Source organism: Bufo bufo, chromosome 1 (assembly GCF_905171765.1).
Source record: "Bufo bufo chromosome 1, aBufBuf1.1, whole genome shotgun sequence".
NCBI lineage: Eukaryota > Metazoa > Chordata > Amphibia > Anura > Bufonidae > Bufo > Bufo bufo.
In genome coordinates, this window is record NC_053389.1 from 461168481 (window position 1) to 461240569 (window position 72089).

Sequence of the window (72089 nt, forward strand, 5' to 3'; positions counted from 1 at the left end):
ACACTAGTCCGCACCACTAACACTAAAGGGCAACACCAGGGAGATGACAGACAATAGTGACGAAACATATAATCCCAGGTGGGCGACAACAACGGACAACAAAAGACCAACAGGGATCCGGAGGGTAATTCTCTGGTACGACAACCAGGAATAAAAGCTACACAGCTCCAGTGGGTCAGTATAGAAGTCCAGGCAGGAAGCTCTATATCTGGCAACCAGAGAAGTGGGAGAGGGGAATATAAAGAGGTTGGGAGTGCCGGACAAGAAACAGATGAGGAGAAGAAGCTACTGATCCCTGAGTGAGACAAAAAGGATTGCAAGGCAAACACAGAAAGCTACCATTAAGTAACAGCACGATCTTTAGACATAGAGAGTGCAGCCACCCGCTGCGACTTCCTGACCCCGGGTATAACGGAGTCAGACGTGGCTCTTGACACCCTCGTGACAATATGCTTTCAACACAAATAACTGCAGAAGTAAGCTGAGTATATATTTTTCTTGTTGGACTGAAATAGGTCACTATATGCTTTCACCGGAATTAACTGCAGAAATGCACTAAGAATATATTTTTCTTGTAGTACTGAAATACGCCCCTATACGCTTTCACTAGAAATAAATGCTACAGTGCAGTGCATATATATATTTCTTTTTTTACTGTAATACGCCCCTATATGCTTTCAACACAAATAACTGCATAAGTGAACTGATAATATATTTTTCTTGTTGGACTGAAATAGGCCACTAAACGCTTTCACCAGAAATAACTGCAGAAATGCACTGAGAATATACTTGTTGTTGTTGTTCTGAAATATGCCCCTATACACTTTGATCAGACATAACTGCAACAGTGCAGTGTGTATATATTTTTCTTTTTTTACTGTAATACGCCTTTATACGCTTTCAACACAAATAACTGCAGAAGTGAACTGAGAATATATTTTTCTTGTTGGACTGAAATAGGCCACTATACGCTTTCACCAGAATTAACTGCAGAAATGCACTGAGAATATATTTTTCATGTAGTACTGAAATACGACCCTATACGCTTTGACCAGATAAAACTTAAAGAGTGAAGCGTGTATACATTTTTCTTGTAGTACTGAAATACGCTTTCACCAGAAAAAACTGCAACAGTGCAGTGTTTATATTTTTTCTTTTTTTTACTGAAATACTCCCCTATACGCTTTCACCATAAAAAACTGCAGAAGTGAAATGCGTATATATTTTTCTTGTAGTACTGATGTAAGTTACTAAAGATACTAAGATATAAGCCACTAAAGCAGGGGTGGCCAACCTGCGGCTCCTTGCATCTTTATGTGCGTCTCACAGGGGAGCGGTAAGGCCAGCTCTTACTCTCTTGTCTACATATGCTGCTCGCAGGGGAGCGTGCCAGCTAATCCTCTACTTTGCGCTTGTTTCAGCAGCGCTCTCCAGTGGTGTGCTAAGGGGGGAATGAGGGCTGTCTGCCGTAGGTGCCGCTCTCAGGAGGTGCCCGAACACAGAAGCAATGAGTGCTTACATCAATACAGATGGAGGCGCTCATTGCTGGAGTGCAGGCAGCTTTAGTCCTGTCACTCACCGCTCTGCTCCCTGCGCTCCTCCACTCCTTCAGGCTGGCGTCGATGTGAATGGTTGAGCAGGAAGAGTTCTCCCTGCTTCACCATTCAGCCGGCAGACACGGATCGCACTGCCGACATGTGTGGGCAGAGCCTGTATCCTGGTAATCTGCATAGGCTCCGCCCACACACTGCTGCAGAGCGATCTGTGCCTACAGGGGAGAGAGGACTGTGAGCTTCAGGAGCAGGACAAGGTGAATATTTACTGTATTTCTTTGTTTATAATACAGAGGGGGCACAGAGGACTTTATTACTATGGAGGGGGCACAGAGGTCTTTATTACTATGGAGGGGGCACAGAAGGCATTGCTACTATGGAGGGGGCACAGATAGCATTACTAATGTGAAGGGGGCACAATTAGCATTTCTACTATGGAGGTGGCACAGAGCCAGAGGGAATTACTACAATGAAGGGGGGCACTATTACTGTGAAGGGGGCACAGTGGGCATTATTACTGTGAAGGGGACACACTGGGTATTATTACTGTGAATGGGCACAGTGGGCATTATTACTGTGAAGGGGGCACAATGGGGATTTCTACTATGGAGGGGGGGCAGAGGGCATTACTAGCACAGTGGGCATCAGTGATGGCCAGTTCGCAGTGTTCACCAGCGAACACATGCGATCTGCCATCTTAACTGACAAGTCCGGCGAGGCACAGGTAAGTCCTTACCTGTGCGCGAGCCGGTCTGAAAAGAAATGCGGTCTCCGGGAGCAGGAGATTCCGAGAAAACTATACTCGGAACTGCCTGCTCCCGGAGACCGCATTTTTTTATTTCAGACCGGCTCGCGCACAGGCACAGGTAAGGACTTACCTGTGCCTCGCCGGACTTGTCAGTTATGATGGCAGATCGCATGTGTTCGCTGGCGAACACTGCGAACTGGCCATCACTGGTGGGCATTACAACTATTATGGGGGCACAATGGATATTACTGTGAAGGGGGCACAATGTGCATTATTAGTATGAAGGGGGCACAATGTGCATTATTAGTATGAAGGGGGCACAAAGAGGGTATTACAACTGTGAAAGGGGCACAGAGGGCATAACTACTGTGAGAGGGCACAATGTGGGCATAATTACTGTGAGGGGGCACACATCTGTACAAAACTAATTTGAAGGTTGTACAATAAGGGCAATACTACTGTGAGGGGGTACAATTTTTTTTAAAGTATCGAGGGGGGTGCCAGCTCAGATAAGACCCCAAAATCCTCATCAGACCCACAAAATAAGCCCCCGCAGTGCCCACATAAGACAACTAAAATCAGACACCTCATGTTCACATCTGCGATATGTCAAATCACCCCCACACAAATGATCTCAGAATGGGGGTGAGAGGGTCATTCAAGCATGAGGGTGTCATCTGTGCATGGGTCGGTCATCTGTGCAAAGAGGTGGTCATCTGTGCATGGGGCGGTCATCTGAGCATGAGGCGGACTAAATACAAGCCAGATTTAAAACACATTGTGAAAAACAAAGATTGCCAGAAGTCTCACTAAAGCTGTCTACATTACAGGTAGGAAAGGTAGTTTAAATACACTTTTAAATGTTTAAAAACTCAATTGCAATACTGTCGTGTGCACGCATATTTGTGTAAATGTATAGCTTGTGGCTCCTGGCAGTCATACGTTTTTTTTTTTTGGCTCTTTGTGTCTGTAAGGTTGACCACCCCTGCACTAAAGGCTTTTCAACATAACACTTGCAGCCCAATAACAAACAAATAGCTGGAATGACAGAGCTGTCTAATGGCTATTTGGATGCCCAAATAATCTTTCACTGCACTTGTAAATCGCTTTCCTATCAACGTCCCTAGCGACTTCTGATGTCTCTCACTGCACTAAGATGCTGTGAAATGATTCCTCCCTATCCTTTCCCTGCACTTATAAATTTTTTGTCTTATTTTTCCACAATGAGGTTTTTCCAATTGCTGTCCCTAGTGCCTTCACATATCTGTCCCTGCACACCGAACGCTGGAAAATGGCAGAATCTAAAATGGAAGCCATATTTAAAGGGCTGTGACATCACAAGGCTGGCTGGCTGTTGATTGGCTGCATGCAGGCATGTCAATCTGGGTGATCCTGCCTTCCCAGAGCTCCTTGCCCCATGTCCTAAGTCCTCACATGTGTAGCCAACATTTTAGGAAAATTGCGATTCGTTACCACGAAGCGCGAGGAAATTCAAATTTGTTGCGAATCGAATTTTTCCTGAAATTCAGATCGAATTCCACTTTGTCAGCTTTGATTCGCTCATCTCTACTTCCCATACCCTCCTCCAAGAATTTTACCGTGCATCCCCCATACTCTGGAACTCTCTTCTCAACATATCAGACTCTCACCTACAGTGGAATCCTTCAAAAGAAACCTGAAAACCCACCTGACAAGCCTACAAGTGACCCCGCTGTTGCTATACCGTCATGACCAACTTCACCCTCACTTACTGTGTCCTTCCTCCATACCTTGTAGATTTTAAGCCCTCAAGGGCAGGGCCCTCTCTCCTTCTGTGCTAGTCTGTAACTCGTCTTATTCATGCTTAGTGCAATTGTCTGTATTATGTATGTATAACCCTTATTATATGTACAGAGCCATAGCATGAATGGCGCTTTAAAAATAATAAATAATAATAATCATAATAATAGAATGTTATTTGTCTCGGAGCTCAGATTAGATAACAATGTGTCAGCTAATCAATGTCTATATGCAGACTTATTGCTCAATTCATGAATAAGCCAGAATGGTGAAACAGGTCAGATACTAACAGCTTTTATTCTACGTGTCTATATAAAAGATGATTAGTCTGTAAGTTTAAATAAAATAGTGGGGATACTGTTTTTAACCAGAATGGAGCAAGGCCTTTTTCCCTTTTTAAGTTTCTCCATAATTTCAACTACTCTGCAGTAAGGACCTGGAGGCAACTCACTGTGCTGTGCAAGCTTGGGAAATTTGACCTCAATGAGCATCCATTAGGGTGGATTTTGGAGATAGAGGACATTAATGTGGTGGACATTGTGGGTCTTGTGAGAAAACCTCGGTTAGAAGAAATGAGAAGGGTTGAGCGAACCCGAACTTTAAGATTTTTGGACCCCGGACCCAAACCCGAACATTTTCATAAAAGTTTGGGTTCGGTGTTCGGCGCTTTCTTGGCGCTTTTTGAAAGGCTGCACAGCAGCCAATCAACAAGCGTCATACTACTTGCCCCAAGAGGCCATCACAGCCATGCCTACTAATGGCATGGCTGTGATTGGCCAGTGCAGCATGTGACCCAGTCCCTATATAAGCTTGGGTCACGTAGCGCTGCACGTCACTGTGCTGTTACAAGTGTAGGGAGAGGATGCTGCTGGACTTGTGATTTCAGGCATAGGAGAGAATGTAACTCAGCGATCTACAGACAAATAGTTGTGTGGGTGCAGGGCACTATCGTTTTACCCTGCCCTGAGCTCATTGACCAAAAATACAAACTTTTAGAATTCTGTTAGTTAGGTGGGTGGCGGCGGCGACCATTTTATGCATGTTCAGTGCACCAGCACTGCATCTGAGCTTTTGGTGACATTGCAAATCACCAATTTTTGGGGGCAAACTACAACATCTGGATTAGTCAGTGTGCAATGTAAGGTAGAAATACACCCATCATTTTCTGGGGTTTGAAAAACACTTAAAAAAAAAAAAAACAGTATTTGCCAGGTCTGCAAGTGTTAAATTCAAGTTTAATATATACAGCATTCATATTCTGTTAGCAAAAAAATACTTTTTGGGCAATCTACAATATCTGTATTAGTCAGTGTGCAATTTAAGCTAGAAATACACCCATCATTTTCTGGGGTTTGAAAAACACAATTTTTTTTTTCAAAAAACAGTATTTGCCAGATCTGCAAGTGTTAAATTCAAGTTTAATATATACAGCATTCATATTCTGTTAGCAAAAAAAAGACTTTTTGTGCAATCTTCAATATCTGTATTAGGCCTCATGCATACGACCGTTGTGTGCATCCGTGGCCGTTGTGCCGTTTTCCGTTTTTTTTTTTACTTGAATGGGTCCGTGAACCGTTGTCCGTCCAAAAAATAGGACAGGTCCTATTTTTTGGACGGACAGGAAACACGTATCACGGATGCAGCTGCAAAACGGTGCAGTTTCCGATTTTTCCACGGACACCGTTTTGCAGCCACATCCGTGATACGTGTTTCCTGTCCGTCCAAAAAATAGGACCTGTCCTATTTTTTTGACGGACAACGGTTCACGGACCCATTCAAGTCAATGGGTCCGTGAAAGAACACGGATGCACACAAGATTGGCATCCGCGTCCGTGATCCGTGGCCGTAGGTTACTTTCATACAGACGGATCCAAAGATCCGTCTGCATAAAAGCTTTTTCAGAGATGAGTTTTCACTTCGTGAAAGCTCATATCCTACAGTATATTCTAACACAGAGGCGTTCCCATAGTGATGGAGAAGCTTCTAGTTAGAATATACTACGAACTGTGTACATGACTGCCCCCTGCTGCCTGGCAGCACCCGATCTCTTACAGGGGGCTGTGATTCGCACAATTAACCCCTCAGGTGCTGCACCTGAGGGGTTAATTGTGCATATCATAGCCCTCTATAAAAGATCAGGGGCTGCCAGGCAGCAGGGGGCAGACCCCCCTCCCTCCCCAGTTTTAATTTCATTGGTGGCCAGTGCGGCCCCCCCGGCCCCTCCTCCCTCTATTGTAATATCATTGGTGGCCCCGGCCCCCCCTCCCTCCCTTTATTGTATTATCATTGGTGGCCAGTGTGCGGCCCCCCCGGCCCCCCCTCTATTGTATTAATATCATTGGTGGCCAGTGTGCGGCCTCCCCCCTCCCCCCTCGATCATTGGTGGCAGCGGAGAGTTCCGATCGGAGTCCCAGTTTAATCGCTCTGGGGCTCCGATCGGTAACCATGGCAACCAGGACGCTACTGCAGGCCTGGTTGCCATGGTTACTTAGCAATATTACAATATTAGAAGCATCATACTTACCTGCTGCACTGTCTGTGACCGGCCGGGAGCTCCTCTTACTGGTAAGGGACAGATCATTAAGCAATGTGCCGCACAGACCTGTCACTTACCAGTAGGAGGAGCTCCCGGCCGGTCACAGACAGAGCAGCAGGTAAGTATGATGCTTCTAATATTGTAATATTGCTAAGTAACCATGGCAACCAGGCCTGCAGTAGCGTCCTGGTTGCCATGGTTACCGATCGGAGCCCCAGCGATTAAACTGGGATTTCGATCGGAACTCTTCTGCCACAATGATCGGGGGGGGGGGGGTGGAGAGGGGAGGCCGCACACTGGCCACCAATGATATTACAATAAAGGGAGAGGGGGGGCGCACACTGGCCACCAATGATAATACAATAGAGGGAGGGGGGCCGGGGGGGCGCACACTGGCCACCAATGATAATACAATAAAGGGAGGGAGGGGGGGCCGGGGGAGGCCGCACACTGGCCACCAATGATATTACAATAGAGGGAGGGAGGGGGGGCCGGGGGAGGCCGCACACTGGCCACCAATGATAATGAAATAGAGGGAGGGAGGGGGGGCCGGGGGTGGGGGCCGCACACTGGCCACCAATGATATTCAAACTGGGGAGGGAGGGGGGTCTGCCCCCTGCTGCTTGGCAGCCCCTGATCTCTTACAGGGGGCTATGATATGCACAATTAACCCCTCAGGTGCAGCACCTGAGGGGTTAATTGTGCGGATCACAGCCCCCTGTAAGAGATCGGGTGCTGCCAGGCAGAAGGGGGCAGTCATGTACACAGTTCGTAGTATATTCTAACTAGAAGCGTCCCCATCACTATGGGAATGCCTCTGTGTTAGAATATACTGTCGGATATGAGTTTCACAATCTAACTCATATCCGACAGTATATTTTAACATAGAGGCGTTCCCATGGTGATGGGGACGCTTCAAGTTAAAATATACCATCGGATTGGAGAAAACTCCGATCCTATGGTATATTAACTCCTGACTTTACATTGAAAGTCAATGGGGGACGGATCCGTTTGAAATTGCACCATATTGTGTCAACGTCAAACGGATCCGTCCCCATTGCCTTGCATTTAATTCAGGACGGATCCGTTTGGCTCCGCACGGCCAGGCGGACACCAAAACAACTTTTTTTTCATGTCCGTGGATCCTCCAAAAACCAAGGAAGACCCACGGACGAAAAAACGGTCACGGATCACGGACCAACGGAACCCTGTGACCAACGGAACCCCGTTTTGCGAACCGTGAAAAAATACGGTCGTGTGCATGAGGCCTAAGTCAGTGTGCAATTTAAGCTAGAAATACACCCATCATTTTCTGGGGTTTGAACAACACACTTATTTGACAAAAAACACTATTTTCAGGCCTTGCAGCATCAGCATGTGTGAAATTACAGGCTTATATACTGCTGTCAAATTCAGTTGTTAAACTAACAGTCATTTGGGCTCCAAAAATTTAGTTGGCAGCCTTTGATGCAGATGTCATTGTGAGATACACCCTTAATACATTTGGGTTACATTCAGAGATTTTAAATACTGCCATTTGGTGCACCAATACTGTATTGAATTCAGGCCTACAGAGGTTCAGGCCCTCTGAGATACTACCTCTACATACAGGGGCTTGAATTAGGTATTTGAAATACAGTCATTTGAAATACAGCCTTTTTGTGCAAAGATATATTTACTTCAGGCCTACACAGGTTCAGACCGTGTGAGATACCCCACTACATACAGGGGTTTGAATCAGGCATTTGAAATACAGCCATTTGAAATACAGCCATTTTCTGTAAAGATATATTTACTTCAGTTCTACAGAGGTTCAGGCCCTCTGAGATACTACCTCTACATACAGTGGTTTGAATTAGGCATTTGAAATACAGTCATTTGAAATACAGCCTTATTGTGCAAAGATATATTTACTTCAGGCCTTCACTGATTCAGGGCGTGTGTGATCCCCACTATACATATAGGGGTTTGAATTAGGCATTTGAAATACAGTCATTTGAAATACATCCTTTTTGTGAAAAGATATATTTATTTCAGGCCTACACTGGTTCAGACCGTGTGAGATACCCCCTTACATACAGGGGTGATACCCCAATTTAAAAATAAAAAATAGCACAAATCAGTGTTGGCTACCTATTCTTCCTTCACCGCCGCTTCCACCTACACGCCACGTCAACCTACACCGCCACATGCACCCATCCACCGACTCCTCAACCTCCTACTCCTAGATCCAGATTGTTATTTTACATTTCTCTGTATTTTATGTTATTTTAAGTAATTTCCCTATCCACATTTGTTTGCAGAACAGTTGTCATGATCTTAAGCACATTTTGATGCCTTTTGCAGCCCTCTAGCCCTTTCCAGGAATATTTTAGAGCCATTTTAGTGCCCAAAAGTTCGGGTCCCTATTGACTTCGGGTTCGGGGTCAAGTTCGGGTCAAGTTCGGGTCCCGAACCCAAACTTTTTTTTCAAGTTCGGCCGAACTCGTGGAACCCGAACATCCAGGTGTCCGCTCAACTCTAGAAATGAGTGATAAGTCTTTGTATGAATATCATTTAAAGTTTTAAATCTGTCACATTGTTCAACTTGGAAATTAGCATTTTATATAGTTGTGTGGCTGACTAGAGGAACTATAGCAGACCTCATTGCAGCTCTTTTACTTTTATGTGTTTGGTTTTATGTTTCCATTAACTTTTTTATGACATACGTTATATATATGTATGGATGATGTTGTCTCTTTAAAGATGGTGCCCACTTCGGAGCTGAACGGGCACCATAGCCACAGGGAGCCTGCTTTTTTACACAGCAGACATAGCATTCAGCAATAACACAGATAACAGACATTTAACTCTTCAGATGTCGTTGTTAATTGCGACCACAGCATCTGTGGTGGCTTTCCTCTGGAGTGCTGCACTCCGTGGGCCCGAACAGCTTTCCTGTGCTGAGATCAGGCAATCTGTTCATTGGTGATGATAGACTGGAACCTGTGTGAGGCTACCAGGCCTATTACAGGTATATTGCAATGTAGGCCACCAGGTAGCAGGGCTGCATTGGAATATACTGAATTTCCCATATACTACTGTATTAAATAACAGTAGCATATAGAAGAGGCAATCTTATGACACCACATTCAGGTCCCCTAGAAGGCTTACAAATTTTTACAATTTAAAAATATTAAAATCCAACTCATCCCCCTTTCCACATTATAAAAATAAACATAAATAAACATCCCAAAATGCCCAAACTATTAAAATATAAATGTATTTATTCTGTATGGTGAATGCCATAGCAGAAAAAATAATCTAAATGGGTTATTTGCTGTTTTTTTCTACACTTTACCTCCCAAAAAATGCAATAAAAAGTGATCAAAAAGGCATATTTTCTCGAAAATGCTATCAATAAAAAGTACAGATTACCCCACAAAAATGAGCTCTCATACAGCTCCATAAATGAAAATATATAAAAAATAGTTATGGGGATCAGAATGTGGCGATTCATAGATTTTTTTTTCCCAACGTTAGTTCCCCCCCCCCCCCCAGTATTAAAGCACTAGAAAAACTATATAAATGTGGTATCGGTATAATTGTACTGACATAGAGAATAGAGGAAACAGGTTAGTCTTACTGTATAAGGAACGCCATAAAATATATCTTTAAAATCACAATTATCCTCCACTATATCCTTGTAGCACTGCCTACAGAATGTGTTAATTTTTTAGCTAAAGAGACAGCACAATAACTTGAACTTCTGTACTATTAAACTACCTGCTTTACTTTGATGAACACTGGATAAACCCCTGTCAATTTAATTATATAGTACTAGCTAGTTCTTAACTGTACATATGTTTGGCTCCTGTACAGCTGCACCCTTATTTAATATTGGCTTTGGTTCACACAGCTTAGTCTCTGTTGGAAAATAATATCCCCTGCAAAGGTCATGCCTTTCAAGAAGTGTAAAGTGAGAGGCAAAGAACAGTGGGAAGCAAAGCATTGTACAATTCAGTGAGCAACAAGGTCAATTACTTCATTTCTAGTTATTTTTTAGCACAGTCGGAGAGAACCAAATCATAATGCTTGACTGACATTATGTAGCAGTTTAATATAAAAAATAATGAATTTAAATACTCATTTTATATAAAAAAAAATGTCAATTTTATTGGCCACAGAATGGTTGAAAGAAGTAGCTACTTGCTGCAAGAGATGAGGAAGAGAAATCATGTTTTGACATGCTACAGTAAATTGTGATATTCAAAAGAGTGTCACCCTCTGACAATTAAACTTTCTTAAAACTGTCCCATACTGTCCCTTCTTGTGCCCTGAATATGAGTGCACAAAGATAATTCTTATCAGATGCCAGTATTCTCACCTAGAAATATTGCAGGATGGTATAGGGACACCATTAGGTGGCACTTAGCTTACATGTGGCATAACATTATGATATGGAACCATAAGAACACTGTGCCCTCTACAGCCTTCCACATACATACTTTCTGATAAATGTTTGCCCTTGGTGACTTACAATTATTAAATACGTTTTCTGGGACTAACATATTGATGACTTCTCCACCCTCGTTTAAATGAATTTGAGAGTCTCAGAAATGTCTGCAACAAATCTGCCACATGTGAACATACCCTAATCAGCTAAAGCTTTATGTGTAACTGTCATTTTTTTATGAGTAGGAACAGTGAGTGTGTTTTTGTAATACAATATTATGGAAATATGTTAGTTTTTATTGTAAACTATATTTAAAGTAACCCCTTAGCAACATTCTAATTGAAGGTTGTTAAGGAGAATCCATCTTCAGCATTCCACTGAATGCTAAAGATGCCAGATATCTATATGATGCACAGGCTTCTCAGCCTGCCTCTGTTCTCCCTGTCCCAGTTATTCCTCCTTAACTCATACATGCCTCCCTATATTTGCAGTAAGGCCTTATGCACACGACTGTTGTTTTGGTCCGCATCCGAGCCGCAGTTTTTGCGGCTTGGATGCGGACCAATTCACTTCAATGGGGCCGCAAAAGATGCGGACAGCACTCCGTGTGCTGTCCGCATCCTTTGCTCCGTTCCGTGGTCCGCAAAAAAATATATAACCTGTCCTATTCTTATCCGTTTTGCGGACAAGAATAGGCAGTTATATCAATGGCTGTCCGTGCTGTTCCGCAAATTGCGGAGTGCACACGGACGCCATCTGTATTTTTACGGATCCGCAATTTGCAGACTGCAAAACATACAACGGTCGTGTGCATGTAGCCTAAGGCTGACTAAAAATGTGACATGCTTCCCTGCAGACATTTTACCTTTTGCCAGTGTTGATTGCTGGCAGCAGCAGTCTCCTCCACCTTTACAGACCATCTCTGGTTGCCGTTGGTAAGATAGAGAGAAACGGGGCTACAGAGTTCAACACTGACAGTAATTGTACTATGGTCTTGTATATTTATTGCCAGCAGTGCCCTGCGCAGTCCCATTCCTGTCTTATGTTCCAAGAGGTGAGCGCCATTGCCAGTATTTAGCACTTACAGTAACTATACAGGAACACCTACTGTCAGTGCTGAAAGCTGGAGCTATGCTCCTCTCCCATTCTTCATAACGCTTACCAGAAACACAGTAGGAAGATAAAGGAGAGCACTGACAGAAGATAAACTGCAAGGAGGTATGTAATATTAGTTTTATTAAGCGCTATTACATTTATATATTTATTTATATTTAGAGGGGCTGAAAAAAGGTGGCAGAGGCTAGGACACGGAGACCAGCCAGGCAGAGAAGCTTCTTTATTATACTGTTATCCAGTGTCTTCGGTGCTCAGTACTATGCCAAAAACAGCTTCTCCTTAGCAAACTTCAGTTAGAGGGTTGCTAAGGGTCATTACATAAAGTTTACTAATAACAAAATCATGTATATAGTGAAGGACCGGCACTCTACATCTATCAGTAATGCTGAGTAAGCAGTATACACAGATGGTATTTAAAAATATGTATTTATTTTTAAAAATACGTTTAAAAATGGAGCATAAAAATATAGAGGTTCTAAAGATGTAGAAGTTCTAGAAGATGAAATTCAAAAAATCTAAAATTCAAATAATATATATGGATCTTCTGAGGGATAAAGTTCAAAAATACACGGCAGTCAGAGGGCTACCACTGATGAAGAAGGCAGCTAAGTCCTTCGAAACGCGTCTGGTGACCTCCCTCTAATACCTGCCAAAAGAACTCTACCCTGGAAGCGCTTCCTAACAACCGACAAAGACCACCAGTGAAAATCTTCAACCAAGTCCGGCAAGGACAAGCGAGACGCCAAAGAAGTGACGTCATACCCACGCGGCACGCCGAGAAGACCGGGAAACAGACACAACAGAGCGCATCGAGATCGCTCCAACAGCCAGCACATCTAAATCCTCACAAAGAAGGTACACAGTCAGGGTGCAGCTTTTTCCAATGTGTGGGACGCCACACTAAGCTCAGCACCTGACTGTTACAAACTTTTCTATATATATATTTTTTCGCTTATATATTTTTTCACTATTTATCTCTTTCCGGTCTGCCTATATATATTTACTTTCACAATTTTTTATGTGATGAACTGTACACAAATGGACACAGCCATATATTGTACCTATAGAAGGTGAAAATTACCACCAGACAACTACTGTATTGTCACCACCAGACAATCACCGCATTGTCACACTCTCCCCTGCGCATTTTTTACTGTGCACCTCCACCGCTGCCTATTGCAGACCAACATTTTTATCTTATATATTTTTATTCTATTAATTTTTGAACTTTATCCCTCAGAAGATCCATTTATATTATTTGAATTTTATATTTTTTGAATTTCATCTTCTAGAACTTATACAGCTTTAGAACCTCTATATTTTTATGCTCCATTCTTAAACGTATTTTTATAAAAATAAATACATATTTTTAAATACCATCTGTGTATACTGCTTACTCAGCATTACTGATAGATGTAGAGTGCCGGTCCTTCACTATATACATTATTGTTATAAACCGCCTTTCTGACTGGGTGAGTCAATTCAGAAACAGAGCACCTACCCATTGTATAGATCAGGTGAGCCACCAATAACCCACCTTTCTTCTTCTCAAAATTACACTCACCCATATTGGTGTTGCTCCCAGACCTTTTACAATGGATATCTGGAATTATGCTGAGAGCAAGAGACTCAGAGTAGAGCAATTCACATTTGAAACAGGGAATATTGAAATAAGCAATGACAGATCCACTAGCGAAATATTTAGAGAATTAGAATCCCTACTCCATAAACAACTCCGCCAAAATTGGGAAATCAAATCCTTGGAATACTGCATTAAAAACAATAGAATCCCCAAAGGCTTACAATTAATAAAACTCCCAGCGCAAGACCTCTGCAATGCAGAATTTACCAAAGAATGGGAAACCTTCCTGATGGCCCAATCCACTAACCTTACACAAATGATTATACAGAGAAGAACCCAAATATTAAACGAAACCACTGAAAAAATCACAAACATAAAGGAAACAATAGAGCAACTGCCAAAGGATGAGGAATACAACACATGGCAAGACAGACTCTGCAAAAGCCTAGATAAATTAGAACAAGAAATCATGGACAGGAAAATAAAAAAACTCAGATACACATTTGACAAAGTTCACACCATAAAAAAGCTCCCACAAGAAAGTAATAGACAATTAGACCAAAATGAGCCTGAAATAACACAATCAATCCACAATATTCCGACCACCAACCGATTTGAAATCCTATCCAATGAGCATTTTTTAGACAAAACCCCCCCCCCCACCACAGGCCACGAACCAGGAAGACAACACACCCTTCCCCACCGAGAACACAACGCCCCCCCTCCCCATCTGCACACCAATACAATCTGAGAAACAAACAAGAATACTACAACCAAGAACACACACCACGCCAATAGTACAAATCTCCACAAACACAGTACCAACACACGAACCACAACTACTGACAAGAGAACCCACGGAGACAACACCACAAACAACAGACACAAGAAGAAAGAACAAGACACGGAGAAGACAACGAAAAAAGAAGATACCCCAACAGATATTAGAAGAACCAATAATCACAAAAAATGACAACAACACAGTAATAAACCTCAGCACAAAAAATCTGACACCACCACAACTGAACCTCCTAAACAAAGGATTAAAATTTGCCCCAACTACAAAAATAGACAAATTCCACACATTCATTGGAATAGAAAAATTCATCAGAAAACTTTGCTTAAAAAAATACTTCATGAAAAATCCAATCATATCAAACACAACAACAGTCACAACCCACAAACACACAGAACTAAAACCTAAATCAACCAAATTCCCCAGACAAGAAATCAGCCAAGAAATAGCTACATTCAGAAAGTGCGTAGAATCCGACATCAGACGATTAAAACATAAGAATAAAAAAATCAGAAATAACCTATCCAACCAAGAAATCCATGCAATCAAACAACTACAAATACAGAAAGATATCATTATCCGCCCCGCAGACAAAGGTGGAGCAACTGTAGTTTTAGACAAAGGACAATACGAAACGGAATGCCTCAGACTACTGTCAGACAACACCACATATCAGAAACTCAGCAAAGACCCCATTAACTCATACAGCCAAATACTGATAGACTACTGCCAGAAAGGACTAGACAACGATTTTTTACTTGAACAAGAAGCCAAATTCATCCTAAATACACAACAAAGACTCCCCATATTTTATTGCCTACCCAAAGTTCACAAAAGTTTAGAGAACCCACCAGGTCGCCCAATAATTTCCGGCATTGGATCATTCACATCAAACCTTTCACAACACATTGACAGATTACTCCAACCAGTTGTCAAAAACACAAACACATACATTAAAGACAGCACACAGATAATTAAAATAATGGAAACCTTAGAGTACAACCCAAACTGGATCCTGGGCACCCTAGACGTCCAGTCTCTATACACAATAATAGACCACAAACACGGGATTGAAGCAATGACAATGCAACTAGAAAAGAGTAACGAATTCAAAAAAGCCCAAATAGGCTACATAGCCGAGGGTGTGGAACTAATCCTAGGGCACAACTACTTTTCCTTTGACTCCGCCTACTACCTACAAACCAGGGGCACAGCCATGGGCACCAGATTCGCCCCTAGCTACGCAAACCTTTTCATGTCACAATGGGAGGATGACCATATACTGCATCGGCTAGGGACGGATCTGGTGCTATGGAAACGTTACATCGATGACGTGGTCTTCATTTGGCGGAAAAGTGAAACTGACTTGAAAAAATTCCTGGAAGAAATAAACAACAACCAAATAAACCTACAATTCACAGCCAATATAAACAAAACAGAAATAGAATTCTTGGATTTAAACATCAAAGTAGAAAACAATAAACTCACATGCTGCACCTTCCATAAACCAACAGCAAAAAACAGTTTTATTCTCTACTCCAGCTGCCACCTCCCAAGATGGCTCAACAATATACCTGAGAGCCAATTTAGACGCCTGAGACGCAATTGCACTAAAGATGACATATTTGAAAAGGAAGCTGAGACACTAAAAGCACAATTCATTGAAAAAGAATACCCTCCAACCAAAATCGAGACATCCCTCACAAAGGTAAGGAAACTGAATAGAACTTCATTCTTTAATGACAAACCCGAAAACAAACCAAAAACACAAACACAAACAAATGAAACCCCAAAGCTAATACTACCCTTCAGCTCACAACACAAAAGTATTGAAAAAATCATCAATACCCATTGGCACCACATCCAAAAGGACAAAACGATAGGCCCTTCCATCTCCACAAAACCTCACATCATATACACAAGGGCCCCAAACTTAGGCCTGAAAATTGCACCGTCTGTCAAAACACAACAGAAAAAACAAAATCTCACAATGAGCACATGGCAAAAACTCAAAGGATTCTACAGATGCAATCAATGCTCCAACTGTAAAATTACCTCATTCCAGAAAAAAACTGAGAGAGTACAATCTACAACCACAACACTAGAACATGAAATAAAAGAATTCCTCACCTGCAGCAGCACAAACTTAATCTACATCATCACCTGTCCCTGTAAAAAACAATACATCGGTAGAACAAAAAGAACTCTAAAAAAACGTATATCAGAACATATAAACAATATCAAAAAAGGTTTTGAAACTCACTCACTCTCCAAACACTTCAAAACACATCACAAACAAGACCCATCTGGACTATCATTTGCAGCACTGGAAAAGGTAAAAACAGACTGGAGAGGAGGAAACCACATAGCCAAGATGTCCCGTATTGAATCAAAATTCATTTTTGAGTTCAACACAATCATACCAGGAGGCCTAAACGCTGACTTCGAACTATTTGGGTTCCTATAAACTATCCCAGAGTGGCTGCCCCCGTTTGACTCGCAGTAGGCGTCCGGCTGTCTACCAGCACCCCTACTGACACTCGATACGTGGCCGCCACCCCACAAAGCCAGAGGAAAAAGGAAGAAAAAAGAAAAAGAAAAAAGAGAAAAAAAGGAAAAACCCACACTAAACACCACTCAAAGATGAGAAACCCACCACTCCAAAGCCAAACGGAAACTGCAAAACCCAAGATTGGACCCCACAATTGGATCCAAAAACACGCAGCGATGCCACAAGAGATCCCAATATAGACCCCCAGATACCACGACCAGCAATCTAAATAAACATACCACTGACAGAACACAAAACACCAACCAAAATTAGATCCCAAAAACCGCATCCAAAATTGACAAAAAGAGCAAAACCACATAGGACTACACAAACAAAGAGTCCAATCCCCTAACCAGCACCTAACACGCGCCACCACCCCACACACACTCCCCAATAACACAGCAGCACCGCTAGAAAGTACACAAACACTAATAAAAACCACACCAGGTTCCCAAAACACAAAACCACAGTACCTGCACCATACTAGAGAGCACCCTAGACACTGCACACACACACCACCAGAACCTGCACAAAATATACCGAAAAAAACGCATCACTGGAAAAACGCACTAAAAACGCACCATGGAAAAACGCACCATAGAAACGCAGCGGCTCCGCAAGAAAGTATACAAACAAAAACACAAGAACCCCAACATGGATTCTCAGACATCAGTAATCCAAAATACACACCACAGACAGTACAACACCAATGGATCCCCAAAAAACCGCATCCAAATCCTGGACCAAATTGAGTAAAATGAGCAAAAACCAAACAGAACAACCAGCACATCACTACAAATTTATTCCCTCACAAACACCCAGAACGGAACGCACCATCCCAACCACCCACACCACTGGCCACCAAAGTCACCACACACACAACCCCCCCCTCACACCCCCAAAAAGTTATGACCACTGCAACCCAAAAAACGCACCATTGAAGAAAAAAACGCACCAGAAAAAAACGCAACAATACCGCAGGGTAACAAAAATCACACGAAGGCCCCCTAGACACTAAGGACACACGGACAGCATACCGCACTGACAAAATACCGCAGAAAAGCCCCAACACTGCAGAAAAATCCCAACACCGCAGAAAAACCCAAAGCACAGAATCCAGTTCAAATCAGAGATCACAAATTATTAAAGAATAAACCACCGAAAATACAGAGCGTCAAAAGAAAAACTATAGAACCCAAACCAGGGTCCCCAAACAGGCCCACACATATAGAAATGAACATCCAGCAGAAAACGCAACGGCACCGCAACAAACACAAATATTGAAATACCCATAGAACTAAGATGAAACCAGTAAGGACACCACACTGCCATCAGCAGCAAAATAGGCAAATATATATATGTGTATATAAAGAGTAAATAAAAGAAGATATCCGACTAGTACTTACCCAGATTTTCGATGGTCTTTGTAAGATCCACCAGCAGCATAAAAGGCAATACACGGCAGTCAGAGGGCTACCACTGATGAAGAAGGCAGCTAAGTCCTTCGAAACGCGTCTGGTGACCTCCCTCTAATACCTGCCAAAAGAACTCTACCCTGGAAGCGCTTCCTAACAACCGACAAAGACCACCAGCGAAAATCTTCAACCAAGTCCGGCAAGGACAAGCGAGACGCCAAAGAAGTGACGTCATACCCACGCGGCACGCCGAGAAGACCGGGAAACAGACACAACAGAGCGCATCGAGATCGCTCCAACAGCCAGGACATCTAAAACCTCACAAAGAAGGTACACAGTCAGGGTGCAGCTTTTTCCAATGTGTGGGACGCCACACTAAGCTCAGCACCTGACTGTTACAAACTTTTCTATATAAATATTTTTTCGCTTATATATTTTTTCACTATTTATCTCTTTCCGGTCTGCCTATATATATTTACTTTCACAATTTTTTATGTGATGAACTGTACACAAATGGACACAGCCATATATTGTACCTATAGAAGGTGAAAATTACCACCAGACAACTACTGTATTGTCACCACCAGACAATCACCGCATTGTCACACTCTCCCCTGCGCATTTTTTACTGTGCACCTCCACCGCTGCCTATTGCAGACCAACATTTTTATCTTATATATTTTTATTCTATTAATTTTTGAACTTTATGTAGTGTACGGGGACTGTAATACCCGTCACTACCAAAGGTCACTTGGTGTGCTGTCGTCCCCCCTTACTTATGGGGAAGTTGGTATATGTCAGTTTTATAAAATGTCATGTAATGTAATGCATGTATTTCCCTGTTACTATGAAACTTGCAAGTACAGGCCTGCTAGGGGTGTCATTCCAGCTTCTAGTCACTAGAGGGAGCTAGGGAGCCCTAGTTTATATAAGGCCCAGTCAAGGAAGGGAAAGGAGTGTGTAGTCTAGCCCAGAGTCTAGTGGAAGTGCCTGTCTACAGCAGCAGCCTGTAGTCTGAAGCTGGAGCTTAGACTATGTCAGAGACCAGTCCAGGCCTGAAGCCTGCGGATCAGGAGAGGGTGCTTCAGTCCCTGTAACCGGGTTCCAAATCCAAGGAGAAGGTTCCCCTCCTGAAAATATATGCTGAAGCAGTCTAGACCACAGTTCAGAAGTTTCTAGAGTCTGAGGAAGTTGAGAGAGCCAGAGGCAAAGCGCAGAAAAGCAAGAGGTACTCAAAATAACAGAGGAGGTACTTTATAAAGAGAAAACCAAGGATATACGCCAGAATTAAGGTAATGGGCCTTGGAGAAGATTTTCTATGTCCCAGGATCAGTCAGAAATAGAGTGCAAGCTCCTGTACTGCAAGTCCTGTGTTTCACACTCTGAATTCACCTTGCTCAAATCTGTATTGCCTGCATCGACCGTATTGAGAAATCAACTGTATGCAAAGGAACTGCGCTTCCGTAAATGTCTCTATATGAAAACTACTAAAGTTGGAGTTCTGTTTTAACATCACGTGGTTCCTCATTTATTCCTGCTATCAGCAAACGGCGTGCCACAGTCTAATTGGCACTGGCGTCACAAACTTTCTATCATCACCTGCCCTTGCAGAGAGTCAGCCGTACCAGGTTAGTGTCTATTGCACTACATCACCCAGAAACACCTATTACACACAACTTGAGTACGCTGCATTTATCCCTCAGAAGATCCATATATATTATTTGAATTTTATATTTTTTGAATTTCATCTTCTAGAACTTATACATCTTTAGAACCTCTATATTTTTATGCTCCATTCTTAAACGTATTTTTATAAAAATAAATACATATTTTTAAATACCATCTGTGTATACTGCTTACTCAGCATTACTGATAGATGTAGAGTGCCGGTCCTTCACTATATACATTATTGTTATAAACCGCCTTTCTGACTGGGTGAGTCAGTTCAGAACCAGAGCACCTACCCATTGTATAGATCAGGTGAGCCACCAATAACCCACCTTTCTTCTTCTCATAATAACAAAATCACATTTCCCTAATAAAATGCATTACAAAAACACATAATATCACTTTCTCTCTACATTAAAAATTTAATCGCAGTTATACTTAATTTTTTTTTTTAACTTTGTGATAAATATCTCAGCATATAAAAATATAACACCAACATTTTACTTGCTTATTATATGGGATGTGCCTAGTTCATATTAGTTCTTCATGCTCTAAACATTAACCAAAGGAACTAATAGTTTATTCTATTGGACATTATTTTTTCATTCCTCTAATGCATCTTAAGTAAAATAATGAAACAGCTATACAAATAATCTTGATTACAAATCTCCTATAATTTTCTGTCTACAGCACTTATGCAGATCTATGTGAATATATGGTTAGAGACTAAAAACCATGTTTGGTCTGATTTATCTGTTAAAGTGGTTGTCTACATTTTACAAATGTGAAGAATGTGGCAATTTTATTATATACCGCTTACATATTCCACAGTGCTTCACAGATATTAGCATCCAACTGTCCTCAATGGGGCTCACAATCTAAGTTCCCTATTAATATGTCTTTGACCTCATGCACACGACAGTATTTTTTCAAGGTCCGCAAAACGGGGTTCCGTTGGTTCGTGATCCGTGTCCGTTTTTTCTTCCGTTGTGCTTCCGTGTGTCCATTTTTGGTGGACCGTCAGAAAACAAGGAATGGTGAAAAAAAATTAATTTTAATATCTCCACCCAGGATACTGGTATAAATGAAGGTCACCTGAGTTTGGTTTTGTGGCCATTTTCTGTAGTCTTCACAGAGTACAGAGGTTCTTTTGGTTGCTTGTCTTTGCTGTATCACCATGGCTGATGACTCTGAGGAAGAGGTCTTACTGCATTGGCTTGTTTCTCGGCGACGGGGATAGCACACTCCTTTGTTGGATGTGGAACCTAGTAGAAGGCGACGATTTTGGGTCCATCCGATTGTTTCTCAACGTTACCGGAAAGGACACTTTCATACCCTCCACAAAGATCTGCGTCTGCATCCAGAGAAGTTTTTTTCCTTCTATAGGATGTCAGTCACTATATTTGATCGCTTGCTGTTGTCTCTACGTACTGTCCTTACCTTCATGGACACCAATATGAGGCGCAGCATTTCTCCAGAGGAAAGGCTCATTGTCAAGTTGAGGTAAGCAATATTTTACATTTAAAGTTTCACCAGTAATGTGCAGTGCTTCTGTCAGGAGTAACATGTGTTAGAAAATGGCTGCTGTTAGACATGTGCTACTGTTTACTGAAGTAACCTTTCTTTGCCCATAATGTTTTGTTGGAATGTTTTTTTTAAATTGTTTTTAAAACCGTTAATCACTGACATATAACATCCCAGTATTGAAGGTTGTCTATTCTTTTGTGCAAGTTTCAAACTTGTGTTCAGCTAACGTCTTCGAGACACTCCAATTATCCACAGCACTCGCCAGTAGTTTGTGAAAAATGGTGATTTATTCAGTCAGTCAGCCAGGTTACAGCAGGCTATAACCTGCCTGTCTGAGTGAATAAATCACCATTTTTCACAAACTACTGGTGAGTGCTGCGGATTATTGGAGTGTCTGGAAGAATTGGGACCCTCAGTCAGGATCCCTATCTGCGTGCACCACCCGGCTTGAACCCCTGAGATTTTCAGCTAATGTCCTCGTCATGCATAATGTTCACATAATTTTGAAGTTGCCCATAACTTTCAGCATTTCAAAGGGGCTAAACACAGTTGTTGTAACTTAGTTGTGGTAGTACTGCCCACACCCCAATAGCTGGTAGTGTTTTGCTCATAGACACAAATAAAAATAAAAATTTTTGTTTAGTCGACAAAGGACATAGGGCAGTGATGGCGAGCCGTTTACAGACTGAGTTCCCAAACTTCAACCTAAAACCCACGTATTTTTTGCAAAGTGCCAACATGGCAATTTAACCTGAATACTATAGTCCAATATAGTTAATCTTCCATGTATTTTATCATTTAGCTATAATAGCCTGCCTACATTCAGTGCTGCCTGTGTTTTTCATAGTGTGCCCTGTGCTGATGAATGGTCGGAAAAGTCTAAGGTATATTGGTACACCATAGACTTTTTCTATGGTGCGGGTGCCCACAGAGAGGGCCCTGAGTGTCGCCTCTGGCACCCGTGCCATAGGTTCGCCACCACTGACATAGGGTGTTTAAAATCATGTCTTGTATACAACATTATATGTGATTCATGAATCTGATGTTCCCTTTGATTTGCTGCTGACTGATTTTTTATTTTTTTAGATTTTCAACAGATTCCTTGCAACTGGGAACTCTTTTGCATCCCTGCATTTTGAGTTTCTTTTAGGAACCTTGACGATCTCTCGGATTGTACGTCACACTTGCCATGTCATCTGGCAGCAACTCAGAGAGACGGTGATGCCGCAGCCCAAGGCGGACAATTGGGTTCGGATTGCTGAGGGCTTCCAAATTTCAGCGCAGTTTCCCAACTGCATCGGGGCAATGTATGGCAAGCACATCAGTGCGAAGAAGCCTCCTCACTCAGGGTCCAGATTCTTCAATTATAAACAATATTTTTCGGTAGTGCTGATGGCTGTTGCTGACAGTAACTACATGTTTATAATGGTTGATATCGGGGCCTATGGAAGCACTGCGGATGCTCGCATCTTTAGTGCTTCTAGAATGGGTGAGCGGCTTCGTGCCAACCAGCTTGCCCTGCCCGAGTCCAGAAGACTGCCCGGATATGCAGGTCCGCCAGCTCCATTTGTCATCGTGGTGGATTAAGGGTTTGCATTGACTCCACATGTTATGCGGCCCTTTCCAAAGCGTGGTTTGGATGTCAGGAGGCGTATTTTCAACTACCGGTTGACTCGTGCCCGTCGGTATGTTGAGTGCGCTTTCGGGATACTCTCTAGCAAGTGGAGGGTGTTTTTGTCATCCATACAGATGGATCCGGAGAATGCTACCCTGGTGATTCAAGCTTGTGTTGTTCTACACAACTTTACCAGGATTCACGAGGCTTCCTCTTCTGTTGACATGGAAGATCTTCCTACGTCATCAGATTTGGGTTTGGAAAGGACCGTGCATAGACGACCTGGGACTGCAGGCATTGCAGTTCGGGAACTCTATGCAGACTACTTTTACAGCCCAGAGGGGTCCTTGCCATGGCAGAGGGACGCTATTCGTGGCAGTTTTTGAAATCTTCTGGGCTCTTTAGTTGTTTATTATTTTGTAGATAGATTAATAAAATTTATTGTGGTAGTTGAGTGTAGGGACTCGCAAGAGAATGAGGACCGTTGACGTGGGCTTGCGGGCTGAGATTTTAAACTGCATATAAATAAATATTAAAGATGTTTTCGTCAAAATGTAAATTGACTTAAACATCTTTAGTATTTTGCCTATATGGTCCAAATTTTTTTCTAATACCTCATGATCACAGTATCCCAAAATACAGATGTTGTTCTTCAAAATAAAGTGTTGCTTTGTGACCTAGAGTGCGTGTGGAAGTGTCTTTTTCAATGTGTTGAACTCTAAATGTATTGTGGATTGAGAAAATAAACACAGGTCAAATTGTTTTCTCCCAAACAAACTTTAAATAAAATATGTGGATCACAAATCCAAAAACAATAGCAATGTAGATAATTTTAAAACATATACTGAAAAAGTGCTTGTGTATTTTTTATAAACATCTGTTATAATTCAAATAGATCTTGGGTAAACGACCCAGGAGCAAATGACGACCGTGGCCGTACATGGGCCTGTTGTGTGGCCCCAGTTGGCAAAGTGCACTGGTAATGCGGCTGACCCACATGATGTGTTGGGTCTTGAGATTGGTGGTATGATGGTTGGGGGGGGGGAAAGATGGCCCTTGGGTTGTTTGGGGAGGCTGATGATAGCTGCCTGTTTGCTGCTGTTGAGCAGCATTTAGTATTTCATTTTTCAGAAAATTAATTTTGGCAAGTATGTCTCCCTGGTAAGGGGTACAATACATCTTTATGACTAGGGCTAATGAAGCCAGGCACTCATGGTATTTTTCAGGAGTGACCCTCTTCACTAGTGGACCTTAGCATCGCCTCCTCCAAGCCATCACTCCTCCTCTGGGCAAGAAATTCTATGACGCGTGCGTCAATCATTTCACGATTCTCTTGCCCAGAGGTAGAGGGAGGGACATGGCGGCGACGCCTGGGCTGCGGCTGATGAACTCTTTGTGGACTGGCCAGTGGTAGGGTGGGCTGGGCCCTTCAGGGTCCTCCGCTGGCGTTGGTGCTGGACTTGTGGCCGGGGAGAAAACAGCCGGGGTTTCACTCCCCGCCGTCTCCGAGTCATCAGAGGCATCCAGACTGTCCACAGTACTGTATTTGAAAGAAACACAAAAAAATATATTATATCATTTGATTTCCTCATTGCAAAAGTACATAATTTTTAAGAACAGCCGTGTGTGTACAATATATATACGGTGTGGCAGCATACATCAGATATTTGTTTTTACACAATGAATAACACCTTCAATGTGAATTTTTCCATTAAAAATTTTAGAAAATTTTTAACTAAACGATGGGAAATGGTATGTAAAGGCCTAGTGTGACACTATTTGGAACACATTGTTTGGCGTTTGGAGCTGTCCAGCCTCAAAAGAGGATTACTCATTCAAGGACCAAAACCAGTGCTGATATTCAGTCCATCTCGTCTGTATGTGGCCTGCTTCCACCATCCAAACATCCTTGATGTAATGTAAACCTAATAGAACATCATTTCCAGAGAAACAACATGTACCAGGCAACACTTGACCATGGTGGGAGTAGTAGTTTAAATTCTGCTGGTCAAACGTAGTTGGAACATCATTATACTCCATTATCATAGGATTATGTTATTGGCATTTTATAAGAGAACTTTTAGGAATCCATGTTGTGGTTTGTAGTATACCATTTAACCTATATAAATGACAATGACAATACATAATGGGTATCAAATCCTAAAACATACAAAAGTAAGATAGCAGGTATGTATGGAAAAGATATAACCAACCCAAACATACACAAATGGCTACACTATTCAGGGCCCCCCAAAAAAGGAGGGTTTATCCTACCTTTTGAGATTTGAGACCTATTCATAGGATAGGTACACAAGAATATATTGGTGTGTGACCAACAGCCGTCAAACACGATGATCAAATGTATGAGGAGATAATGTGTGCACTGCGCACGTGCCATCTCCCTTCTCTATTCTTGATCAGATTGCAAACATCTATGTTCCTTGACCGTGATAATATTGCTTCACAGGAACAAAAGAGAGAGGGGAGGCGCCATGTGCGCACTGCACGTGTCGTCTCAACATACAGCTCATCAGCGGTGGTGCCTGGTGTGACTCCACCTCAAAAATGATATAGACCACCTCCACCAGGCATGTCCAAACTGTTGCCCGCCAGCTGTTGCACAACTACAACTCCCAGCAGGACTGGATAGCTTACAGCTATTATGGCATGCTGGGAGTTGCAGTTTTGAAACAGCTGGATGGCCTCAGTTTTGACATGCCTGACCTACTCAAAGGATATGTCATCAGTAGTACAACGCAACACAACTCATTACTTTCTTTTCCACTATTGCTCACCAAGATTATAAATTAAGTTGAAACAACATTTTTAATGTCAAAAAAACATAAAAAATACTTAGGGCCTCAAATCCATAACTGGCCTCAAAAACTGCAACTGCGCAGTGTAAAGATATGGCCTTTTTTTGGAGGTTCCCTCACCGCTCCGGCCTTTGCTTGTTACCTCCCTTCTAAATTGGTTACGGCAACTTGCCCAGCGGGTTTTAGTCTGTTTGACTGTAAAGAAATGACATAATATACAAATTACTTTAAATTAAATAGAATCAAAAACTACATACAAATAGTTTTAAAAAAAAAATTGTGGAAATGTTATCCTAGTTCAAGGAGACAAATCTTCAAAATTTCTGAATTGGCCAGATTATACAGCACATGGTACAGTACTGCAGGTGTGTGGATACTAATGTACAAGTTCAGGAAGGAGGAGATTAGTTGTGCAAGCCATTTGGACTAAAATACTTTAGAATATGTGAGGGTGACAACTATAAGATGCTCAATTACAACAGGGACACATGTGTCACCAAATAAAAAGTGTCCATACATGTGATTAGACATGAGTACTGTATGATGTAGCAAAGGGAGGGACAGCCATTTAAAGTTAGAAATGGTGGGGTATGGTATTTAGTTCACGACTCATTAAAAAACCATGTACAGGCCTTTATGCAAAATGAAGCTGGACCACAAAATAAACACTATTGTGACCTCAGGGAATTTATAACTACATCATTTTGGCCACACAGAGGGCAAAGACAGCACAACTACATTGCTATCACTTACCTAAATCTGCCCGGCCTCGGCTATCTGCTTTGGCCCATTCTGTCCGTCTCATACTATGGGCCACTTGTTCCCACGCAGCATCCTTTCTGACTCGGTTCAGATAGGAATTGCATCTGGTGTCCCAGAGCTCGGGCCTCTCCTGTACCAAAGTAATAAGCTTTTCGACATTCCAGCGTGGCATGTTTGAAGAAAATAAATCTGCAATAGCTGCCTCACCACACTACAGATTTTCGGCACAGGTGGCTAGCAATTAGCATAACCTATGACCTTAAACTTCCTGTATATATATATTTTTTCATTTTATTGGCACAAGTTTTGGCAGACAGTTTGGCCATCCCAAAAGATAGAAATAAAACGGACGTGGACGCGGATGTCAATCGGGTGTGCCTCTGTGTTTTTTCACGGTCTCATTGACTTGAATGGGTCCGCGAACCATTTTTTTCAGTGAAAAAAATAGGACAGGTTATATTTTTTTGACGGACTGGAAACACGGATCACGGACGCGGTCGACAAACGGTGCATTAGCCGAGTTTTCAACGGACCCATTGAAAGTCAATGGGTCCGCAGAAAATCACAGAAAACGGAACAACGGACACGGGACACAACAACGGTCGTGTGCATGAGGCTTTTGGGTGTGGGAGGAAAATGGAGTACCTGGAGGAAACCCACACAAACACGGGGAGAACATACAAACTCCATGCAGATATTGTCCTTGGTCAGATTCAAACCTAGCACCCCAGCACTGCAAGGCACCAGTGCTAACCAGTGAGCCACCATGCTGCCCAACATACTGATATAATGCTAATAAAATCTAATAGTCACATTGAAAAGAAAACACTATAAATCTGTGTTTATAATAAACGTTATTTTCTAATAATACACCGCTTTTAATTTGTGTTTTCTACTTCAAATGTATATTTATTTGACCAACTATTCATCCTGCGAGACTTCTCTGGGTTCAATTATCATTAATTAAATTAAAAAGCAATTATAATCGTTAAAGTTTTAAATAATTTGAATAGAGGCACATATAAGTCTTTCAATTCACAGATGGATTCTGAGCTCCTACTGCTTGCCCTGAGGACAACTTGCTGTAGACCATTAGAGATGCAATACTATCAAAATGCGTAATTAATTGTCCTCACAGTTAGTGAGCTTTTTTTTTTTTTTTTTAGAAAGCAAGTTCTTATAGTCTTGGCAACATTTAAGAACTAATTATATGTTAAAAAGAATATGATAACAAAAAGTGTCAGCCATGATTGTATCTACTTTCTGCTATACAGAGCAAAAAACACCTATTAGGATACTTTCATACTAGCGTTAGAAGAATCCGGCAAGAAGTTCCGTTGCCGGAACTGCCTGCCGGATCCGGAAATTCGTATGCAAACAGATATATATTTTTTTTTCGGATACAGGTATGGATCTGTTAGACCTATTCATTGAAATACCAGATCCGTCTTTCCGGTATCATCCAGAATAACGGATCCGGTATTCAATTTTTTCAAAAGTAGAAAGAACTGCCCATGCGTAGACCGTAAATTTCCGAAACACTTGGTACCGGCATTAATACATTTCAATGGAAATTAATGCCGGATCTGGCAAGTGCGGTAGTGTTTCGGGATTTTGGCCGGAAAAAATACCGCAGCATGCTGCGGTATTTTTTCCGGTCAAATACCATGCAAAGGAAGGAATGGAAGACATCCTGATGCATACTAAACAGATTGTATGCATCAGGATGCATTTTTTCCTGGTTATCCATTACTGGATTTCACTACCGGAAAAGTATAACGCTAGTGTGAAAGTACCCTTAATTAGCATTAATTAGCTATTAGGGATGAGAGGAACATTTGGTTTGTATGAAATTCTTTCCACAACCAAACTTTTCACAAGGTTTGGCTTCAAGGCTATATACACTTTTGGGGGCTACAATTATTTGTTCAGTTGGTCTTTGTAAAAATGTGAACCGTTACCTTGTCTTTGTGCAGCCTTGAGTTTCTCTAGCAGCAGGATATTCATTTTTACTCATTACAGCCGATGGGCTCCTTATCTCTGCCCTCTGACATTATAAACACTCATTATAGCTCAGTTCTAATCCTACTGATAAGAATGTGGCTTAAATAAGTGTTTATGACTAGGGTTGAGAGAAACTGAACTGTAAAGGATTTTTTGACCCCGGACCCGAACCCGAACTTTTCAGTAAAAGTTTGGGATCGAGTTCGGTGTTCGGCGATTTAAAAAACACCAATTTTTGGCAATACCCTACATCTGGGGCCTATGCTGCATTTGTTAGTGTGAAATACAAGCTTTAAATACTGCAATAATAATCTGACTTTAAAAAAAAACACAAATTTTTGGCAATATCCTACATCTGGGGCCTATGCTGCATTTGTTAGTGGGACATACAAGGTTGAAATACTGCAATAATCTTCAGAGTTTAAAAAAAACACCAATTTTTGGCAATACCCTACATCTGGTGCCTTTGTAGCATTTGTCAGTGTGAAATACAAGCTTGCAATACTTCAATAATTTTCTGGTTTTAAAAAACACCCGTTTTTTGCAATACCCTACATCTGGGGCCTATGCTGCATTTGTTAGTGTAAAATAAAAGCTTGAAATATTGCAATTATATTCTGGGTTTAAAAAAACCTCCCATTTTTGGCAATACACTACATCTGGTGCCTTTGTAGCATTTGTCAGTGTGAAATATAAGCTTGCAATACTTCGATATTTTTCTGGGTTTAAAAAAACACAAATTTTTGGCAATACCCTACATCTGGGGCCTATGCTGCATTTGTTAGTGTGAAATACAAGCTTGAAATACTTCAATAATTTTCTGGGTTTAAAAAAACACCCATGTTGGGCAGAATACTAAATTTGCAGCCTTTGCTGCATCTGTCAGTGTGAAAGACACTCATTAAATACTGCTGTTATATTCTGTTATTAAAAAAACACCTATTTTGGGCAAAATACTAAATTTGCGTCCTTTGCTGCATCTGTCAGTGTGAAAGACACTCATTAAATACTGCTGTTATATTCTGTTATTAAAAAAACACCTATTTTGGGCAAAATACTAAATTTGCGTCCTTTGCTGCATCTGTCAGTGTAAAATACAAAGTTGAAATACTTAATATTCTGGGTTTAAAAAAAAAAATAATTTTGGCAATATCCTACATCTAGTGCCTTTGCAGCATTTGTCAATGTGAAATACAAGCTTGAAATAATGTAATAATATTCTTGGTTTAAAAAAAAATACATTTTGGGCAAAATACAAAATCTGTCAATGTGAAATACATGAGTTAGATACTGCTGTCATATTCTGTTATAAAAAAAAACACCCATTGTGGGCCAAATACTAAATTTGCGGAGAATGAGGAGAGCGTCGAATAAGGGATGTGGCCCCGGTCGTGGTGCTGCTGATGGAGCTCCTGTTGCAGGGAGAGGACGTGGTCGATCTGTGCCAGCTACATGCACAAGTGAAACACCTTCCTCAGGTGCGAATAGGCGCCAGAACCTTCAGCGTTATTTGGTCGGGCCTAATGCAGCTCTACGAATGGTGAGGCCAGAACAAGTACAGGCAATAGTAGATTGAGTTGCTGACAGTGCCTTCAGTTCCTTCACATTGTCTCTCACCTAGTCTCCTGCTAAAAGATCACAGTTGGCACCTGCAGCCGATGTCCATCAGTCTTTCACCTCACCTCCTTGCAAATCAGCCAAGCAGTCTGAGCCCCAAGTCATGCAGCAGTCTCTTCTGCTTTTTGATGACTCTGCAAGCAGGGATTCCCAGGGCCATCCACATAGCCCTTCCCCAGAAATGGAAGAGATTGAGTGCACCAATGCCCAACCACTTATGTTTCAAGATGAGTACATGGGAGGACCACTGCAGCACATCTTGGATGATGACGAAACATAGGTGCCAACTGCTGTGGCTTTCTGCAGTGTGCAGACCGACAAGGAGGGCAGGGTTGAAGACTGGGTGGAAGATGATGTGGAGGACGATGAGGTGCTCGACCCCACATGGAATCAAGGTCATGTGAGTGACCTGTGTAGTTCGGAGGAAGAGGCGGTGGTCGCACAAAGCCACCAGCACAGCAGAAGAGGGAGCAGGGTGCAAAAGCGGAGTGGCCGTCCCCTAGACAGTACGCCTGTCACTGCCCAACGCAGCAAGGGACCGAACACACCAAAGCCAGCTCCAAGGATTTCCCTGGCGTGGCAGTTCTTCAGACAATGTGCTGACAACAATACACGAGTGGTTTGCACACTATGCAATCAGAGCCTGAAGTGAGGCAAAAACGTTCTCAACCTGAGAACAACCTGCATGACCAGGCATCTAAGTGCAAAGCACGAGCTGCAGTGGAGTAGACACCTCCAAAACAAAGAAAGGTCTCTGGCTCCTCCTGCTTCCTCTTCTGCTGCAGTCTCGGCCTCTTCATACACCTCTGGAGTGACAGTGCCACCGCAAACAGAGGATCTGCCAGCAACACCACCAACTGGGTCACCAAGCATCTCCACAATGTCCCACGGAAGCGTTCAGCTCTCCATCTCCCAAACACTGGAGCGAAAGAGGAAGTACCCCCCTACCCACCCGCAATCCCTGGCCCTGAAAGGCAGCTTTTTCAAAATTACTGGCTTTGAAATGCTGTCATTCCTTCTGGTCAAGAAGGAGAGTTTTAAAAGCATTATGGCGGTGGCTACCCAGCTGCCATATCCCTTGCCTGGCGCATGTGCTGAATTTGGTGGTGCAGAGGTTCCTTAAAAATTACCCTGATATGTCAGAGCTGCTGCAGAAAGTGCGGGCCGTCCATGCGCGCTTTTGACGTTCTCATCCTGCTGCTGCTCACCTGTCAGCACTGCAGCGTAATTTTGGCCTTCACGATCAGTGCTCACCACCTCATATGCGACGTGCCCACAAGGTGGAACTCCACATTGCACATGCTGGCCAGACTGTGTGAGCAGCAGCAGGCGATAGTGGAGTTTCAGCTGCAGCACGCACGGCTGAGTCGCTCTGCGTAACAGCACCACTTTACCACCAATGACTGGGACTGCATGCGAGACCTGTGTTCCTTGTTACACTGTTTCGAGTACTCCACCAACATAGCCAGTGCCGATAACGCTGTTCTCAGCATTACTATCCAACTTATATGCCTCCTTGAAAAAATGCTTCTGGTAATCATGGAAGAGGATGTGGCACAGGAGGAGGAGGAGGAAGAGCGATTATTTCATAGGGTTTCCGGCCAGTCATTCACAAGTGGCTCTGAGGGTGGGCTCCTGCACCCACAAATGCCAGGAACACAATTGTCCAGCCAGGGCACAGTTCTGGAGGATGACGAGGTGGAGGATGAGGAGGAGGAGGAGATGGAGGAGGAGGAACCGTGTTCACAGCAGGTTGGCACCCAAACCAGCTCATGGCCATCACTGGTGCATGGATGGGGGGATACAGAGGACACAGATGATACACCTCCCAAAGAGGACAGCTTGTTGTTGCCTCTGGGCAGCCTGGCACATATGAGCGATTACATGCTGCAGTGTCTCCGCAACGAACGCCGAGTTGCCCACATTCTAACTTGTGCTGATCACTGGGTGGCCACCCTGCTTGATCCCAGTTACAAGGACAACATACCGTCCTTAATTCCGTCACTGGAGCGTGATCGTAAGATGTGCGAGTACAAGCGTACGCTGGTAGACGTGCTGCTGGTGTCATTTCCACCTGGCAGCGGGGGCACATTGGAAGCACAAGGCAAAGGCAGAGGAGGAGGAAGAGGTCGCCAACGCAGCTGGGGCACCACCAGCACCTCAGAAGGCAGAGTTAGCATGGCTGACATGTGGAAAAGGTTTGTCAGCACGCCACAACAACCAGCACTACCAGCTGTTATGGAACGTCTTAGCAGGAGGCAGCATTTCAGCAACATGGTGGAACAGTATGTGTGCACATGCCTACACGTACTGAATGACGGGTCTGCCCCCTTCAACTTCTGGGTCTCCATATTGGGTACATAGCCTGAGCTTGCCCTTTACACCTTGGAGGTGCTGGCCTGCCCTGCCGGGGGCGTTTTAACAGACAAGCGCAGCTGTCTGTCCACAGCCAATGTGGACAAGCTCACGTTCATTAAAATGAGCCAGGCATGGATCCTACAGGACTTGTCCGTACATTGTGCATAATAGACATGTTTACCGGCCTTACCCAGCCATTGTTATACTACAGCGCAATTGCTCATTGGTGTATTTTTTATATTTCCCCCTCTTTTGGGTTGTACCATAATAAAAATAATAAAAAATTAAACCAAAAACCAGTGTTGGCTACCTCGTCCACCGCTGCTTACACCTACACCACTCTACGTCCACCGCCTCTACAACCTCCTACTCCATATGGACCTCCACCTCATACAACAAGATTTTTTTTATTTATTTGTGCGTATTTTATTTTATGTCATTTCACTAATTTGTTTGTTACATTTTCGGTTGAAATTCACCAATTTTTGGCTGTGATATACCCCTGCTCTACCTAGTAGACAGGTAAATAAATTTCACTAATTTGTCTGTTACATTTTCGGGTGAAATTAACCAATTTTTGGCTGTGATATACCCCTGCTCTACCTAGTGGACAGGTTAATAAATTTCACTCATTTTTCTGTTACATAGTTAAGTGACATTCACCAATTTTTGGCTGTGATATACCCCTGGTCTACCTAGTGGACAGGTTAATAAATTTCACACATTTTTTTGTTATATAGTTGGGTGACATTCACCAATATTTGTAACATAATTTAAAAAAAAATAATTAAAAAATTAAAACAAAAACCAGTTTTGGCTACCTCGTCCTGCTCCACCGCTGCTTCCACCTACACCGCTACGTCCACTGCCTCCTCAACCTCCTACTCCATATGGACCTCCATCTCATACATCAAGATTATTTTTTTTAATTTGTACGTATTTTATTTTATGTAATTTCACTAAGTTGTTTGTTACATTTTCGGGTGAAATTAACCAATTTTTGGCTGTGATATACCCCTGCTCTACCTAGTAGACAGGTTAATAAATTTCACAAATTTTTCTGTTACATTGTCGGGTGACATTCACCATTTTTTGGCTTTGATATACCCCTGCTCTACCTAGTGAAAAGGTTAATAAATTTCACACATTTTTCTGTTACATAGTTGTGTGACATTCACCAATTTTTGGCTGTGATATACCCCTTCTCTACCTAGTAGACAGGTTAATAAATTTCACTTTTTTTTTTTTGACACAGTTGGATGACATTCACCAATTTTGCCTGTGATATATCCTTGCTCTACCTAGTGGAGAGGTTAATAAATTTCACAAATTTTTCTGTTACATATTTGGGTAACATTCACCAATTTTTTGCTGTAATTTACCCCTGCTCTACCTAGTAGACAGGTAAATAAATTTCACTAGTTTTTCTGTTACATAGTTGGGTGACATTCACCAATTTTTGGCTGTGATATACCCCTGTTCTACCTAGTAGACAGGTTAATAAATTTCACTAATTTGTCTGTTACTTTGACGGGTGACATTCAACTATTTTTGGCTGTTATATATCGCTGCTCTACCTAGTTGACAGGTTAATAAATTTCACTAATTTTTCTGTTACACAGTTGGGTGACATTCACCAATTTTTGGCTGTGATATACCCCGGCTCTTCCTAGTAGACAGGTTAAAAAATTTCACTTTTTTTTTTTTACACAGTCGGATGACATTCACCAATTTTTTGCTGTGATATACCCCTGCTCTACTTAGTTGACAGGTTAATAAATTTCATACATTTTTCTGTTACATAATTTGGTGATATTCACCAATTTTTGGGCTGTGATATACCCCTGCTCTACCTAGTGGACAGGTTAATAAATTTCACTAATTTTTCTATTACATATTCGGGTGACATTTACCAAATTTTGTCTGTGATATACCCTGCTCTACCTAGTAGACAGGTTAATAAATTTCACTAATTTTTCTGTTACATAGTCGGGTGACATTCACCAATTTTTGGCTGTGATATACCCCTGCTCTACCTAGTAGACAGGTTAATAAATTTCACTAATTTTTCTGTTACTTTGACGGGTGACATTTACCTATTTTTGGTTGTTATATATCCCTGCTATACTTAGTTGACAGTTTAATAAATTTCACAAATTTTTCTGTTACATTGTCGGGTGACATTCACCAATTTTTGGCTGTTATATACCCCTGCTTTACCTAGTGGACAGGTTAATAAATTTCACTAATCATCTGTAAAAGTCATCTGTTCCATTGGTGGGTGACATTAACCCATTTCTGGCAATGAAAAACCTCTGCTCTGCATAGGTGACAGGAAATAAAATTTCTAAAATTCGTTTTTAATTGACACGTGCCCCCTCCTTTCATTCGATGCTTCAACTTTAACAACTTGTCCCACATTTCCGCTCGATCACATTGAAGCCATTGACCTCCATTGGATGTGGTATCTCTTTGTCACGCTCCCTCTCCGGCATGAAACCCTGATTCGCCGTTAACCGTGATCAACATGGTTGGCACAGAAAAGAACATCGAAAGTTGATAGAGAAAATATCCAAAAGGATGGTGGACGTCACAGGGACGTGCGATCAGGCAGAAGTTATCTAGAGTCATCAAAGCGGCTGCAGGGCCTCGCCTGTCTAATGTTTCCAAATCCAAAATACCCCAGTGACATTCCCTATAATTTTTTATTAATCATTTCAATAACAGGGTATCTTAAGAGTCCTGTATTGTTATTTATCGTCATTACCTCCCCGAGTCAGTAATTGCCGAGTGCCCCTTCTTTACTTGGAAGCTTCGGCTTCAATAATTTGTCCCACATTTCAGCTTGATCACATTGCAGCCATTGACCTTCCTTGGATGTGGTCTCCCTTTCTCACGCTCCCTCTCCGGCGTGGAACCCTATTTCGGCGCTAACCGTGATCAACAAGGTAGGCACAGGAAAGGACATCGAAAGTTGATAGAGCAGATATCCGATTGGATCGTGGACATCACGGGGACGTGCGACATGGTGGAGCAGTATGTTTGCACACGCCTACACGTACTGACTGATGGGTCTGCCCCCTTCAACTTCTGGGTCTCCAAATTGGGTATATGGCCTGAGCTTGCACTTTTTGCCTTGGAGGTGCTGGCCTGGCCTGCAGCCAGTGTATTGTCTGAAAGTTTGTTTAGCACGGCTGAAGGGGGTTATGAAAGGTTATATTTCCCAATGTTTTGGGGTGTACCCTAATTTAAACAAAAATAAATAAATAATAAAACCAAAAAGCAGTGTAGGCTACCTCCTTCCACCTACACTGCCACATCCACTGCCTCCTCATCCTCCTACTCCATATGGACCTCGTCCTCCAAGATCAGGATTATTATTTTTTATTTTTGCGTATTTTATGTTAGTTTAAGTAATTTCCCTATCCACATTTGTTTGCAGAGCACTTGCCATGCTCTTAACCACATTTTGTTACAATTTGCAGCTCTCTAGCCCTTTCCATGACTTTACGGGTCCCGATTGACTTCAATGGGGTTCGGGTCTGTGGCGAAAACAACCTCGCCACTGGGTTTTGGAGGGGCCTGGTTGCCAGCCTCTTGCCCTAGGATTATGGGCCCTCTTATCAGCCCATGCAAAACTTAAACCCCATGGCGATTTGACTGTGTTTGTGGCATCTGAGCGCTCAGATCCAAGCCATATGGGGACATGTGGGGTTTTGAGGTGTGTGACAGAACCATCTGTCTGTGTAATTGTATTGTATGTTATGTGAGGATACCCAGATAGCTAATGTTATTGTATTTGTGTATTCTGAGTGCTATTCACCTAATGATATGCACTCAGACTTGAGCTATCTGGGAATATGTTAAATGTCTGTGTTTGCTGTGAGGGTGTGACATTGTGTGTTTGGGTGGTGATTCCTGTCCTGTTGTTCCCACATGTGTATTGGTGATTTCCCTTTGTCCTGAGAGATAATTGAATTGCTCCTTGGGTGTCTCCAGGGCAGAGAGGAGGAAACCATGATGCATTGTGGGGATGTGTTGTGTCTGTGTATCCTGAATGCTACGTATCTGTCCTGTGTCACAGTCTTCCTTCTGGTCCCCTAGGGGCGTGTACACCAGATGGGGACCTGCATAAATACGGGCGGGTAGCCCTCAATAAAGTGTTCCTGTTTTTACACTCAACATAGAGCCTCGTCTCATGTGTGTGGGGATTGCTATACTTGTATACTCCCCTGGCTATTACTCCTAGCTTTTGTAAGAGCTGTTCCTTTTCCTGGTTCCTGTGGTGGTATCGGTGTCGAGCGGAGTGCTTGGAGTCCTCGGAAGGCACTGGGAGCATTTATCAACGGAGGTACCCGGTCGGGGTGCTAGGAGATCCGTTACATTGGTGGCAAGCGGCGGGATCGTTCCCACAGCCAGAAGGACAGCTACAGGAGACACCATTCCCTGGAATTACAATTTGATGGCAACGCATGTCCCAGTACAGCGACCCTGACAGCAGCAGGATGGAACCAGCAGTGGCATACGATGAGGAAGACCTGGATGGCCGGGATGCATTAAGGAAAGGCATCTGGTACCAGGCCCTGGACAATGTACAATACCAGCGAGGCGAGAGTCTCCCCAGTGAAGAGCAGCGATTGCAGAAGCAAGTGGCCCTGTGGATGCCCTTCCTGGGAGAGCAGCCCCTGGAGGAATGGGTGAAGGAACTAGAGCACCGGGTATGGCAGGAGCTATGGCTGGAGGATGCCTACCAGGCGCTCTGGTGGTATATGGCACAGTATATACCCTGGACAGCTGAGCATGACAAGCCGGAGGGAGAGGAGTTTGATGGTCTTGGCTTGTTATGGGAGTCCATTGCAGAGCCTGACTTCGGGAGCCCTGCACAGTCCAGACTTCAGGACATTTTCTACGAAAGGGAGGCTAGGCAGGATTGGGATGACCCCCATGAGGTAGAGAAAGACCTGGCTCACCTAGCAACCCTGGAGTGGGAACTGGAGCAGGACTACAGAGATCTCTTCCACGCCATTGGGAAGGCTCAGCAGGACAGCAAGAAGTCAGACTCAGGTCCAGAGCCCTTCAGCTGGGAGGTTATTGTGGATGTTTACTGGGAAGAACCCCAGGTGGCCAGTGGAGATGGGACCGAGGTCTCTCCACTGATCCTGCAGGGAATTGGGAGCCCAGTCTCCATTCCCCAGCGGCAGGCTGAGTTACAGGGGGCAGAGACAGTCAGTCCTGTCCCCCAGCGGCAGAGTGTCCTACAGGGAACAGAGAGCCCAGTCTCCTTTCCCCAGCAACAGGACACTGTATTGGGAGCGGAAACAGTGGGTCTCCCTCCCCAGAGGCTGGAAGTATGTATGGGAGAGGAGCTTGTTACCCCCTCTCCCTATTGGCAGTGTGAATTGCAGGGAATTGGGAGCCCAGTCTCCATTCCCCAGCGGCTGGGTGATTTACAGGGAATTGGGAGCCCAGTCTCCTTTCCCCAGCGGCCGTGTGATTTATTGGGAATTGGGAGCCCAGTCTCCATTCCCCAGCGGCCGTGTGATTTATTGGGAATTGGGAGCCCAGTCTCCATTCCCCAGCGGCCGTGTGATTTATTGGGAATTGGGAGCCCAGTCTCTATTCCCCAGCGGCAGGCAGAGTTACAGGGGGCAGAGACAGTCGGTCCTGTCCCCCAGCGGCAGAGTGTCCAGCAGGGAATAGGGAGCCCAGTCTCCTTTCCCCAGCAGCAGGACACTGTATTGGGAGCGGAGACGGTCGGTCGCCCTCCCCAGCGGCTGGAAGTATGTATGGGAGAGGAGGTCATTACCCCCTCTCCCCAGCAGCAGCTTAACGCACCAGGGGGAGACAGTAAGCCCCACAACAGTGCAGATGGGACCGTGGTCTCTGCACTTACAGCACAAGGGGTAGGGACTGTCGGTCTCCCCCTCCAGCAGCAGAGCTGGGTATCCAAAGGGGAGACAGTCGGTCTCCCCCTCCAACAACCAGGCTCCAACCAGGCTTCTTCCGTGGTAGCGCTGGCACCAGGGCAGAGTACCGCTGATCCCTGCCCACAAAGCAACCTCCACTCCAAGCCAGGGAGCAACACAGAGACCGGGAGTACCAGCTACCAATATAACCTTGGTGGACTCACTGGACAGAGACAGGCTACCAAATTCAACAGGTCCAGTATTTGGTTGTGGGTGGGCTGCCAGACTAACTCAGGTACCGACCGGCGTGAGGTCAGGTATCTGGTTAGTCTTCCCTGGGAGGGGGAGATGTGTGGCGAAACCAACCTCGCCACTGGGTTTTGGAGGGGCCTGGTTGCCAGCCTCTTGCCCCAGGATTATGGGCCATCTCATTAGCCCATGCAAAACTTAAACCCCATGGCGATTTGACTGTGTTTGTGGCATCTGAGCGCTCAGATCCAAGCCATATGTGGACATGTGGGGTTTTGAGGTGTGTGACAAAACCATCTGTCTGTGTAATTGTATTGTATGTTATGTGAGGATAACCAGATAGCTAATGTTATTGTATTTGTGTATTCTGAGTGCTATTCACCTAATGATATGCACTCAGACTTGAGCTATCTGGGAATATGTTAAATGTCTGTGTTTGCTGTGAGGGTGTGACATTGTGTGTTTGGGTGGTGATTCCTGTCCTGTTGTTCCCACATGTGTATTGGGGATTTCCCTTTGTCCTGAGAGATAATTGAATTGCTCCTCGGGTGTCTCCAGGGCAGAGAGGAGGAAACCATGATGCATTGTGGGGATGTGTTGTGTCTGTGTATCTTGAGTGCTACGTATCTGTCCTGTGTCACAGTCTTCCTTCTGGTCCCCTAGGGGCGTGTACACCAGATGGGGACCTGCATAAATACGGGCGGGTAGCCCTCAATAAATAGTTCCTGTTTTTACACTCAACATAGAGCCTCGTCTCATGTGTGCGTGGATTGCTATACTTGTATACTCCCCTGGCTATTACTCCTAGCTCTTGTAAGAGCTGTTCCTTTTCCTGGTTCCTGTGGTGGTATCGGTGTTGAGCGGAGTGCTTGGAGTCCTTGGGAGGCACTGGGAGCATTTATCAACGGAGGTACCCGGTCGGGGTGCTAGGAGATCCGTTACAGGGTCCCGAACTCAAACTTTTTTGTGAAGTTCGGCCGAACCCGTCTAACTCGAACATTTAGGTGTCTGCTCAACTCTATTTATGACCTCTTAGTAGTTTATAGATAAGGTTTATTAGATGAATAGCACAAAGCAAAAGTACCATTCACATAGCTAGACAAACAGTTAAAGGGACAAACCTCTATTTTCAACCAGGCAGCCCCCCTTACTTGAGCATCGGAGCAGGTTATGCTCCGATGCTCTCCTTTGCGCTGCGCTAAATCACGCAGGGCAAAGGCTCTTTTGTTTACAATAACCCACTGCACGGCGGAGGGTTCCATTCCATTTTACTGGCTAGAGCAGCGCTAAAGCCTGCCCATCAGTGCCGGTGATGTCACCGGGCTCACTGTGCAGCCGGAAGAAGAGTCTAAGAATTTCCTATAAGAAAACGGGGCTTCAGAAACATGTGGAAAAGGTAGGACACGGATGTATGTTATATGTATGTCTGTCTTGTACTAATGTAACAAAGTCCTCAATCCCGGACAACCCCTTTAATCCCTTGTGACAGAACGGCTCAATATTTTTTTTATAAAGACCAATAAAAAAAAATATATTTTTATCCCAAATTGAGTAAAATGCAATCATAAAAAAATTGCCCCCAAAGGGTTGCCCCCAAAGGTATACATAGCCTTTAAGTATTAAAGTTGCTGTTTTACTTCAGCAACTGGCATTTATCATGTACATAAAGTTAATACAAGGTATTTAAGTTTCTGATTGATGTATTGTGATTATCCATATTGATTCATTTTTCCATTGCATTATTCACTCTTCATTCCCAGGGGTTGCGGCCACAGCTGCAGCACAGGTATGAGATGGCCAGGAGCTGCTGCACCTGTGTGCCGACGCATGCTCCCATGGTCACGGCTAACAGAGAGGCAGACTCTTTTTCCTATAGTGTGCAAGCATGGCAGCCATTGCTGGATTGCAGGGTGGCCGTAAACATGGAAACGAGCTGTGTATAATGTCATGGAAAAATTCAAGGAAACAATTGAAGCCTGATGCTCAATTTCTTGTTATCACTCACAGGTATTTTGCTGCCCCACTAAGTGTCTTGTAGTACTGTACTGTGTCTGTGTATTACATCTATATGCTAGTTTAATTAAATTTAACAATCCCCCAAAAAATATAAATTGCAACCGTGTGGAAACTGAATAAACGGAAACGGACAAATGAGGCTTGACGTTCAATTTTTCATTAATACACACAGGTAGATTTCTGCTAGACCTTGGGTATTGATGCAGACAGGCAGCAACAATGGTAAGATGGGGAACCACCGGTAGGGTGAGGTTTATTCATCCGAATCAGCCAGAGGAGTGTGAAAATTTCAATATTAATGCAGTAATCACCTGGTCCAGCAATGGAATTAACCCTTATACAAAATAATATGTAATTTTATTAATGATCAAACACATATGACATACTCCACTAAACTATTTAAGGTAGAGCCTTAAATAGCTGGGTAAGCTGATAATGGGTGGGTAAACTATCCCTACGCTGACACCCTAAGCTACACCTCAGCCCAGGGACGCCCCCTGATGGTGGGGACTCCCTGTCCTCGAACCTAGACTTCCGACCTCCTACTGTTCCCTCGATGCGTGACAGGGGGTGGATGCTGGCTATATGGTGGACTACCAAAAAAGGCAGACAGACAAACAAATAAAAAGGTGCCCTATTGTCACGACCGCTATCCCAGTAGCAGTCGTGTCGCACCAGACGGAGGGGAAGGGGGACCCTTATCTACGGATGGGAATAGTATGGCCACCCCTGACTAACCCTAAGCTGGCACCTGTCTGCCCTGATACCCTAGACGGGGTGTGAACCTGTGCGGCGAGCAGGATGCCTAAACCCTCAGTCACCCTAACAAGCCTAGAGTGGGGAAAGGCCGATGGGAGCACTAGTCACAATCACTCATGTCTAGGAGAACAGCAGGGGAAGACAGCAACAAACAAACTATAACAGAGATAGACTTATCCAGTCACGAGCAGAGAAGGCGATCCCAAACACGACAGTCCACGCCGGACAAGAGCTCCACAGCAACACCATCAAACGATCTCCTTCAAAGGTCAGAATAGAACTGGAAGTAAGGACTATATCTGGCAATGACTGCAAGTGAAACTGAAACTAATATAGTAGCTGGGAGTGGCAGACAGGACTCACCTGAGAAGGATGCCTACAAACTCCCAGTCAGGACAAAAAGGTTCACAAGGCAAAACCCGGATGACATACCCTGAACCATGGAGCAAACTCACAAGCTATCGCGAGTAGCAAGTCGCTGCGACCTTCTCCTCCCAGACCTGTCTGGATCAGTCACAGTCGTGACAGTACCCCCCTTTCTACGAGGGGCCCCTGGACCCTCAAGACCAGGCCTCTCCGGATGGGAGCTATGAAAAGCCCAAATGAGTCTGTCCGCTTTTATCTCTGAAGCTGGAACCCACATTCTCTCTTCGGAACCATAACCTCTCCAGTGCACCAGGTACTGAAGAGAGCGGCGAACATATCGTGAGTCAACAATCTTTTCTACCTGAAACTCAAGACTGCCATCAACAACCACCGGTGGAGGCGGTAGTGGCAATGGTTCAGGAGGTTCTACATATCTCTTAAGCAGAGATCTGTGGAAGACATTATGGATCCTTAGAGTCTGAGGTAGCTCCAGACGAAAAGCCAACGGGTTAATGATCTTAATTACCCTATAAGGACCAATAAATCTCGGACCTAATTTCCACGAGGGAACCTTCAACTTGATATTTCTGGTAGACAACCACACCAAGTCATTCACCCCAAGGTCCGGACCTTCAGAGCGCCTCCTATCAGCCACACGTTTGTATCTACCACCAATTCTCTTCAAACTTTCTTGCACACTCTGCCACACTGAAGAAAGTGAAGACGCAAATCGTTCCTCCTCGGGAATCCCAGACGGCCCCCCCTCACTAAACGTACAAAACTGAGGATGGAAACCATACGCACCAAAAAATGGTGACTTATCGGTGGATTCTTGACGACGATTATTAATGGCAAACTCGGCTAACGGTAAATAAGATGACCATTCCTCCTGATTTTCGGAAACAAAGCATCTCAAATATGTCTCTAGGTTTTGATTGGTACGTTCAGTCTGACCGTTGGACTGTGGATGGAAAGATGAAGAAAACGACAGATGAACCCCTAAACGAGAACAAAAAGCTTTCCAAAATTTAGAAACGAATTGGGTACCACGATCCGAAACAATATCGGAAGGGACCCCGTGAAGCTTCACGATGTGGTCAATAAAAACCTGAGCTAGTGTGTTAGCATTAGGCAATGCGGCAAGAGCAATAAAGTGCACCATTTTACTGAATCTGTCAACAACTACAAGAATAACAGTTTTCCCCGCTGATACTGGTAGATCCGTAATGAAATCCATTGATAGGTGCGTCCAAGGCCTGTTGGGGATGGCTAGAGGTAAAAGACGCCCTGCCGGACGAGTATGATCTAACTTAGAACGAGCACAGGTAGCACATGCAGACACAAAATTCAACACCTCCTGGCGCCACTTAGGCCACCAGAACCGACGAGACACTAATTCAGAGGTTGCCCTACTACCTGGGTGTCCTGCCAGTGTGGAGTTATGGTGTTCTTTTAGTATCTCCAGGCGTAAATTTTCTGGCACAAACAGTTTACCCGAGGGGCAGGAGGCCGGGGCGTCCCCCTGAGCTTCCAACACCCTCCCCTCTAAACCTGAGTGTAATGCAGAGACCACCACCCCCTTTTGCAAAATGGGCTCTGGTACCTCAACATCACCCCCTCCAGGAAAACTTCGAGACAATGCATCCGCCTTAGTATTTTTTGCCCCCGGGCGATAGGTTATTACAAAATTAAACCTAGTAAAAAATAACGACCACCGAGCCTGTCTAGGGGTGAGACGTTTAGCAGACTCCAGATATAATAAGTTTTTGTGATCAGTAATCACTGTGACGGGATGAACCGCCCCCTCCAAAAAATGACGCCACTCCTCAAAAGCCAACTTAATAGCCAAAAGTTCCCTGTTGCCAATATCATAGTTCCTTTCTGCAGTAGACAATTTCTTCGAAAAGAAAGCACACGGACGCCATTCACCAGGGGACAGGCCCTGAGATAGTACCGCTCCCACCCCCACCTCTGATGCGTCAACCTCTACAATAAAAGGAAGCGAGACATCTGGCTGTACGAGAATAGGGGCCGAGGTGAATCTCTCCTTCAGAGATGCAAAGGCAGTTTTGGCTGCATGTGACCATTTGGAAAAATCGGATCCCTTTCGGGTCATGTCCGTCAGTGGTTTGACCACCAAGGAATAGTTCTTTATAAACTTTCTATAAAAATTGGCAAACCCCAGGAAGCGTTGCAATGCCTTCAGGTTCTCAGGCAGATCCCAGTCTATAATCGCACGGACTTTCTCAGGATCCATGCGGAAACCTGAATCTGACAACACATACCCCAGAAATGGCAGTTCTTTTACGGCGAACACACATTTTTCTAACTTAGCAAACAATTTGTTGGCCCTTAATATCTGCAGCACTTGTCTCACATGGATCTTATGTGTATCCAGATCCGGGGAATAGACCAGGATGTCATCAAGATATATCACAACAAATCTCCCGATAAGGTGACTAAAAATATCGTTGACAAAATGTTGGAATACCGCAGGCGCATTAGTAAGACCAAATGGCATGACCAGATTTTCATAATGCCCTTCCGGAGTATTAAAAGCCGTTTTCCACTCATCCCCCTCTTTGATGCGAACCAGGTTATAGGCTCCTCTGAGATCCATTTTGGAGAACCATTTAGCACCAGCAACCTGATTAAAGAGGTCGGGAATGAGAGGAAGAGGATAGGGATCTCGGATAGTTATCCGGTTTAATTCCCGGAAATCAAGGCAAGGACGTAGGCCCCCATCTTTCTTTTTAACGAAAAAGAACCCTGCAGCCACAGGTGAAGAAGAGGGTCTGATGTGTCCCTTAGCCAAACTCTCCGAAATATAATCTTTCATAGCCTTCCTCTCCGGGCCGGAAAGATTGAATAACCGGGTTTTAGGTAGTTTTGCCCCAGGTAATAGATTAATCGGGCAATCATATGGACGATGAGGTGGTAACCCCTGACAACCCTTCTCAGAGAACACATCCATAAAATCAGACAGAAAGGCAGGTAAAGATGTTACAGAGAGTGTAGAGCACCTACTACTCAAGCAGTTGTCCTTACAATGTTCACTCCACTCCACAATCTCCCCGGCCTGCCAATCCACCACTGGATTGTGAATCACCAGCCAGGGAAGCCCCAATACCATAGGAGCCGGAAGACCGTCCAGGACATAACAAGAGATATGCTCTTTATGGAGGTCCCCTACCTGCAGATGGATATTATGGATGATCTGAGTTAACTCTTTCTGAGTAAGAGGGGAGGAGTCGATGGCAAAAACAGGAATAGTTCTGCGTATCGGTTCCGGAGTAAAACCCAGAGCCTGAGCAAACCGTGAATCCACCAAGTTGACCCCCGCCCCACTGTCCAAAAAGACGGAACAGATCTCAGTCTTATTGCCCGCCTCAACGGTAGTGGACAACAAAAACTGAGACATGCGTATGGAGGAAACGAATACGCCCAGACTGTTATCCTCCGCACAATCTGGGGACTCTAGTTTTCCGGCGGCTCCTTTGTTTGTGGTCTCTTGGGTTCTGAGGGACAAACCTTTACAAAATGACCCCTCCCCCCACAACGAAAACAAACCTCTGACGTACGGCGGAACTTAGGAGGATTCACCCGTCTAGTGGCGCCCCCTATTTGCATTGGTTCGACTGGATCATAACAAACCGATCCCTGCCCTATAGAGGCCTCCGTAAAATTTAATAGTCTCTCCCTGAGTCGTCTGTCGATTCTTATGGACAGAGACATAGCAGCCTCCAGAGACCCAGGGACCTCGTATACCGCCAGCGCGTCTTTTAATTTTTCAGACAACCCCTGGCAGAACTGACTCCTAAGGGCCGAGTCGTTCCATAACGTATCAGTAGCCCACCTACGGAATTCGGAACAATATAGTTCAGCAGACCGGTTCTCTTGCCAAAGTCTACGTAGCTTAGACTCAGCCAGTGAGACCCTGTCCGGGTCATCATATACGAGACCCAGGGCTTCAAAAAACTCCTCCACTGATCGTAAGGCCAGAGAGTCTGATGGTAGGGAGAAAGCCCAAGCCTGCGGATCTCCTTGCAGGAGAGAAATTACAATGCCCACCCGTTGTTCCTCACCGCCGGAGGATCTAGGGCGTAACCTGAAGAACAATTTGCAAGCTTCTCTGAAGGTTACAAATTGGTCTCTCCCTCCTGAGAACCTATCAGGTAAAGCCACTTTTGGCTCAGGAGTACCTTGCTTTCCCGTAGCAACGGTGGAACCCAAGGATTGTTGCTGCTGCTGCAGCACTGTTGCTTTTAATCCTGCCACTTCAAGGGATAATCCCTGTAATTGTTTCGCCAAAACCGTAACCGGATCCATATTGGAACAGAAAAATACAAAGCAAAAAAAAAAAAAAAAGAAATGTCACTTTTTTTTTTTTAAAAGGCCAGATATACTGTCACGACCGCTATCCCAGTAGCAGTCGTGTCACACCAGACGGAGGGGAAGGGGGACCCTTATCTACGGATGGGAATAGTATGGCCACCCCTGACTAACCCTAAGCTGGCACCTGTCTGCCCTGATACCCTAGACGGGGTGTGAACCCGTGCGGCGAGCAGGATGCCTAAACCCTCAGTCACCCTAACAAGCCTAGAGTGGGGAAAGGCCGATGGGAGCACTAGTCACCATCACTCATGTCTAGGAGAACAGCAGGGGAAGACAGCAACAAACAAACTATAACAGAGATAGACTTATCCAGTCACGAGCAGAGAAGGCGATCCCAATCACGACAGTCCACGCCGGACAAGAGCTCCACAGCAACACCATCAAACGATCTCCTTCAAAGGTCAGAATAGAACTGGAAGTAAGGACTATATCTGGCAATGACTGACTATATCTGGCCAATACCCTGAACCATGGAGCAAACTCACAAGCTATCGCGAGTAGCAAGTCGCTGCGACCTTCTCCTCCCAGACCTGTCTGGATCAGTCACAGTCGTGACACCTATGTACACAGCCCTATTGATGTAGTAACACACCAAGAGGTACAAGGTGCACCAAAAAATCTAAAAACACCCTAAGAGATAGTATAATAATTACAACGGTGATCTAAAGAACCCCGACGCGTTTCCCCCACGGTGTGGGATCATCAGGGGGTGAATGAGAATAGATATATAGATAAATAGTGAAAACAGATAGAATTATATAGTTAGATGACGGAGAGCAGGCATATAATCTGCACTCCGTAAAACGGGTGTGGAACACCGTTATTGATGCCACGGTGTCGTTACATACTATATTGGACCCAATAGTAATATTTAGAGGAGGTAGAGGCACATCCGGTCCGGTGACCACAGAAGGAACGGATAGTAGTCTCAAAGCGGTCATACATTGAGGGAGAGCCTCTGTGGAAGAAAAAGACATATATACACTGCGTGCAGAATTATTAGGCAAATGAGTATTTTGACCACATCATCCTCTTTATGCATGTTGTCTTACTCCAAGCTGTATAGGCTCGAAAGCCTACTACCAATTAAGCATATTAGGTGATGTGCATCTCTGTAATGAGAAGGGGTGTGGTCTAATGACATCAACACCCTATATTAGGTGTGCATAATTATTAGGCAACTTCCTTTCCTTTGGCAAAATGGGTCAAAAGAAGGACTTGACAGGCTCAGAAAAGTCAAAAATAGTGAGATATCTTGCAGAGGGATGCAGCACTCTTAAAATTGCAAAGCTTCTGAAGCGTGATCATCGAACAATCAAGCGTTTCATTCAAAATAGTCAACAGGGTCGCAAGAAGCGTGTGGAAAAACCAAGGCGCAAAATAACTGCCCATGAACTGAGAAAAGTCAAGCGTGCAGCTGCCAAGATGCCACTTGCCACCAGTTTGGCCATATTTCAGAGCTGCAACATCACTGGAGTGCCCAAAAGCACAAGGTGTGCAATACTCAGAGACATGGCCAAGGTAAGAAAGGCTGAAAGACGACCACCACTGAACAAGACACACAAGCTGAAACGTCAAGACCGGGCCAAGAAATATCTCAAGACTGATTTTTCTAAGGTTTTATGGACTGATGAAATGAGAGTGAGTCTTGATGGGCCAGATGGATGGGCCCGTGGCTGGATTGGTAAAGGGCAGAGAGCTCCAGTCCGACTCAGACGCCAGCAAGGTGGAGGTGGAGTACTGGTTTGGGCTGGTATCATCAAAGATGAGCTTGTGGGGCCTTTTCGGGTTGAGGATGGAGTCAAGCTCAACTCCCAGTCCTACTGCCAGTTTCTGGAAGACACCTTCTTCAAGCAGTGGTACAGGAAGAAGTCTGCATCCTTCAAGAAAAACATGATTTTCATGCAGGACAATGCTCCATCACACGCGTCCAAGTACTCCACAGCGTGGCTGGCAAGAAAGGGTATAAAAGAAGAAAATCTAATGACATGGCCTCCTTGTTCACCTGATCTGAACCCCATTGAGAACCTGTGGTCCATCATCAAATGTGAGATTTACAAGGAGGGAAAACAGTACACCTCTCTGAACAGTGTCTGGGAGGCTGTGGTTGCTGCTGCACGCAATGTTGATGGTGAACAGATCAAAACACTGACAGAATCCATGGATGGCAGGCTTTTGAGTGTCCTTGCAAAGAAAGGTGGCTATATTGGTCACTGATTTGTTTTTGTTTTGTTTTTGAATGTCAGAAATGTATATTTGTGAATGTTGAGATGTTATATTGGTTTCACTGGTAAAAATAAATAATTGAAATGGGTATATATTTGTTTTTTGTTAAGTTGCCTAATAATTATGCACAGTAATAGTCACCTGCACACACAGATATCCCCCTAAAATAGCTCAAACTAAAAACAAACTAAAAACTACTTCCAAAAATATTCAGCTTTGATATTAATGAGTTTTTTGGGTTCATTGAGAACATGGTTGTTGTTCAATAATAAAATTAATCCTCAAAAATACAACTTGCCTAATAATTCTGCACTCCCTGTATATACAAATTCAAACATTGGTAATACCAACTGTGATTGGTACACTTAAAGTATGGCCATCACCGATAAGCACCATGATCAAAGAGACAACTCACTGTGTCAACAAAGTGCCCGATATCCAATTCAATTCAATACAGAATGACAGATAATTAATAAGGCGGCATGGAGTGACTATGATGATCGAGTGGCATTCATTTATGATGCCCTGCGGGTCGGTCTTCAGACCAAGTAGCGAGATTAAGAATTATGGCTGTAGAATAAAAGCATATATACTTGCTAGTACAGCCGGTAGATACATCCAACCTATAAAAATCACTACACCAAAACAACAGAAACACAAAAAGCTACCTTGAATTCGCCACACAGCGGGCAGAGTCAGACTGATGTAGGGCAGCTGATTGCGCTATGTCACCTGTGTTACAAAAGACGCCCAGTTACTAATCATCTGTATCTTCAGAGTAAAAACGAGGTGCCCAAAAGGTACTCACATTCAGTGTTTGCAATGTCCAGTCCTCCATAATGTGTACTCCTCTGGGTCCAATAGTCTGTGTACCAGCACTCTCCCCGTTTAAATATCCCTCCTAAGCTAGTTTATGATATCACTTCCGCCCGGCCGTGCGTTGTCACTTCCGCTGACTGACGATAATACTAAATAGACGCGTGCATTCCACTGTGGAACGCACGCAGAGGCGCCTACTTCCGGTTAATGAACCCTGTCTAGCACATGCCGTGACGTGTATCCGGCCGTTGGACTGCACCGCCCTTCCGGTCCCTTATGATCTGCGCTCCATTGCTAAAGCAGAGGACAAGACTATCAACAAGTGGGCGTTGCCGACTGGAAAGGGAAAAGTTATCACAGATACAGAACGGCAACATTGTCCTCTCATGGGGCAGAAGAAATTTTCATATGTGGAGTGCAAACCGGTGCCTGTGTGAGGGGCCAGATAGGAGGGAGATCATAGAGAGGGGGAGAGGGGACTAGTAATAGAGGAGAGAGCGTCAAAATACCTCTAATCATTCCACTGATACGTGCTGACCCTTCATGATAAGAAAGGGGCACACTAGCACACAATGAACCAGTTCATGTCCACTGTTTGAGATAATTAACCATTAGGGTGCTTCACGCACCCAGGCTAAGTTAGGGGGGCGTTGCATTACTGATGGCCTCACACGCTGACGGGACTTGGGGAAACAGGGAAGGGTAAGGAGGGAAAGGGATGAAGGGTAAGGAGGGCAGGGATATCTCGCACACGGGCCAGATGGTCAGCCGTAGAGCATGATGGTTGATAATGAGAAGATGTGAATGAAGGGGGGTAATTTAGAACCAGATAGATGACCGAATCGGAGAGAAGGGGGTCAGGGAAAGGGGGGAGGGGACTTAACCCCAACCTTGATGGTCAGAGAAAACACGAAAATGTTAGTCTCTCGTTGAGGCCGCGGGGGGACTGGGACCGAAAATGATGGATTCATTTGCTCTCCTTCTGTAGGATCCTCCTGTCCCAGTCACCCCCGCGGGGGGAGGAAGGTACCAACTCCAAGACAGTGAATTGGAGAGACATAGGGTCACCCCCATGCAGGTCGTTAACATGGGTGGCTACTGGTGTGACTTCTTCTTGATCACATCATTAACGTGCTCAAGTATCCTCCTTCTTAACTCCCTCACGGTTTTCCCGACATAGTCCATGGGGCATGGGCATTGGCATAGGTACACAACGCCTTTGGACCTACAGTTGATGAAGTCTCGGACATGAAAAGTCTGCCCCGTCGCAGAGCAGGTGATGATTTTAGAAGTGGACATGTAGTCACACGCCTTACATCTGCCACATTTAAAAACACAGACGGGTTTTCGGTCTAACCAAGTACCCGTTTTCGCGGGTGGTGAATAGTGGCTACGGACGAGGCGGTCTTTCAGGCTCCTGCCACGTCTATAGGAAACAGCGGGATGCTCGGTGACTATGTCTGAGAGGTCTGGGTCCATATGTAAAATCGGCCAGTATTTGTCAAGCACCTGCTTGACTTCACGGTTAGCGACATCGAAGTCGGAGATGATCCGTGCCGGCTGAGGGCAGTCCACGGACCTACGTTTTGGGACTAACAGGTCAGTCCGATCGCTTGCCGAGGCATACTTAAATGTGTCTCGCAGTACTGGTTGTGGGTAACCCCTGGCCCTAAATCTCTCCTGCAAACCCCTTGCCTCACTGAAGAAGGATGCATCACTGGAACAGTTCCTTTTCAACCGGAGGTATTGGCCTCTGGGTATGCCCCGTTTGAGGGGGGTCGGGTGGTGACTGCTCCAGTGAAGCAAGGAGTTTGTGGCCGTGGTTTCCTATAGATGTTTGTGGGTAGCCTATCCCCTAGCTTGGTAACTCTCACATCCAGAAAGGTGATACTCTCTGACTCAAGTTCGTAGGTGAACCTGAGACCTATCTCGTTTTTGTTGAGATCCGAGATAAACCGCTTGAAGTCTGCTGGTCCACCCTTCCATACAACGAACACGTCGTCAATATAGTGCGTCCAAAACTGGATGTTATTGGACCACCAGATGACGTGATCGGGAAAGACGTGGGTGTCCTCCCACCAGCCCAGGAAGAGATTGGCATAGGTTGGGGCACATGGGCTGCCCATTGCCGTCCCCCTGAGCTGGTGGTAGAAACGCGCGTTGTAAAGGAAAAAATTATGCGTCAGGGTGAAGTCCAGCAGTTTCAAGATGAAGTCATTGTGTGAAACACACTGTATCCCCCTGGTGGAAATACTCAACGGCTCTAAGTCCACATTGATGTGGGATGGAACTGTATAATGATTCGACATCAATGCTGGCCAACAGGCAGTCTGGATCAAGGTTAAGGGTATAAATTTTATTGAGGAAGTCCATTGTGTCCCTCGTATAGGCCGGGAGGGACACAACGAACTCCCCTAGCACCCGATCCAGATATACCCCACAGTTCTAGGTTAGAGAATTGACACCCGAGACTATTGGGCGGCCTCTAAGGGGAGCTGTACCCTTATGTATTTTGGAAAGCCCGTAAAAGGTAGCTATCAGAGGTTTAGCCGGTAAAAGAAAGTCGAATTCAGTCGTACTGATGACTTTGTTGCTTAAGCCGGTCTGCAATATCTGTCTCAGATCTTCTAAAAAGGGGGAGTAGGCAAGATCTCATAGCCCTCTTTATCCCTAAGGAGATCCAGGCACATGCGCATATACAGATCGCTGTCTAGGACAACTAGATTGCCGCCTTTATCCGACGGTTTGATGACGATGTTGTCGTCCTTTTCAAGCGATCTCAGTGCCTGCATCTCCGTAGCAGAGAGATTAAAGGATTTAGGTCCCATTTGACCTAGTTGTTCCAGATCGCTCGTGACCATCTGAAGGAAGATATCGACATGTTCATAATTGGCCGGAGGTGGCATCCTTTTACTTTTGGACCTCAATGTGGTGAAAGGGCCCGTACCAGGGGCGCGATTATGATCCCTACTCAGATCAGTAAGGGTTTGCAAGTCGCCAAAATCCCCTTCGTCCAGACCCAGCCTGTTACACGTCTCCCTTTTTGAAACCCTGAAGAACTTATGCCACTTAAGTCTCCTACAGAAGAGGTGGAGGTCCTTAGTCCAAGTAAAGAGGCTGAAACTTGTGGTGGGTACGAATGACAGTCCCCTCTTAAGGACCCCCACCTCTTCCAGACTGAAACTCCTGGCAGATAGATTGACAATCTGGAGGTCGGCTACTGCCCCCTGTCCAAACAGCCGCGATCCCGAAGTTGGTATGGGATCACGCTCTTCTCTAAAAATGAAGGCTGTTGTTGCAGCATGGTGTTGTTGAAGGGACCAGAGGGAGGCAAGGAGGAGGAAGTGTTTTGATAGCCCGATCCTCGTGTAGCTCGTCCCCTGCCTCTGTAGCCTCCACCTCTCGGCTATCCTCGTCCTCCTTGTCGTCTAGATCCCGATCGACCCCGGTTGGACGGTCCTCCGTATGATTTGGAATACGAATCTCTATCAGATGAATCAATCTCAGAGGAAGAGGGTTCCGAGCCCACTGCAGGTCCCTGGCCTACCGTATATGCATGGTTTTCCTTAAATTCACACAGGTCCCTAACGAACTGTCTGTGTTTGCGTTCCTTTATTAACCTCTGAAATCGATCAACAGAGGATTGGAGTGACGTCTTGCGTCTTGCAAACTCAGGATCTTCTCTGAGCTTCAGAGCGGCCTCAATTTGTTCCTGTAACTTCTTAGAGGAGCGATCAAACACCTGTTTCTCCTCCTCTAATAACAGGCTCATAAGAGCTAATGAGCTCTGGGTGAGTGTATCTTCCCACTTGGTTAAAAGTGCTGGTGAAGAGATTCTGTCGGCTGGTCGCACCCGAAGGCGCAAACCACGCGGGACGATCTTATGTAGGGATGAGCGAACCCGAACTGTATAGTTCGGGTTCGTACCGAATTTTGGGGTGTCCGTGACACGGACCCGAACCCGAACATTTTCGTAAAAGTCCGGGTTCGGGTTCGGTGTCCGGCGCTTTCTTAGCGCTTTTTGAAATGCTGCAAAGCAGCCAATCAATAAGCATCATACTACTTGCCCCAAGAGGCCATCACAGCCTTGCCTACTATTGGCATGGCTGTGATTTGCCAGTGCAGCATGTGACCCAGCCTCTATATAAGCTTGGGTCACGTAGCGCTGCACGTCACTCTGCTGATACAAGTGTAGGGAGAGGTTGCAGCTGCGACGTTAGGGCGAGATTAGGCTGTGATTAACTACTCCAAAAGACTTCATTCAGTGATTGATCTACAGCTGTGGATCATTGAACTGCTGCTATTCAATTGCTCAGTGTTTTTAGGGTGCCCAGAGCGTTTTTCAGTCACTTTTTTCTGGGGTGATCGGCGGCCATTTTGTGGCTTGCTTGTGCGCCAGCACAAGCTGCCACCAAGTACATTTAACCATCAATAGTGTGGTTATTTTTTGCTATATCCTACATCAGGGTCAAGCTTTCATCAAGTGCATTTAACCATCAATAGTGTGGTTAATTTTTGGCCATATACTACATCAGGGGCAAGCTGACCTTGTCACCCAAGTGCATTTAACCATCAATAGTGTGGTTATTTTTTGCTATATCCTACATCAGGGTCAAGCTTTCATCAAGTTCATTTAACCATCAATAGTGTGGTTATTTTTTGGCCATATACTACATCAGGGGCAAGTTGAGCCTGTCACCCAGCGCCTAAAAAATAGGCCTCACATTTATATTAATCCAAATCTGTCATTACTGCTTTAGCTGGTCAAGTTATTTTTAGTGACCGTCAAAGCACAGTTTTTGTTCTGGGTTGAAAAACAATTCCCAAATTTGCAATTCTCAAAATTAGTGGTTTCTGCTGTATCAGGCCTACTTTAAATCTATCCGTAAAAGGGTATATTAGATTCAAGGTGCTGATAGGGTAATTCTCAAGAACTTCACACACACGCTACAGTGCAGATCCAAGTCTAATTCTGTGATTAAACGTATACCTGTCACCCAGCGCCTAAAAAATAGGCCTCACATTTATATTCATCCAAATCTGTACTGCTTTAGCTGGTCAAGTTATTTTTAGTTACCGTCAAAGCACAGTTTTTGTTCTGGGTTGAAAAACAATTCCCAAATTTGCAATTCTCAAAATTAGTGGTTTCTGCTGTATCAGGCCTACTTTAAATCTATCCCTAAAAGGGTATATTAGATTCAAGGTGCTGATAGGGTCATTCTCAAGAACTTCACACACACGCTACAGTGCAGATCCAAGTCTAATTCTGTGATTAAACGTATACCTGTCACCCAGTGCCTAAAAAATAGGCCTCACATTTATATTCATCCAAATCTGTACTGTTTTAGCTGGTCAAGTTTTTTTTAGTGACCGTCAAAGCACAGTTTTCGTTCTGGGTTGAAAAACAATTCCCAAATTTGCAATTCTCAAAATTAGTGGTTTCTGCTGTATCAGGCCTACTTTAAATCTATCCCTAAAAGGGTATATTAGATTCAAGGTGCTGATAGGGTAATTCTCAAGAACTTCACACACACGCTACAGTGCAGATCCAAGTCTAATTCTGTGATTAAACGTATACCTGTTACCCAGCGCCTAAATAATAGGCCTCACATTAATATTCATCCAAATCTGTACTGTTTTAGCTGGTCAAGTCATTTTTACTGTCCGTCAAAGCACAGTTTTTGGTCTGGGTTGAAAAACAATTCCCAAATTTGCAATTCTCAAAATTAGTGGTTTCTGCTGTATCAGGCCTACTTTAAATCTATCCCTAAAAGGGTATATTAGATTCAAATTGCTGATAGGGTAATTCTCAAGAACTTCACACACACGCTACTGTGCAGATCCAAGTCTAATTCTGTCCGTAAACGTATACCTGTCACCCAGCGGCTAAATAATAGGCCTCAAATTTAGATTCAGCTAAATCTGTCATTACTGGTGTGCGTGTATTAGTGTAATACTGTACCTAAATAGATAGCCAGATAGACTTAGTGTTAGGTGTCTGTAAAAAAAGGCCTGAATTTTAATTTAAAACATTGGCCCAAATAATATTTTTATTTTTGTGGTGAACGGTAACAATGAGGAAAACATCTAGTAAGGGATGCGGACGCGGACATGGTCGTGGTAGTGTTAGTGGACCCTCTGGTGCTGGGAGAGGACGTGGCCGTTCTGCCACAGCCACACGTCCTAGTGTACCAACTACCTCTGGTCCCAGTAGCCGCCAGAATTTACAGCCATATTTGGTGGGGCCCAATGCTGTTCTAAGGATGGTAAGGCCTGAGCAGGTACAGGCATTAGTCAATTGGGTGGCCGACAGTGCATCCAGCACGTTCACATTATCTCCCACCCAGTCTTCTGCAGAAAGCGCACAGATGGCGCATGAAAACCAAGCCCATCAGTCTGTCACATCACCCCCATGCATATCAGGGAAACTGTCTGAGCCTCAAGTTATGCAGCAGTCTCTTATGCTGTTTGAAGACTCTGCTGCCAGGGTTTCCCAAGGGCATCCACCTAGCCCTTCCCCAGGGGTGGAAGAGATAGAATGCACTAACGCACAACCACTTATGTTTCCTGATGATGAGGACATGGGAATACCACCTCAGCACGTCTCTTATGATGACGAAACACAGGTGCCAACTGCTGCGTCTTTCTGTAGTGTGCAGACTGAACAGGAGGTCAGGGATCAAGACTGGGTGGAAGACGATTCAGGGGACGATGAGGTCCTAGACCCCACATGGAATGAAGGTCGTGCCACTGACTTTCACAGTTCGGAGGAAGAGGCAGTGGAGAGACCGAGCCAACAGCGTAGCAAAAGACAAAGAGGGAGCAGTGGGCAAAAGCAGAACACCCGCCGCCAAGAGACTCTGCCTGCTACTGACCGCCGCCATCTGGGACCAATCACCCCAAAGGCAGCTTCAAGGAGTTCCCTGGCATGGCACTTCTTCAAACAATGTGCTGACGACAAGACCCGAGTGGTTTGCACGCTGTGCCATCAGAGCCTGAAGCGAGGCATTAACGTTCTGAACCTTAGCACAACCTGCATGACCAGGCACCTGCATGCAAAGCATGAACTGCAGTGGAGTAAACACCTTAAAAACAAGGAAGTTACTCAGGCTCCCCCTGCTACCTCTTATGCTGCTGCCGCCTCAGCCTCTTCTGCTGCTGCTGCCGCCTCGGCCTCTTCCTCCGCCTCTGGAGGAACGTTGGCACCTGCCGCCCAGCAAACATGGGATGTACCACCAACACCACCACCTGCGTCACCAAGCATCTCAACCATGTCACACGGCAGCGTTCTGCTCTCCATCTCACAAACATTTGAGAGAAAGCGTGAATTCCCACCTAGCCACCCTCGATCCCTGGCCCTGAATGCCAGCATTTCTAAACTACTGGCCTATGAAATGCTGTAATTTAGGCTGGTGGACACAGACAGCTTCAAACAGCTCATGTCGCTTGCTGTCCCACAGTATGTTGTTCCCAGCCGGCACTACTTCTCTAAGAGAGCCGTGCCTTCCCTGCACATCCAAGTATCCGATAAAATCAAGAGTGCACTGCGCAACGCCATCTGTGGCAAGGTCCACCTAACCACAGATACGTGGACCAGTAAGCACGGCCAGGGACGCTATATCTCCCTAACTGCACACTGGGTAAATGTAGTGGCGGCTGGGCCCCAGGCGGAGAGCTGTTTGGCGCACGTCCTTCAGCCGCCAAGGATCGCAGGGCAACATTCTTTGCCTCCTGTCTCCTCCTCCTCCTACTCAGCTTCCTCCTCCTCTTCTTCCACCTGCTCATCCAGTCAGCCACACACCGTCACCACCAACTTCAGCACAGCCCGGGGTAAACGTCAGCAGGCCGTTCTGAAACTCATATGTTTGGGGGACAGGCCCCACACCGCACAGGAGTTGTGGCGGGGTATAGAACAACAGACCGACGAGTGGTTGCTGCCGGTGAGCCTCAAGCCCGGCCTGGTGGTGTGCGATAATGGGCGAAATCTTGTTGCAGCTCTGGGGCTAGCCGGTTTGACGCACATCCATTGCCTGGCGCATGTGCTGAATTTGGTGGTGCAGAAGTTCATTCACAACTACCCCGACATGTCAGAGCTGCTGCATAAAGTGCGGGCCGTCTGTTCGCGCTTCCGGCGTTCACATCCTGCCGCTGCTCGCCTGTCTGCGCTACAGCGTAACTTCGGCCTTCCCGCTCACTGCCTCATATGCGACGTGCCCACCAGGTGGAACTCCACCTTGCACATGCTGGACAGACTGTGCGAGCAGCAGCAGGCCATAGTGGAGTTTCAGCTGCAGCACACACGGGTCAGTCGCCCTGTGGAACAGCACCAATTCACCACCAATGACTGGGCCTCCATGCGAGACCTGTGTGCCCTGTTGCGCTGTTTCGAGTACTCCACCAACATGGCCAGTGGCGATGACGCCGTTATCAGCGTTACAATACCACTTCTATGTCTCCTTGAGAAAACACTTAGGGCAATGATGGAAGAGGAGGTGGCCCAGGAGGAGGAGGAGGAAGAGGGGTCATTTTTAGCACTTTCAGGCCAGTCTCTTCGAAGTGACTCAGAGGGAGGTTTTTTGCAACAGCAGAGGCCAGGTACAAATGTGGCCAGACTGGGCCCACTACTGGAGGACGAGGAGGACGAGGATGAGGAGGAGGTGGAGGAGGATGAGGATGAAGCAGGTTCACAGCGGGCTGGCACCCAACGCAGCTCGGGCCCATCACTGGTGCGTGGCTGGGGGGAAACGCAGTACAATGACGATACGCCTCCCACAGAGGACAGCTTGTCCTTACCTCTGGGCAGCCTAGCACACATGAGCGACTACATGCTGCAGTGCCTGCTCAACGACAGCAGAGTTGCCCACATTTTAACGTGTGCGGACTACTGGGTTGCCACCCTGCTGGATCCACGGTACAAAGACAATGTGCCCACCTTACTTCCTACACTGGAGCGTGATAGTAAGATGCGCGAGTACAAGCGCACGTTGGTAGACGCGCTACTGAGAGCATTCCCAAATGTCACAGGGGAACCAGTGGAAGCCCAAGGCGAAGGCAGAGGAGGAGCAAGAGGTCGCCAACGCAGCTGTGTCACGGCCAGCTCCTCTGAGGGCAGGGTTAGCATGGCAGAGATGTGGAAAAGTTTTGTCACCACGCCACAGCTAACTGCACCACCACCTGATACGGAACGTGTTAGCAGGAGGCAACATTTCAATAACATGGTGGAACAGTACCTGTGCACACCCCTCCACGTACTGACTGATGGTTCGGCCCCATTCAACTTCTGGGTCTCCAAATTGTCCACGTGGCCAGAGCTAGCCTTTTATGCCTTGGAGGTGCTGGCCTGCCCGGCGGCCAGCGTTTTGTCTGAACGTGTATTCAGCACGGCAGGGGGCGTCATTACAGACAAACGCAGCCGCCTGTCTACAGCCAATGTGGACAAGCTGACGTTCATAAAAATGAACCAGGCATGGATCCCACAGGACCTGTCCATCCCTTGTGCAGATTAGACATTAACTACCTCCCCTTAACAATATATTATTGTACTCCAGGGCACTTCCTCATTCAATCCTATTTTTATTTTCATTTTACCATTATATTGCGGGGCAACCCAAAGTTGAATGAACCTCTCCTCTGTCTGGGTGCCGGGGCCTAAATGTGTGACAGTGGCCTGTTCCAGTGGTGGGTGACGTGAAGCCTGGTTTTCTGCTATGACATGAAGACTGATTCTCTGCTGACATGAAGCCTGAATCTCTGTTACGGGACCTCTCTCCTCTGTCTGGGTGCCAGGTCCTAAATGTGTGACAGTGGCCTCTTCCAGTGGTGGGTGACGTGAAGCCTGATTCTCTGCTATAATATGAAGACTGATTCTGTGCTGACATGAAGCCAGATTCTCTGTTACGGGACCTCTCTCCTCTGCCTGGGTGCCTGGGCCTAAATATGTGACAGTGGCCTGTTCCAGTGGTGGGTGACGTGAAGCCTCATTCTCTGCTATAACATGAAGACTGATTCTGTGCTGACATGAAGCCAGATTCTCTGTTACGGGACCTCTCTCCTCTGCCTGGGTGCCTGGGCCTAAATATGTGACAGTGGCCTGTTCCAGTGGTGGGTGACGTGAAGCCTGATTCTCTGCTATGACATGAAGACTGATTCTCTGCTGACATGAAGCCAGATTCTCTGCTATGGCATGAAGAGACTGATTCTCTGCTGACATGAAGCCAGATTCTCTGCTATGGCATGAAGAGACTGATTCTCTGCTGATGTGAAGCCAGATTCTCTGCTATGGGACCTCTGTCCAACTGATATTGGTTAATTTTTTTATTTTTATTTTTTATTTTAATTCATTTCCCTATCCACATTTGTTTGCTGGGGATTTACCTACATGTTGCTGCCTTTTGCAGCCCTCTAGCTCTTTCCTGGGCTGTTTTACAGCCTTTTTAGTGCCGAAAAGTTCGGGTCCCCATTGACTTCAATGGGGTTCGGGTTCGGGACGAAGTTCGGGTCGGGTTCGGATCCCGAACCCGAACATTTCCGGGAAGTTCGGCCGAACTTCTCGAACCCGAACATCCAGGTGTTCGCTCAACTCTACTCATAATTCGTTTTTTACATTGCTCATTCTAAGACCTATTGCATATATCTTTTCCATCAGTCATGCGTGGGTTTTTATTGGTACCATTTTGGAGTACATAAGACATTTTTAGAACTTTTTTTTTTTTTTTTTGGGGATGTGAGGTGGCCAATTAATAATGCCAATTTTGTGTGTATTTTATATTTTTATGGTGTTTGCTGTGCAATAAATGATATGCTGCTTATTCTGCTGCTTCATATGAGTACAACAAAACCAAATGTATATAGTTAATATCGGTTAAATGGCCAGGAGCATAGCTACTGTGGTTCTGATTTTGGCCATTGCAGAAAAAGCTTGGTGTTTTTTCTTTGTGGACTTTTTAATAGATGATCAATAAAGTAGTTGTTTTTTTTGTAATCCATCCTTTCAGTGCTGTATCTCTCTTTGCTAGTTTAAAAGAAATGTGTCATCAGAAAATACTGTGGTGGAGGGTGTTGAAGATTGAAGCATGTACTGTTATGCCGATCTACAATAAAGACGACCAATACTGATGGATGCTGGAGAATATTCCTTTATTTTTCTGATTGTACAAGGGACGGGTCCGGTCCTCTCCGTGCACCGAATGCTTATGGTGAGCTGAATAAACTTTCTTTTTTGATTACTGTCATCAGAAAATAACCTACTAATTAAATCAAGATTTTATGTTAAACACATTAAACATGTCATTATTATAATATTATTATTATATATAATTGATATTCTTTTCACTCTGGCCATAGAGCTTAATAATTTGTAGACACTTTTTTTTGCACACTCTCTGTAGAGATCACTTTTCTGTAGTCATTATTCGTGTTGAGCGCAAATATTCAAAAAGCGAATTTTTATCGCGAATATCGTCACTTCGAATATAGTGCTATATATTAGTAAAAACGAATATTCTTTTTTTTTTTTTAACAAAATTACAGTACACATATAATTGATTGTTTCCCAAAAGTCCAAAAGCTCAGATCTTACTCTCATTGCCGAGTAAGTGATTGAGGCGCGAATCTTCATAATGCGATTATATTAGCGCAAATGCGAATATCGGCACTTATCCCAGAAGAGAGAAGCAAAGGGCTTTGCATTCATATATTATAGCACCATATTCGCAAATATGTAGAACTTCAAAATATTCGATTTACGAATATTCGTATTTTTTATTTTAGTTTCCACCGTACAGATTACAATGATCTGTACTCTGTAAACTACTGTCATCATCCCCCACTGTATCTCGATTGTTTCCAAAAAGTCCAAAAGCTCAGATCTTACTCCCATTGCCGAGTAAATGATTGAGGCGCGAATTTTGGTAATGCGATTATATTAGCGCAGATGCGAATATCGGCTCTTCGTGAGGACACTAATCCCTCCCTTATTTTAGATTGTGGGCCAATGAGAAGGAGTCAAACAGGTTAGCAACATCCCTAGCAACCAATCAGAAAGTTTCCCACCCCATTACTATATAATATTTTGTCACGGCAGCCATTTTGTGCAGTTTCATGTGGTGGTGATTGAGAGAGGAGCTTGAAACTGTGCAGTGCTGTTCTTTGTCTAAAGCAAATTACAAATGATTTTATTAGTTAGTGAATCTGATAGTGTTAGATAGGGTAGTTTAGTGTAGCTGATAGGTTAAAGTTTAGGGTACAGAGTTAGTTAGGTGAAATATAATCATTTATTTAGGTTAGGTAATAGATTAGTTAGCTGATAGTTTCTAGTGCAGGGTGTAGTGTAGGGTATAGTTAGGAGAAATATAATAATTTATTTAGGTTAGTGAATAGTTAGCTGATAGTTTCTAGTGCAGGGTGTAGTGTAGGGTATAGTTAGGAGAAATATAATAATTTATTTAGATTAGTTAATAGTTAGCTGATAGTTTCTAGTGCAGGGTGTAGGTTAGTTATAGTGTAGGCTTTAGTTTTTTTTTTTTTTCTAGTTTAGTGTCTGTAAAAAAAAAAGTTTATTAGTTTTCGTTTATTACTGTTTAGTTTGTGTCGTGTCTGCATTTCTGTCTACGTCTTCTGTTATTTAAAAAAAAAGAAAAAAAAAAGTGTAATAGTTTTAGTGTTTTTTTTTACTAGTTATTAGGTGTATTTTCAGTGTCAGTGTCTACGTCCTTTGTTAGTTAAAAAAAAAAAAAGAAAAAAAAGTTTATTTTAGTGTTATCTTTTTACTGCTCAGTTGCTGTAGTGTCTCCGTCTTTTGTTAATTCAATCTAAAAACGTAAAAAAGAAAAAAAAAATATTGTTAGTTTTTTTAGTTAAATTTATATATTCTCTGCGTCTTTTGTTAGTTAAAAAAATCGAACTTTTTTTTTTACTGTCTAGTTGTTGTAGTGTCTGCGTCAGTGTCTGCGTCTTTTGTCTGTTAAATAATAAAACAAAAAAAAGGATTTTCTTTGATTTATTATATATAATTTTTGTTTTATTTATTGTACCACAGTCCCCATCCCAATAAACTTTCTCCCTAATTTACGTTTTATAATTTATTTTTTGTCTAAAATAAATAAAAAAATGAGGTCTTCACAATTGAGCAGCAGGGGTAGGAGAGTAGTTTGTCCCAGTGCTGGACAGCTTCCAGCACGGGGCCGCTCCTCTACCCACCGAGGTGCGGACGCAGGTGTCAGGGAGTCCGCCCAATTTTTTGGGCACTGGCAGCAGGCGAATTACCTCTCAGGATGCCGAGGAAGTTGTGTCTCTCGTGGCACAAGCCAGTGCCATGGAGTACTCTGCCCCGGCTCCGAGCAGCAGCAGCAGTTCGTCTCCTGTAGGACCAACCCCCAGCCCCCAAGAATCGTCCCTGCTCCTGTTTGACAGCGACAGTGAGAGGGACACCTTGGGGGAGGTAATGCAGGAGGCTGACTTGCAGTTCAGTCCTCAGGGTCAGGACCTTATGGAAGGGATGGAGGAGGAGATGGAGGGGGTACCACCTGTATGTACCCCAGTGACATCCCTTCCAACAGGTGCGGGCGGTTTCAGCGTTCACTCAATGCGTTCACTTAATGGGCTCCTGGCAAGGGTTATCGCCCAACATCTGCTGTCCTTCAATCTTGTGGACAGCAATCCATTCCGGCAGATGTTGGAGCAGGCACAACCCAGATGGCGTGTCCCCAGCCACCATTTCTTTGCCAGGAACGGCGTCCCTGCCCTACACCAGCACATTGTGCATAATGTATCCCTGTCGCTGGATCATGCTGTTAGCGACAGGGTGCATCTCACAATGGATGCTTGGACCAGCAGGCATGGGCAGGGACGCTATATCAGCATTACTGCCCATTGGGTATCCGTCTGAGGTGCCGGGGAGGGATCAGCGGCATCTGACTTTGTGGTGCCGCCCCGGGGTGTCCAGGGGAGAACTGCTGCTCTCCCCCCACAAACCACTGTCTCCACCGCTGCTGAGCCCCCCAGAAAGCGTCCCCGTAGCTACGCAAGTGTGGGGCACGTCCGCTGCCAGGCCGTGCTCCAGCATGTGAGCCAGAAGTGTCTGACACCCCAAAGGCTCCAGGCAGGTATGGTTTGTGACAACGGCAGCAACCTACTCGCCGCCCTCCATGCTGGCAGTATAACACACGTGCCCTGCATGGCACATGTCCTCAACCTTGTTGTACAGAAATTCCTCCGAAGATACGAAGGGTTGAGTGACATTGTGCCAAGGGTACGGAGGATTGCCAGCCACTTTAGACGCTCCCCAACTGCTGCCGCGTCCCTGTCCAAACTGCAGCAGGGCAACAGCCTGCCACCTCACAGGCTGATTGTGGACAGTGTGACGCGGTGGAACTCCACCCTCCACATGCTGGAGAGGTTGTGGGAGCAGTGAAGGGCGGTGAGGCAATACCTGCTGGACCAAGGCACTACAGGGCCAGCACACCCACTCCCATACATCACTAATGCGGAGTGGGGGCAGATACAGCAGGTCTGCCACGTGTTGGCCCCATTTGAGCAGGCGACCAAGATGGTCAGCTGGGAGCATGTCGGCCTCCATGACGTGCTCCCCATAGTGTTCCTGCTGGACAGGACACTAGATCGCCTGCTCGAGGCTGGGGAGAGTGCCTTGTTGGAGCAAGAGGAGGCAGCAATGCTCCAACAAGACCAGGCCCAAGACGAGGAGGAGGAGGAAGAATTTGTAGAAGTCCAGGAGTCTGGGCCTGGTCAGGAGGGAGAGACGGTTAGTCCGGGGTTGGGGCAGCTCCGACCGGGAGCAGCAGCAACAGCAGCAGGAGGACCAAGAAGTCATGGTCCTGGGCAGCCATGAACAGTCACAGCGGGCTGTCCTCTTCCCTATGGCTGCCCATATGCTGCGATGCCTCCGGAGAGGGAAGATTATTGGTTGGCCACCCTTTTAGACCCTCGCTGCAAGGGGAAACTGGAGCAGTTCATCCCAGCCAGCTGTAGGGCCTGTCTGATCAAGCTGCTGGAGCAGGCCAACCCTCGGCCTCACGCTCCAGTTATCCCCGCCCATCTCACCCAGCAGGTGGCTGGCACCAGCCGAGCAGGTGACCTTATGGGTGAGATGCGGTCGTTCTACCAGTCTGTGCGACCCAGTAGCAGCAGCAGCAGTCACCACCAGCGGCTGGCCCGCATGGTGGCAGACTACATGGGGTCCGTTGGTGCTAACGACAGCATGAGCACCGACGACCCCATGGAGTACTGGGTTGCCAGGCTGGACACCTGCCGTGAGCTTGCTCAGTATGCGCTGGAGTTACTATCTTGCCCCCCCTCCAGTGCACTGTCTGAGCGGACATTTAGCGCGGCAGGTGGGGTGGTCACGGACAAGCGGACCCGTCTGTCCACAGACTCAGTGGACAGACTTACATTCATTAAAATGAACGAGTCCTGGATCGGCAGTGACTTCTTGGCCCCTGCTGTCGGTTCAGGCCGTTGAAGGGTCCCTTGTCCATCCCTCGGGGGGGGGAGTGGGGGGTGAGTTCTAACAGCCAGCGTCAGACTTCACAGTTAAGGGGATGAGAGGCAAAGTGGAGCACCTTCTCTGTCATTCAGCAGAGTGCATTTCGGAGCAAAGGCACTATGTTTAATGGAGTAAAATAGAACTACAATGAAACTTTCACCGCATTTCAAATACAGCTGTGCTTATTTTTTTTTTGTACTTTTATTGTAAATTATTATTCCTTTCAGTTCAAGAAAAACATACATTAATTTTGTCCTCTACAATGATGATGTCTCAAGAGGGAGAAAATTTTCCCTGTCATCACCTTAAACGTCTCTTTCCCACGGGCGTGTGCGCCCCCTTGTCAAGCTGCGGCCCGCAAAATGCGGTCCGCAGTACACGAGCCCAGTACGTGGGGCAGCCCCAGCGAATCGCAGACCGATTCACTTTGATCCGGCCGTTACGCAAAAAGATAGCACATGATCTATATTTTTGCAGAATGGAATTCCTGGACGACAACACACGGAAAAAGACCATAGTGCTTCCGTACGGTTCCGTTCCGCATCTGCAAATTTTAAGACCCATTGAAGTTAATGTGTCCGCATCCGTGATGCTGAATAACCACGGAATGGCAGCCGTGTATTGCTGTTCCACAAATGCGTTCGGCAATACTGCAAATGGGGAAAACACAGTAGTAAACAGGCCTAACTGTGAAGTCTGCCACGGGCTGTTTGACCCCCCCCCCGGGTTTGTATACAAGCCTCGCACTTAAAGTCTTATTCTGCACCATGACGTGCAATAGTTCATCCAGGATGCGCATTGGACCCAAACACCTGTGACACCCACAGCAGCCAGGGGAACGCAGAAGAGTCTTCGATGATGGGAAGGTGAACTAATCCAGGCGCATGAGCAGGGGACACTTCAAGACCCTGGCCGAGGATAGCTCATCAGTCCCTTCTGTGCTCAGACGGGCACAGGATGAATAGGTCCTGTCGTGTGCCTGGAGCCCAGCGTGTGTGCAGTGAAGATCATGTATGGGTGTGGAGAGCGGCTGTACCCATTACTCCTCACAGACAAAAGGAGGATGAGATAGCCACTGATAAACACCACCACTACTAGTGCCCTCTGGCGTGTAGGAATCATCACACGGTTAGGCTGTCTGAGTAGCCGCAGTGTTCTGATACTGACTCAATATGCTTTAAAGAATAAATTGTTGACTACCGATGCATGCGTTGTGTATACTTTATTTATCAATAATTTATGGTGTGGAAGCAAAATCTTAATATAATCAAAATAATCATTGTAGAATGCAAAATTTTTAAATTATTATGCATGTCATCACATTTCCTCAGAACACTGAATACCTGCTGCTGTTAGAGTTGCAGTTTTTTTAAGTTATGGGCTTACCATGGCCTGTTGGTTTCTCATTCAGGGGTACACATTGCTGCTGACAACTTTGAATGTGCTGCTGTCTGACATGTCTTATTTTACTTATGGGCTTACCATGGCCTGTTGGTTTCCCATTCAGGGGTACACATTGCTGCTGACAACTTTGAACGTGCTGCTGTCTGACATGTCTTATTTTATTTATGGACTTACCATGGCCTGTTGGTTTCCCATTCAAGGATTCACATTGCTGCTGCCAACTTTGAACGTGCTGCTGTCTGACATGTCTTATTTTATTTATGGGCTTACCATGGCCTGTTGGTTTCCAATTCAGGGGTACAGATTGCTGCTGCCAACTTTGAACGTGCTGCTGTCTGACATGTCTTATTTTATTTATGGGCTTACCATGGCCTGTTGGTTTCCCATTCAAGGGTTCACATTGCTGCTGCCATCTTTGAACGTGCTGCTGTCTGACATGTCTTATTTTATTTATGGGCTTACCATGGCCTGTTGGTTTCCCATTCAAGGGTTCACATTGCTGCTGCCATCTTTGAACGTGCTGCTGTCTGACATGTCTTATTTTATTTATGGGCTTACCATGGCCTGTTGGTTTCCCATTCATGGGTACAGATTGCTGCTGCCAACTTTGAACGTGCTGCTGTCTGACATGTCTTATTTTATTTATGGGCTTACCATGGCCTGTTGGTTTCCCATTCAGGGGTACAATTTCCTGCTGCTATCTTTGAACGTGCTGCTGTCTGTCCTGATGAGTTATTCAGAGCTATGTTTAGGCCTTATGCTAGACATTTTCCATCTTCCATCCTGTTGATGTTGCAATAGTATTTGCTGATCATGCTTATTTTTGTTTAGTCCTTACACTACATCATTATATTTAAATGTTGATTATGCATATCCTATTGAGTTATGCCAAGTTATGTGTAGACCTTATGCTCAACCATTTCAAACTTCCAACTTGTTGATGCTGAAGCTGTCTGTCCTGAACATGCAGAGTTATAATTACTCTTTATTCTCAAATTTTAACATTAAATTATGATGCTGCCTGTCCTGCAGGGTTAGGCGAACTTGGTGTAGACCTTTTACTATGGTGTTTACATTTACCTGCTTTTGCCTGCCCTGATTATGCAGAGTTTAGTTTAGCTATGTGTGGCCCTTAGACAACAGATTTTTCAATTTTAATGGTAGTTTCAGTAGTTATCCTTCATTGTTTGGGCCTTTGATTTGTATGCCTTCTACTGTTGCGTTACTATTTTACTGCTACTGTCTGGCCTAATGCTGCCAAGTAATGTGTCTGAAATATAGTAAAGTATTAAAATCTAACTGTTGAATTTATTTGTCCAGATCATGCAAAGGACAACCAGCATGGACCACTTATTAGCCCTTGTAATATGACAAGTATTGAGTATTATATTTCTCATAAAATGGTGTTCATGTTTAATATTTGCGTATGTGCACTATTCATCTTATATTGTCAAGAATTCGATTTTAAAATATATTGAATAAAAACTTTTTCGTTTAATACATTCATGCGGTTTTACGCTTCATTCACCAAAATAATTTATTTTGTTTTATTTTATTTTTAAAGTTTTAATTTTGCTTAAATTGGGTTTTTGGCATCCATGTTGTGGTTCTTACTGTAGCAAGGTGGGGACAGCATGTGGGCTTCTATTTTCAAAAGGTTTTGTGCACTTAACATTGTACAAGACTGATTGATAAACCTAATAAAAGTTTTTTATTTTATTTTATTTATTATTTTAATACAGACTTAGGTTCTAACATGGGTTGTCTGTTGTCCTGGAAAGGATGCCTGGCTTCCGTGTGGACCTCTCTACGTGGTTGGGTGTTACTGGCGTTATACTCATCCGTGTGGTAATCCGGTTTTGGTAATGGAGCGTTATTGTCACGTGTATATATAGATATATACATTTATATGTAATCTTACTTCTTGACAATTATATAATGATTATTTTCACATGCTAGTGTAATATAATACCAGATTTTAATCTTTCCGAATTAACTGCTGACAGTATAATAATCTTGAAGCCATGTCACCATTTTGTGAGTGATTCTACTCATTGCATCACATGTTGATGTCTTTATTGAGGAAGCTATGCTCCGACATGTCCAGTTTAACAAACGGACACTATATCAGATTCATGCTAGTTAGTTCTTTGCTGACTCATCAATTGTTTACTTTTTTTTATTATTATATATATTTTTCAGACACATTTGATGTTTAAAATATTTTTTAAAAATGGAACTAATATAACTTTTTACTATACAATATTGTCTTATTGAGCTTGAGATTTGGATCCCAGTATGGATAGTTGGATCAAATTGTTTTTATATAAGCTACTTTTTTAAAAGTATCATTTTATTTTATGTTAAAATTTGGTTGATACTCTATATATATATTTATTACACATTTTGACTGTAGATTTGTATTTTGTAATCTAAAGCTTTGTTCAATAATACATTAGAAAGGTAATAGTGTGTTCACACAAAGGTTAATTTATGTGCGTTAAACAATAATTTTCTAATATAAATTACAGGCTTTTTTTTATAGATAAATGATTTATTGTTCAATGTTATATTGGCCTTTTCAATAAAATATAATACTAATGAACTGTTATAATTTTTTAAAAATCTAAATAGTTTATTTTAGTTGTACAACAGTGTATATGTAAGCGATGAATACACACGGTCTGCCACAGCCCCATCTGTTACAAAATTTTGTCTGCTGCAATATAATAACTTGACACTCTATTACTGCTTAGTTATGCCAAACTTTGTGTAGTAATTTTAATACTACTTTAACTTACCAACTGCATGCTGATCTTGGCCTGATACTTCAGAGTTCTGTGTAGTCATTATACTCCACCGTTAGCAATGACTGCTTCTATTGTCCTGATCATTGAGAGTTATGTGTAGGCCGTATAATCCATTGTTAATATCTACCTGCTGCGGATTCTGCTGCTGTCTGTCCTGATCACGGCAAGTTAGCATTCGGCCTTTTGACATTCCACATTACCTGCTGCTGCCTGCCCTGCTGAGTTAGGATGAGATATGTTTAGGTCTTATACTCGACCGTTAATATCTACCAGCTGCAGATGCTGTCTGTCATGATCATACAGAGTTATGTCAAGCTAGTTGTTTGTCCTTTGTAGCTATGTTAAGTCCTTATACAACCCCGTCAGCTGTCCTGATAAAGTTGATTTGTCAATTTAGTAATCAATCTACAATGTTAACTTTACCTACTGCTGCTGTCCAGATGAAGCTGACTTGTATGCCTCAGAATATAACGTTAGCTCTACCTGCTGCTGTCCTGATCAAGTTGATTTGTTATGTATATGCCTCATAATACAACACTATAAATACCTGCTGCTGTCCATTTTAAGCTGACTTGTAGGCTTTAGAATACGTTAGCTCTACCTGCTGCTGCTGTCCTGATCAAGTTGATTTGTTATGTATATGCCTCATAATAAAACACTACCTGCTGCTGCTGTCCTCAAAAAGCTTATTTATGTGTAGGCCTTATACTACACTGTTAAGATGTAACTACTGCTGTTGTCTGTCAAAACCCTGCTGACTTTGAACGTGGACTAAAGGCTCCTTTACTGATAAGTCTGCAGTTAAAATTAGACAAAACCATAACCTTATAGAAAAATAAGTATGGAATCAATATAACTAAAGAAAACTTTTTTAATAAAAAAATTTTTTGAATAACTTTATGGAAATGTTTGCAGTTGTTCCTGCAAGCCTGACAGTTCTTTGAGGTCCTCTGCATATTTATCATGGAACTCCTGCAGCATCACTTGCGATTTTCGAATGTGGGCTCGGAATTCTTTTATTGTTTTCCCATGCCTATCTTTCATGCTATCTATTTTAGTAGCAATTTTCTTGATTACTGTTATGAAAACACAAAAAATAAATATATCAATTAACAATAAGAGTCAATTATTGGATTTTGTGTAGTATGTAGTTAAGTGCAGAGAATTTAGGTGTCATTTTTAAAGTATACCATAATTAATGTAGTTATATATTAGATTATTTAGTGACAGTTTAGTAGTTTTAAATTAAATTTGTTGTGTTATATAATATTAGTTTATGTAGATCAAAGAGTTCTTGTGCATGCTGTTGTTTTATATTACTGTGGTTTTTGTTGTCCCATTATTATTGTTACTTTTATAATCTTCATCACCTGCTATATAATTGTAGGGTGCAGCGTTTCCTGACTTTCGAAACTGCACCGTACTATTTTTGTGCCAAATAAAAAAATTAGCCCTGGTGACAAAATGGCTCATTAACCGTGGTCCAATAGCTGATCTACTAGTCCAGATCAGGTAGCCAATTATATAAAATAAGGCCTTTTCAAGTTTTTGGCAAACACCTGCTGCCTCGATCTCTCCTATTGGACGTATTACTAAGACATAAGAATTGCTGCTACAGAGCTGAAGGGAACGGAAGGAGGTTTCATGTGGAGGTGACTGATGCTAAACAAGACTGTACGACAGCACCTGTCTCCTTAGAGGTGAAGCAGGGGACACCAGTGTTTTGTTCCCCCTGCAAGCGGTGATATTGGCTGTTACAACTCTACAGCCAATGACATAAATTCACATATGGGGTGGTGTTCAGGTGAATTATAGGCGAAAAGTGGGACTAAATGTGGGGTGCATTTAGTCCTGTAAACACTTGTTTAATAAAAAAAAGTGTGTAAATTCCTTTTTTTTATTTTTATTCAATTACAACATTTTTTTTTAAAGACAATCAATGCCTCATTATGTTAAATTGCAGATTGATCTAATTGCTTAGTATATTCATTGAGGGGTGTAGTTTGCCTAATTGAGTCACTTTGTTTTGTTTTCAACTCTAGGGTCACATAAGGGTGTCTTCTCTTAACATGTGACTTAGCTCCCAATTACCATTAATCTAAATCCTCTAGCCTAAAGCCATATTGTGCGGCCCCCTTAGAGATGAATGGGTCCTCAGTTCAGTTCAGAAAAATAAATAATGAAATTGAGCACGTGTGAATGGGCCCTTAGAGAAACAACTCAGAACTAATAAGAAATGCTAAGTACTGTATATTCCTGCGTATAAGACTACTTTTTAACACATGAAAATCTTCTCAAAAGTCGGGGGTCGTCTTATACGCCGGGTATGGCGGGCGCTGCAGTGCCGGGACGCCCGAATTATCAACAGAGAGAGCCCGGGCTATTGCCTTGTATCCCCAGCAGCTGAGAGCTGCGATGTAACCCACGGCATATGCCTCCCCGCGCTGTACCTTGTATACCGCCCCCTGCTCTGTACCTTGTATGCCTCCCCCCTGCTCTGTACCTTGTATGCTCCTTGTACCGCCATCCTCCCGGCCGCTCGCATCTCGCTCCTACGCATGTGCGAGATTTCATGCGGTGAGCGTGGATACACGGGATCCTCATGGCCTCTCGCATCTCGCTTACTGCGCATGTGCGAGATCTCCGTGCGGCGTATCTAAGTGCGGCGCAGATGTGCATATGTCAATGTGAATATGAAGAATAACATAACAAAAACATGTTCAGGGTATAGGTGGCACATGTTTAGGGTCTGGGAGGCAGGG